The 72089-nt window shown below is 39.1% G+C and overlaps 2 protein-coding genes across 2 annotated transcripts; both read right to left on the bottom strand.

Annotated features, from left to right (window-relative positions):
- Window positions 1–1160: 1160 nt before the first annotated feature.
- On the bottom strand, window positions 1161–6020 carry LOC136559620 (bone morphogenetic protein 2-like). The gene is made up of 5 exons (XM_066554927.1): window positions 5732–6020; window positions 5492–5631; window positions 4649–4765; window positions 3275–3476; window positions 1161–1660 (listed from the first exon to the last, which is right to left on the bottom strand). Exons 1-5 carry the CDS (start codon window positions 6018–6020, stop codon window positions 1209–1211), a joined length of 1200 nt encoding a protein of 399 aa, XP_066411024.1. The 3' UTR covers window positions 1161–1208.
- Window positions 6021–11070: 5050 nt separating this feature from the next.
- Window positions 11071–54393, bottom strand: ERCC6 (ERCC excision repair 6, chromatin remodeling factor). Its single transcript, XM_066554912.1, has 21 exons — window positions 54288–54393; window positions 53115–53548; window positions 50583–50703; window positions 48502–48610; window positions 46139–46865; window positions 39696–39821; window positions 35816–35974; window positions 31739–31874; window positions 26138–26308; window positions 25517–25693; window positions 24022–24138; window positions 22507–22602; window positions 20510–20728; window positions 19681–19791; window positions 19124–19243; window positions 18025–18119; window positions 16306–16451; window positions 15523–16218; window positions 14715–14916; window positions 14316–14394; window positions 11071–13896 (listed from the first exon to the last, which is right to left on the bottom strand). The coding sequence occupies exons 2-21, from the start codon at window positions 53543–53545 to the stop codon at window positions 13468–13470; spliced, it is 4467 nt and encodes a 1488-aa protein (XP_066411009.1). The 5' UTR covers window positions 53546–53548; window positions 54288–54393; the 3' UTR covers window positions 11071–13467.
- Between the last annotated feature and the right edge of the window lie 17696 nt (window positions 54394–72089).

Raw genomic sequence — 72089 nt, forward strand, 5'->3', positions numbered from 1 at the left:
TTATTATACACATCAGTATTTACAGAAAGAAAATCATTACTTTTTTTTTTTAAGTCTCATTGGAGTAAAAAAATTCTCCGTGAAGATTCTAGCCATGGGAGATGCCACATTCTTGCCTGAGAGGTCAGCCTCCTTAAAGGGTTAATGGAAACAAGAAACCACCCAGGCTTAAGATACACCTCAATGAATTGACTGAGGAACAGCAATGGGCTGGTTACCTGCAGGAAAATGTAGCAAGACTGAAAGATCTCAAGGGGCCCCATCCAAGCCTGAGCCCTCTATTCCTCAAAGAAGGGAGGGAATCAGCAGGTACACTGTGCATTCTACCAAAGCTCGCCCCAGACACCAGACCAGGCCAGTATCTAGTACATTCTCATGGACTTCCAAAGCTTCATGGTTTTCTTTCCTCTTGCTAAACCACGAGGATTCTGACCCAAGCTTAGGATCCCACAGTACAACAAATACACAGAGGCAGTCTCTAGTGCCACACACCCTGACAGCCATCATAGGGACAGGCACTGCCTCACCTTACAGAGTTGCAGCCCTGAGTTAGAAGCCAAGTATGATTCCCAGACAAATACTGATCCATGGGCTCCTTCAGACTGGCTAGCAAGTCCCATGGGGACTTATGAGGAGTTCTCTGCATTTGGTAGAGCTGCATAAAGCTCAGGGGAAGAAGTTAATTTCCTGGTAATGCATGATCTGCAACTGGTAGAAACCTCTGAAATTAGCTCTGGGCAAATACTTACCCTGAAAGCTCAAAAAGTAGGACTGCACACCCCCACTGGATTGTGCATCCAAAACTGATTAGGGCTGTGCTACTGACACCTGCATCCCATCCTGGATGGAGGCAGGATGCCATGTCTGTTAAATCACTAGAAATTCTGAGCCTTGGTATACAGAACAAGACCTTAATTTGAACAGTCAACTTAATGTGCTTCCACTCCTTCAAATAGCAAGTTCCTGATTTTAATGCTTTCCTTGGTGAACAGGCACTCAAAGAACTCTCCATGGAGGTCTTGAAGTCCACAGCTCTTCACAAGCCAGCCACCTTTCCACAGCCATGGTGAGAGGAGAAGGATTGAAGCACAGACCAGTTTCTGTCTCTCCTGCCCTGTAAACTGAAATGCCATCTCCTTTAGTATCTTCAGTGGCAAATGGGGAACTGAATCCAGGTGCACACAAATGCAGAGAAAAAAGAAGTCTTGCTAATGACAACCACACCTTGTTGCCACCATGTCTTTATAATTTTTAAGGACGACATTCTGTTTGTCATCAAAGTAGAGAAGATTGAGGGACTTCAATTCATCTGGCACACAGCAGGGCATGCTGACATCTTGAGACAATTTCAGTGTATAAACAATGGACTGAACTGTAGCATGGTTTGTTGCATTTAGACTTTCCCCCAAAGGGAAGATGCAGGATCCTCTGCAATAAAATGCATTGTATCCACTTGGGTGAATAATCCATCCTGACCAGCCAATAGCATGGAAGTCCACATAGAGCTCCCTTCTGTGACATGCTGCCAATGGGCTCCTGGCAGCAGGGGCTGCAGCAGCTCGGGGTCTCCTGCTCATGCTGGCACTGCTGCTTTCCATTACAGCAGTGTCACGAGAAACCCGTGGAGCATCAGATTTGGCAGGGTGGTTTGTTTCTGATTCTGAAAGGAAGCTGTATGTTAATATTTCACAAAGAAAGTTCATTTACAAAGTACAGTATTCTGTGTGAAAGTCTATTAATTAAATCTACATCGAAGTCTTCAGAGCAGATTTTAAAACAGCACCTAACCTGTGAATGCACCAGAAAGGGTGTGTATTCAATTGCCACTTCAGCCATACTTCCTAATCTGTCAAATCTTGTGTCTTGGAAAAGCCCCAATTCAGCAGAAATAGAAAAAAACTCACAATGATCTACCAAATATTCTGAACTCCACAGTTCCTCTTCAGGGCTGAATCTAGTCAGAATGGTATTAACTGTCTTCATACAGCCACTCCTACAACACACATTATTCTGGGCAGTGCTAACAGAGGGTGGAGATCACAGCCTTTTTCTCTCCAGTATCCTCCCAGGAACTATACCCATACACTTGTAAAGCAGAATGTGCAGAAACCTGGTAATGTGCAAAGTAACATTGTAAAAAAAAAATACATTTTTCAAATTTTTGATCCTAAAAAAACCCACCAGCAGCTTTACAGAACACTAAGGAATTAATTGTACTGACAATAGGATGCTTTCTTAAAGAACCTTCTGAGAAGCCCTGGGATCCATGGAGATCCATGCACACAAACTGGAACTCACTGATATGCAGAACAACCTGTGTGATCAATGACAACTAACAACGGGCAGGTCTAGAGAGTTTCTTCGTTAAGGAATCTCTCAATCCTGACACAGTGCAGAGCTTGATGCTCATTAAACTAGATCTAGGATTTCACTATTAATTTTTATTTGGAAAACAAAAATAAACAGACCAGCCTAATTTTTAATTTTTATATTTTATTTCTAAATAATTTCACCACCTACTTCTTAATACTGTCCTACCTAGCTTCTAATACGCAAATACAGCCGTTTACCAGAAAAGCCTGGAAAGCCAAAACAGCATGATTTTTGCCCCTCCTTCAAGCTCTCTGCATTTATCAGGCCCTAAAATCCAGCCTTAGCTGATTTTGCACTAAGGCCAGTGGGAGAGGTAAGACACTGTTTTGTATTTTAAGGGACTAGGGCGTTGTCTTTGATGAAAGCAGCTTTTAGTCACAATGCTAATTAGTCGCTGAAGTTAAAAAGGTGCTTAAAAACCAAGGACAGAGAAGTTCAAATTGCTTGTTTTACAACCTCTTTCACTCTTAAAATCACACTTAATGACTCTACTTACAGATACTTTACCAGAATTTTGACAAAGTATTCCAGGTCACTGAGGTTTTTTTCAGTATAAACCTAACATACAATTTTCATGCAAATTTCACCACCACAAAAATAATATAAGCAGTACTTAAAAAATAGAACCCCCACGCCTTTACAAACTAAATAAACCCGATTCTCCTTAGGATTAATGAATATTTCTGGCACACACAGTTTTTTGTGAGGGGAGGGGCAATTTAGGATGCTGGTGACCTACTAGAAAGGACTATCAAATCAAATTTCTATCAGTGACAAAGCAAAACTTCAAACCTGTTCAATACTGCAATAAACTAAACTAATAACTGAGGTTAGGTCTACATGAGGTAGCAGGAGGTGACAGAAGATGAACAGGCAATTCATACTCTAAAAGTGCACTTACTTGTAGCAGAGGGTACAAAGCTGTGAGACCTCCGTTTGTTGCTGTTCGTGAAGAGAACAAGGAGAGCATTTCTGCTCTCCTGCAAAGCGCTCTGGCTCTTGGCAAATGTAACCACGTCGTGTTTCATTCCATTGCTGGAAACATGTGTCGCAGTTATCCAAAACCCATGGTTGGAGCTGCTGTTTCCAACCCACTTGGAAACCTGGTGAAGATCGGGAAAAGAAAAAATATTGTTTCAATATTCTAATTACAGCATTATAATTAAGCAATGTTTATAATAAGTTTATATTAGGAAAAGAGAATAGGCAACAAGCTATGAGAGCATAAGGACATATATTATAATAGAAGTGAGATAACTGTATAGCTGAGACTCCATTGACTTGAATATTTAAACAAGTAATTCAACACTTAAAATACAAAATAGCATACGCATTCCCCAAAGCTACATTTACATAAAGATAATTAATTTCAGAGAATTTACCAGTGAACACTTGAGTGTACACTCAACACTTTTTAATATTAAAATAAGCTCTGTCTGACTTTCAGCAGGAATTTATTTTTCATAGCAATCTGAACACAGTAATATGAACTCCCCAGACTTTTCATACCGTTAAGACTTATGTGAACCAAAAAAACATGACATTTGAAGAAATTCACAATCAAGCAAATTTACTTATCAAATTGTTATAATTGCACATTGATCGATTAGGCCAGGTCATTCTCTAGCAGGAATATCATGCCTTAAGATGGAACTCAACCAATCATCCAAGCACGCTGCTCAGCCTGATCATAAAGCTAAGGCAATGAAAAACACTGTCCCAGAGTACAGCTTTAATCCACGTGTGGGTTCTTTTGCTATGGAAAGGCATTCACCTACTGTTACAATTTATGGATAGCTACAAAGCAGATCTTGAAGCTCACAGATACAGAAGTCTATAGGGGAAGTTGAATGACAGGCAATCCAACCATGACAAACTCCGGAAATACAATGTTGAAGCAATACTGCCCTACAGAAATGCTGCCAGAATAAAACGGAGAAATTAAAACCTACTCTTAGAAGGCAACCAATGCCAGTTGCTTTGGCAGTCTAAAGACTAGCACAAGGTTTTAATCAGTACTTGGCCTGACGTCCCTTAATCGGCTAGGTTTGGGTTACTCAGTTCTCACCATGCTGGTGCTCCAAGCAGCTCATAAACACTTCTTTATTTCAGGTAGCACTGGGTGTACTTTTAAGGGAAGAGAGAAAGTTTCTCCCTCTGCTGCTGTCCTTCTGTTTGAACTGACCTCAAAACCCAGCTTAATGGCAATGCTGGAGTTATAAGATCTCATTTCAAGAGTTTAAGAAAAAAAAATAAGTCAGACTTCTCTGCTTACTGTCTGTGTGACGTTGAAGACTTCCCAGCCTTCTGTGTAGAGGGACAATAATCTCGATGCAATTAGATGCTTTTTCTGTGGCTTATTTTCACTCTCCAAGAGCTCATACACTTCCACCTAAATAACAGCAATATACAAAAAGAACAAGAAGAAATTAATTTGATTGTTCTTAAAGCAAACTAGGAGGATGAAGATTATGCAAGTTCCTGCTACATCACAGCTGTAAAACTGTACTGTCATTCTAAAAGAGGCAAAAAAGTAGATTTGGGACCGTTTAACAGAAAACCAGTTATCTCTACATACATCTAGTTCTAAATGTGTTCAGAGGCAGGATACCAGATATAGATACTATAGAAAATTATCCTAACCATCCCTATCCTGTTTTGAACACCTGACACCGTCAAAGTCTTCTGTTCCTCCTCATACTTGTCTTCAGGTCTGCAAAAAGTCCAATCCTGCCCTTTGCCAGAGGAATAGATACACTCAATTTCCTTACCCCCCTTGTTTTCCCATGAATCCCTGTCTGTTATTACTATTTTTCGGAGCAGCTCCAGCAGATAAATTTCAATTCGAATTTCGAAATATCTCAAATCCCAGAAAAGTAATTTGGGATAGGTCTGACCTTGGTATCTTTAGGGAAAGCTCACTGCCATACCACAGAGGTCAGCATAAAGGCAAAGTCAAAACTTTACATTACTTCTTTGCATGCTGGAAGCAAAGGAACAGTGAGGATGACAAGAATAACAACAAAGCAGGTTTGTGTGACACGTAGATGCACTCCTTATTTTTCGGTATTAATAATAATGATAGCAGAATTAGGTGTTTAAATATTTCCCCACTTACTTTGCAGAAGTGTTGCGTGTCGGACCTTCTGGACCGATGTGCTCTCTTAAGCTTGAAGACCCTGAACTCGGCTTTCAGCATCTGCTCGCTCTTCTCCATCGCGCTGATGTCGAAGTAGAAGTGGTGGTGGTCCACGTGAACTGGAAAAGACCCTTCTTTAGGAACACTGCCAGACCCCTCGGGCCTGCCCCCGCCCGCCGCGGGGATTCATCGGGGCTCGGCCCCGCCGCCCGGGCCCACCTCGGTCCTCGAAGCTGCGCACCACGTCCCCCTGCAGCAGCCCCGGGGCGCGGGTGATGCCGTTGGCGTCGGCCACCTTGTTGAAGAGATCCACCATGAACTGGGGCGGCTTCTTGCGGGGCAGCACGTCGGGCGGCAGCTCCTCGATGTCGAAGACCTCCCGCAGGCGCTGCAAGGCCGCGGCCAGCACGGCGTCCCGCGGGTCGGGGCGCAGGGGCAGGGCTCCGGCCGCCCGCAGGCTCAGCAGCCCGGCCAGGCACAGCCACAGACACGGCGGGCGGGTCGCCATGGACGGCGGCGCGGGCTCGGCCGGGCCGCCCCGCGGCCGTGACCGCGCTGCGTGAGGGGGCAGCGGCCCTGCGGCGGGCCCGGCCCGGCCCGGCTGGGCGCGGCCAGGCGGGGGAGCCGAGCGCCGCTCAGGGCACGCAGCCCCGAGGGCCAAAGGCCCCGGGCAGGGGCGGCCGCTCCGCGCCCGGGCCATCAGCGGCGCTTAAGGGTTCAATGGGGCAGCGCCGTGCGCTCGATGGCATCGGAGCGGCCGCCCCGGGGACAGGGCCAGGTGTCAGCGAAGAACAGAAGAACACCGCACTTGCGAAACCCCTAGCCTTTCAATCGACCGTCTTTTTTTTTTTTTTTTTTTTTTTTTTTTTTTTTTTTTTTTTCAGCTGAAAAAGGCTATGATTTGGAGATTGCTGAGCCCAGGTGATGTTTCCTGTCGTTGCTGTAGCAATAAAAAGTATACTGGGAGCTAGGCGTGAGCTTCTGTACTTCCCTGCCTCCGGAATACCCGGGATCCCGGCCCCTTCCCGTCCCACAGCCTGCGGAATGCCCGGGATGCCCGGCCCCTTCCCGTCCCGCAGCCTGCGGAATGCCCGGGATCCCGGCCCCTTCCCGTCCCGCAGCCTGCGGAATGCCCGGGATCCCGGCCCCTTCCCGTCCCGCAGCCTGCGGAATGCCCGGGATCCCCGGCCCCTTCCCGTCCCACAGCCTGCGGAATGCCCGGGATCCCGGCCCCTTCCCGTCCCACAGCCTGCGGAATCCCTGCTGGTGCGGCCCTGGTGCCTTGGCCGGGCTGCGGGACGGAGGCTGCAGCTCCCCAGGCGCAAACTCCGGCCCTACAGCTGCCCCGGGGGAGGAGGTTTTAAGGACAGAGTCCGGGGTTCTGCTAGTGCAGTGCAGCAAGAACAGCCAGGCTTCGAAGTATTCAGGGATAGGGAATACACACACATTCTCACGAGCTGTTTTAAGGCTAAACTATTTCCCAGAGTCAACTGGCTTTCAGTAATTTGCCTTTTTTCCCACCCATTGGTTGATGAAAGGGATTCCACACCCCCAGAGAAATATTAAAACGGAAAACCAGCCCAAAGGAACGAACCCCAGCCCTAAGGATCCTGAATAGTCGTCCTTTTCAAGGCACTCTGACAACTTACAGAGGGGCAAATAGTCCTTCCCGTTGGTTCGTGCAGCAGTGTCTGTTCTTCTTGTGCCACATTGCGCTGTGTTCTCTTTCCAGGCAGGAAAGTATTGGGAGGTATTTTGTGGGGCAGATAAAAATGTCTAGTGCCTCCTCTGCTTAGCCACACAATGTTAAGACAGGAGTATTTGCATTGAGCAACCAGATGGACCTACAGGAGAACAAGGTGGGGACAAAGAGGCCACAGCTCCACACAATCCCGAATTTTTGCCCCATGAAGTGCAAAAGATGAGTGGAGGAAAATGAGAAGCAGTGATGGGTTAATCAGACCAGTGTAAAGAGCACTGTTGCTGCACATAAAGCTTCAGCCAACTTTGATCCTCAAAATTCTCCAGTTACCTTGAAAGGGCTGCAGGTATCTCAGCTCATGCCTAGCAACAGTGCTGGATAAAATACGACCCATTCAGCTACCTGCCTGAGAGCTTGGAAAAAGACTGGTAAGACAGGAGAAACCATAATTACACTGTTTTTCAGTCAACCTAAAAAGCTTTGCTTCCATTTCACGGCTTCTTCACATTCTTATTCACACAAACTCTACCCTGCCCTTGGGTCTCTTCATTTACTCCCAGTATCCTCTCTAGGCATATACCTTCATTTTTACTCTCACGGTGCTGCTTCCAGACATTAATGTCTGGGAACACATAGCTAGGGTTCCCTAAGAACCTTAACTCTGCCCCAGAGGCAAAGATTTATGAAAAAAATCCTCTCTGTTTAATATAAGCTGGGACTACAAACAACGAAATGCCTCTATCCTAGTGCAACTGCAGAAATTTCAGCCTACAGTTAGCCAAACGTAACCCACTGAGTGCTGTGTTCTTTTATTTTCATATTTCTGATTAGGCAAACAACATAATGAAAGCCTCTCTCCCAATTCTTTTGTAAGACTGCATGACTCACCACTTATGTAAGCCTTATGCAGGAGTTGGTCATAGCTCCTCTGATGATTCTACGTCCTGGTTTGCAATTAGTGCAAAGCTTCTACCTCCCTGTTCTGTACAATAAAAATAGGTTCTCTCAACTTAGGTGTTGTGAGCAGAGTGGCTTTGGGAGCCCAGGAAAAGCTGTGAATCTGTAGGGAACTATGATAGGTAGTTAACTTAAAATTTTATGTGGATTCTCTTGAGTTCAGCATTGGCATTGCTTTCCCTTCTCTCTCAAATGACTGGACAAACAGCTTGTTGGGTCTGAAGACTTCACAATCATCTGGCTCTCAGGTATAGTGTATGGGTAACAATGGGGGTATTGATTATATGGCCTGCCACATCATCTTTGATGCCATTGTGGTGAATATAGCATAACAATATTGAAAAAGCATGGTTATTGCATGGGTAGAACAGGCTGGAAGCTGCTTCTTAGCACAGCTGCCTGACACTTGCTATGTTTTCTGTGCTGGTTCTGTAGTTCCTAATTAAATGACTCACAACAGGTCTATTCTTTCTGGGGAAAAGAAGATTACGTTTCTGCTCTGTGAATGAAACAATGATCCTCTGCAGTCTCCCCTGTGTTTTTCAGGCAGGGAGCAAGAACATGAGGTGTTTCACTCAGTTCCACAGCAGCCTAGGCCCATTTAAAAAAAGAAAAAAGGAATGGCCCTTGCATGAAAGATATCAGACTCCTCTTTACTTTTAGTGGTAGGAGAGGCAGCAAAACCATGCCCACCAGAACAAGTTAACGATTACTAAGGAAAGCTTCATCTACTAAGTTTCAGCTGAAGGCACAGGACTGTACCACATCAGCAATACTGTGTGAAGTAGGAGAGGTGACATCACCCCAGAGCCCAGAATAGCAATCCCGTGAGGCCTGGGAAGATGGAGAGAGCCCCTGAGTTAGTAAGCATTTAGTATATTCAGCATTTAGTCTCAATGTTGGAACATGGACATTATAAATGGCCCTAAGTAGCAGATTGTTTTTACCATGTATCTAAGAGATAAATAAATATCTCTCCCAGAGGAGATAAACTCCCAAGTGCAGACTCGCCAGCACATCCTGACTCCTAGACATGTGCTCTATGCAAGCCCTTCAAAAACTGCACTCTCAGCAATTTTCTGTGATAGTTTTGTGTAACTTAGAGTTGCTGGATTAATGATCTAGACAATAAAATACCATATTACCTGTTTTTCCAACCAGGGCTTCTTTCTACTGTGCTAACATTTCTTGAAGCATTTTTGAAGGACCTGAAAGATGTATTGTTTCCCTCTAAAGACTGCATCCATCAGATGGAGAAACCAATGCAGGAATTAGAGTACCCAGAGGTTTACAGCAGAAATTCCAGACATTCCTGTTCCTAAAAGACCAAGCAGGTAGATTGATTTAAAATGTGGAGTAATCTCACTGACTATGTTACCAAATGTAAAACATGAGGAAAAATTAGGAAGAAATTTAGTAATTTCTTAGCCTGTACATTGGATATATGCCAAATTTGGATAAAATCACTATAGGGTCTCTTAATATTTTAATTTTTTACCATCTTTATATATCTTTTGAGAAGGCACAGCCACCAGCAGCACAAGAGGCATTGCATCATTTTCCTCGGTGAATCACTGATATACAGCTGTTTTACTGTTCCTTAACACCTCCTCCCTTCAAGAGGGACAACTGCTTAAACTGTAATGACTGGGTTTTACATATGAATCACAGCAGTATGCAAAAGGAATTCAAGTTAGATATTATCCCACCAGTTTTAATTATTCCTCTACCCAGTTCCTTATTTTAAAAATAAAATTATTTTGGAATAGAAGAAAAGGAAAATAACAATCAAGTTTGTCCCTTCTGTTGTAGCCTATTGAAAGGCAGAGGATTACAGCAGCAGCAGACAGCAGCATTTAGCCAAGTTTAGCAATCTTGGAATCAGAAGCAAAGCTGACTTTATGACTTGAGTACAACTGTCTATAGGTGACTGCCACCTGAAGCCAAAACTTGTAGATGTAAAACCCCACTTCTTTGTAGCTTTATTTGGGAGGATGACATTTATTATCTGCAACAGCCTCAATTCTCCATATGGTGCAGCCCTTTCAGAATAGGCTGAGCCAGAGACAGAAGTTAGGCATTAAAAATATCATTTTTAATCACCATTTCTAATCAGTCTATCCATTCAGCAACTTACATTTCTTTTGTGGTGGATCATTATAGTCCAGAAAAGTCAAAGGCCTACAACCTTTAGCTAAGTCTTTTTTTCTCTATGTCAAAATTTAGTTCTATACCAGAGACGTGTTGGTTAGCTATACATTTCAGAAAAAGAGTGAACACAGGAGAGTAAGCACCTGGAATAAGGTAAAAGGAGGATGAGATGGGAGGAGAAGGGAAAACATCTTCATAAGCAAGAAGGTTTTTCTACCTCCTCCTTTACAAATATGGTTTGAAACCAGAAGGAACAATTATGATGTTTTAACTTCTGCTGTTAAAGTATCATTTCAGCATGTTTTACCTAAGCAGTGTACACAGTTCCCACAACTGCTTACTGAGAAATCAAAGTTTCTGCTATTTAACTTTCTAGATTTTATTCAACTGTATTTGTCTGTTCAGCTGTGTGGATGGTAGGTCACATCCCACAGTAGTGTGGTGCTCAGCTTTTAGCATCTTTCCTGTAAAGATATTTTCAGTAGTTCCTTGTGGTATGCTTTTTTTAAAGTTTATAATCACCGTTCCATGCTGACATGTCTTTTATTAGTAAGATTCAATGGTTTTTTTCCCAGTTTTATTCCTAAATTAACATCTGTATTTTGATTTTTTGTTATCCCCTTTTTTTACTGAGGTAAGAAAACAAAATATAAGAACACACACATTACACAGAAGTGGAATATTTTTGGAATCATGCACAAATAAAGTAGCAACTACCAACTACAGCACTGAGTACTTGGAAACTGAGACAGCTAAAATACAACATTTATTTGACTATGCAACGCTGTTAGTGAGGAACTGCTTCAGGTATTCTGTGAAGATGTGAAAAGAATCACTTTACACAGGTAAAGCTAAACAAACAAAAATCGGATGTTTTATGGACTGAAAGTAGAATTTTTCTGAAATATCTCTAACTACATTAAAATGTATAGTAGCTATATTATATTCTAGGAAAACTTTTACCTATAAATCAGTAAATCTTTAATCACATATGCTTTTGAGATCAACTACTTACAAATATTTTTTGAGTATTATATTAGTACTTCTTCGGTCCTTAAAGATTTTCAACAAATGCAAGTACTGGAAAAAAGCTAGTTAGGATGCATAATTTGAAATTGTATGGATAATGGAAATATAATTAAAGATAATATGAATCATTTGGTCAGTGCACAGCATACAGGAGAAGATACCTCCCTGCCCACTCTTCCCAGTGCCCAATGACTTCTAGAACACACTTTTGTTTTTCCTTTTTTAATAAGTCCATAAAAGCCAAGAATTTATAAAAAGTACATGCAAGTCTATTTACATTAACAGACCAAGAAGCTGCAAACTCTCCTTAGTATACAGGAACGATGTCTTTAAAATTGGGAGTTTAAATGAAACAGGACACCAAAACTAACAGCTAAGGTGACAACAGCAGCTTGGCTGACTGCTGAATTCCTGGTTTGCTGCTGGGATAAGAGATGGGGATATGACACCCAAACCAATTCACAGTCTGCATAGATTTGAAGAAAACAGAAAATTGGTTTTTTTTACTCTTTTTCTGATCCATTTCAAGTCATATCAACAGCAGTTGCAGCCCAAGTTCTTTGTTTCACCTGTTTTTAAAAGAGGGAATGTAAGTGAATATAAATGGGATCAGAGAAAGAGATGTTAGGAGAAGTCCCATCTTCAAATGCTGTTAGGAAAATAAACATTCTTGAATTGTCTGCCCTGCCCTGCCTAATTCCAGCCTCTGAAAAGTCAAGAAGGATCACTTCTTGCAAATCTCTACACACCGTTTATCACTGAGCAAAAACAAGAGGAAAAGCCATTGGAAGTCTCTAAAAGGTTTTTTTTTTACAAAAAGAAAGTTTGTATTCTTGTTTCACCATTCATCTTTGAGTATTTATACTTCTACTTAAAGTAAACAAGATAATTTCATAGTGAACAAAAAAGCTAAAACTAGCTCAGCTTTCCATAGCATAGGGATAGGAAGGACATTAGGCATATGTAACTATTCCTAGTTTAAGCCATACAGTAATTCAATGTTGCTGCAACAATGCGGTTTTCTTCTCAAAATCTGTCCACATTTTCCACCTTAAAACTTCCTTGTGTAGCACACAAGTGCCTTGAAGACAGACCCAGTGTTGTACCTGGATTTGCTACAAATAATTGTTATTAAAAGTTTCTTGACAGTTGGCTAAGTTCAAGTTTTCCCTACCCATAGAAGATGAATGACATGTAACTCTGATATATGCTCCAACTATGCCCAAAAATGAGTACGGTGAGTAAAACACAGTGACACCCTTCCCCCTCTGACCAGCTAACACCCCAGTCTATATCAAGGTATAAAATTTGAAGTGGTAAGAGGTAACTGGCCATAAATCACAGTGAAACATATGAACATTTAGTAAGTCCACAACCTGTGACAAACAAAGTTACTGTCACCTCAGTTTTAAAAAATACTGTAGAGCAAGCACTTGCCAGTGGTGTATGGGATTGTAACTGGATTGCTGCTTATGGTGTTAATGGGTGCTCTGGAATTTAGTAGGTTTTCCATAATTGTCAATTGTCAGTTTCAATTTTTTGTGATTAAACCTTCATGGCATTAGAATTTTTTCCCAAGTTAGTTAAATATTACAATGAAATTCTCACTACTGATGCAAGTTACAGAAAATTATTCTGATGCACTTGTCAGTACAAGTGAATCTCTCATGCTAACTAAAATCATCTCCCCTCTGCCTTTTTTTTTTTTTTTCATGGCACATTGTGTGCCCTATGGCCATTCAAGTAATAAACAGGAAATCAAGGAAGTAGTTTTCCAGAATTTCACAGAAATCAAAGTCTTACAATCCATGGCAACATCCATGGATCTTATTGTAATAAAAGGTCAGTATATGTTCTTCATCCCATTTATATTAAGATTTCTTTTGAAGAAAAGGTGCTGATAGTTTGTATTGTTTCATCCATGAGGTAGATGGCACTTTTATATAAATAGTATAAATCAGAAATTAAGTTAGCTTTAAGCCTGCAACAAGTCCTGCACCACTGACTGTATTCAGGAATACAAAACACTTCAAAATTTTCAAAGTCACACAGTGTTCCTCCTTGGAGAGGAGAATGGTGGTCAGCTGGACAGAGAGGTGCCTTCACTGATCAAGGGTCACCGGAATTCTGGCTTCAGCCTCCAGACCCCTTCCCCATTTGGGCTCCTATGGAAGGTGCAGATATTGCGGAGCAGCTCTCTGAAGACACAGGAGTGCTCTGCAGGCAGTTTGGACTCAAACTCCTGCAGCAGCTCCCGAGTGCTGGCCTCGCCATCCACACGGGCCTGGAACGCCAGGAAGTTCCGCAGATCCACGAGCAGCTCATCGTATTCTGTGGAACCCGGGACTGGGGCGGGTGCTGGCTGATGATTCTCATTGCCCTCATCCCTTGTCTGCTGTGGTAAAACAAGGTGGTTTCTTGCCCTCATGCGAGCTAATAAAGATGAAGAGTCCAGAGCACTGGATGATGATTCTCCAGATTTTCCATTGAAGTGCTCACTGGAACTACACTTCCTTATATTTTGTTTCTTTATTGTATCTCCATCCTGCAAATAAACACACAGACTATGGGGAAAATTGCATTTTGAGACCCACAGAATTTATTAAACAAAATCTGCCTGTTGTTTAGACTTAAATAACGAACACCACCACTCAGAACTTGGTCATCTGAAATATACCATAAAGAGGTAACGTATTCAGGTCTCAACTTTAGAACTTAAGAAGCAAAAAAAAGCTTTGCTGGTTTTGAGACAGATAAGCAAACCATGGTGCAATTTGTGACTGCTGTATCTAACTAGACTTCATCAAAACAAAAAATCAGAGTCATAGGTAACTAAAAATTCTAGAATTCTACATAATCATACAACAAATGTGTGTGACACATCTAAGTCGGATTTATCACATAAATCATAACAATTCACATATATCAGCTATTAAAACAGAAATGTTAGCTTCTGCTTCTTACCTTCTGCTTCTTTGCAGGTGATGCACAAGTGGAATGTGAAGAAAGCAGCATGGAGTTTCTTTTTTGGCCAAACCGACTCCTAAAAACCCACAAAACAATTAACTCTATGAAACATCCTTCTCAAAATGACTACGATAGTTTCTCAAAGACAGACTGGGTTTGTGTTTTAGGGCTCTCAAGAGCCCTCTACTAAGCTCTCTCTTCTACTGTGCAACAATAATGCTTTCTTTGTACTTCAGAATGGATTACCTATGCTTGTAATATGCTTTCATGTCTATATTACATATAAAACACGCACTGATACATGTTACTGCAAATACTAAGACCAAAAAATGTATATCTTTAACATCCTAAGCAACTCCTCTGTTTTTGGGAAAGCAGAGTGAGAACTGAACTCACTTTATTCCTGATGGTGCACCTGAAAGACCACTCGTGCCTGTCCAGGTTGGCACACCAGAAGCAGCTCCTAAACACTGCTGACGAGACAGTCTCAGGGCTCTCAAAGCGTCCTGGGCCACTCTGCTCGCTTCTGCTTCCTCCAGCACATGATCTGCATTGGAGGCATCCATAATGGCATCATGCTTCATAACACTGTGTACCCCTAAAACCAGAGGATAAAAAAGGGGAAGGAGGACATTTCTTAATTTAAGTGAAAATCAAATACTCACTTTTTAGGTGAATGCCACAATTGCATTTTTCCTTCTTCAGGGTGATTATATTAAGTACATCAGTATGGTAATTTCTAATGAAAGAACCCCCTTCTTTATCAGTTAAGCAATCAATCTGACAGCAAATCACTTCTGGTGTGCTGATGAGGTCATTATTCACAACAGACCTGGCAATTATGCGGGCAAATTGATAATTTCCATTGTTATGGACAGGACAGACAATAGTGAAACCCTTGTGTAAATGAAGGTTGATTACATCCTGGAAATATCCAGGAGAAACACTGCATATACTTCTATATCCAGAAATGTGGATCTCTTTGAACAGTTTGTGCAAAGGTAACTAGCAAATTTGAATTAAAGTCAACTGGAATTAAATTTAAATTAAATTTAAACAATGAACATTTGATGTTTCATTAAAGTAGCAAAACAAATGTTTTTTATTGCAGCTCTAACCATCAGAGTAGCAGATCTGCTCTTTCCCTCATTTGCATAGGTTTTATATACATCTGTTTAGTCAGCAGCCAAACAACAACTGTTACCTGATTTTTTGAAAAGTTTCTGCAAGACATAGTCATCATTTTTCTTTGAGTCTTGCTCTTCACTGTTGTCCCTTCTGTATTGCTTTTGTTTCACGAGATGAGGAATGCGCTTTCCTTCGAATTTGGCATCTTTGTGATGTTTCCTCTTCGACTTGTCTCTGTGGCTCTCATGTGACAGCACATCCACCTTGTGCTTTGTTTTTGAGATACACTTAAAATGATTATTATCAATTTGCCCATCTTCAGTTTTAGCATCCTGCTTTTCCCAAGAGCCAGCTGCATCACAAGTGAGGCTGAGATCTGTCCTGGCATCTGCATTATCTGCTCCACGTCCCTCACCAGCCACCACGGCAGCCAGACCTTCTGCATTCTCTGCAGACCCTGCACTGCATGGCACTGACTGGGACGTGCATTTCTCATCACTTTCCAAGCATTCTTCCTTGCTTTCATTGAATGAATTTGTATCAGCAGCAGCTTGTGCATTATCTTTTGTGTAGCTATTTTGGTCAAAGGCTTCCAAGGTTCCCTTGGTTTCCTCAATTGTCTCTACTGCTTTAGAAGAAGAATCTTTCATGTGTGTGGTGGAATAGGAATTGGAGGACTTCTTCTTGTGTGAGCTGCTTTCTGCAAGATGGACATCACATTTAGAAGTGCCATTAGCAGGTGGCTTTGGGACTTGAACATCTGAACCAGTACCTGAGGGATGAATAAAATTAGTATCCATTTAACAAACAATTAAGACATTTTTTCTTCCACACAAACAGAAAAAAAACTCCCATGTACCTGCAAAAATTGCACTTGTTTCTGTCCCCTGAGACACATCTGGGCTGTTCAGAGTAAATAGTTCATACAGGTCATTGGATTTGAAGAAGCGATTCTGCTTAGGGTCTTTCAGCACTCTGTTTGTTAAAAACTGTTTGAAGATTTGTCTAAAAAAGAAAACAAATATTTGGTGCATGAAACAATGCCTAGCTATGTTTAAGTACTGAGTAAAGTACTTAAACAGAAAACTATAAGCACAAACATTACCCTGCAGAACAATTAAGCAGTGGGAAGACAATGTTAGTTTCCAAAAGACCATCTTGAGTTAGTAACTTCCAAACAACCAAGTAAATTGTTAAACACAAGGATTTATTATTTTTTTAAACAACCCCATAACACAACAGGTAACCACTATCCTGAGATGTCCTATGAGGCATCCCTTAACTAAGCAATAAATAACTTCACAGCTAGAACTTTTTTGTTCATTAAAATTGAAAAGCTTGCATATGTAACAATAGAACAAACAGAAAGCTCCTGATAGAAAAAACTACAGCTTGTTAAAATGACAACATTTTATGGGTTCAATTGATTGGAGGAAACAAAAGCAGCAGAGTAGCTCAGTCTGATGGTGATGACTGCATGACAGACACTGAAAAGGGGAATCAGACTTGTGGCTGAGAAGAAAAGAGCCCACCTACAGAGGACCAAAAGGAAAAAATCTGTACAAATCTGCAAGAATCTTCTAGTATTGGTAAAACTGCTTCTGTGCCATGTCTGTAGTACATAGTGCCTAGAGCAAAAGCTGTTTTATTCTGTACAAAAAGTACATCCTTAAATGGAATTGGAAATAGTTCTCTTGAACAGTTTTATCACACTTTTGGTTCTGCTGAGATTAAGCTGGGAAAATATTTTTAAATTCAGTGGTCAAAAAACTAAGTTTTCATTTACAGGCAAGAAAACATAGGAAAACAGTAAACATGGGCATTTCATTATTTAGAGCTTTTTGTTCTTCTGAATTTTCCAAGAGGGTGTTTCAGTTCTGAAGAATGAAGTCCAGACACAGGATTCCCATGTACATTCATCTGGAATTCATGTGAGTGAAGCTAACTACTGAGAAAGCTGAATGGGAAAGCAAACCAAAAAGATTTCATTGATTTTGAAATACAAGCACTTCAAAGGCTTTAGCTACACTTTGGAATAAATAACATGAATATGACTGGTAGTTATTGGGATTTAATTCTTTCACTTTGGAATGAATTGGGAATAAAATCAAATTGGGTTTTCAGAGTAGTAAATAAATCTATGTACCACATACATCTTGATACATCCCAAGGAGAATATAAAGAACTTGATGATTTCAATTTGCATTTCAGACTAGTTGAGTCTCATGTTTTGAATAAGGTGCTCACTGTTTTCTGACTATGCCTCATACTATGTTTTACAGGGAATTCTGGATGTGCTGGACACAGCTGCTGGAACAGACTGATTAGGTACATTTAACACATGTATCCTCCTGCTAGGAATGGAGCAGTACAGCTGGGAGTCTAGTATGAGAAAAAGGTTCTCCATTTCTCAGTAGAAATTTTTTAAAATTTTTCATGATGTGCCCACCACGACCGAGGTGGGAGATTAGAAGCAATGTGTGGACATGCACAGTTATGTCACTGTTACACCACCTTGGATTTGCTAAAAGCATTTTCCTGAGCATGCAGCTGTATCCAAGAAATCCTTCTGACTGACCTGTGGTATATCTTCTCCTCAATAGTCCCTGCAGTGAGCAGCCTATACACAGTCACCTCTTTCTTCTGGCCTATCCTCCAAGCACGTTCCCGAGCCTGGAACACAAAGGTTTGGTTACCAGATATGAGCCTCTCCAACGTGTCTGACAGAGAGCTAATGATAACACTCTTTCAAACTTAGCTTGGACATTAACAAATACTTCAAGAAGTGGAATTTCTAGAGCATAGGATAATTAACTCAGCAGGACAGGAAAAAGATCTAGAAAGTCTCCAATTGTACCAATCTATGCAAAAATTGCCAATACATAGATTATGTTAAAATCAGAGTTTTACCTAGAATATGTACTTTACATAGACTTATTCCAGAAGGAAATTTCCCAATAGAGTGTTAACACACACCTTTCCTTTGAATTTTTCTTCTTTAACTTAACTGAAATCTTTCCTACAAACATCTTGAACCAACCACTAATACAGAGCACTGTAAGTCAGACACTTGCAGAACTCAGAGCTACACAGGATTGCTATAAAAAAGTTTTTTCCTCTCAAACTCGTAAGCACCATATAACTGCTACATGATTTGATAAAACAGTCTTACCACACTGTGAGATGAGATAATGAACAACTTTTAAAAGCTTAGAGCAGCTCTCTAAGGTCACAGCTACGTATAATCTAGTGAGAAAGCCAGTGTGAGCAGCATCTGCTCTCCTCTTCTCACCCTGCATTATCACCACCAACAGTCCTGCCTGTTCAAGAGCTTACACAGCTGTACTTTCCCTTCAGAAACATCTGGTTTTTATTTTAAAAACACAGGTCATTTGAACTGTTTGTTTGACTGCACTGTAACTAACTACATGAATCAACAATATTGAAGAGTGGTAAGGTATAACAGCATATACCTTATGCTGGTGGGAACCACTTCAATTGGCTTTGCCACAAGAGTAATCATAATGTGGCGCTGCACCCTAAGTGACCATTGCTGGGAACAGCAACTTAGGAAAGAGCAACATAGTGCTTTACACTCTTTGAGGAGATAAATGTCATTTCAGCTTCAGTTTTATTTCAACTCAGCTGGTAAATGGAATGTAATAAATCAAACTCACCTGTGTGTCTACACTGGGATTCCAGTCAGGATCATAAATAATAACCCGGTCAGCACCAACCAAGTTAACTCCAATGCCACCAACACGAGTTGTTAGAAGAAAAAGAAATATGGATTTATCCTGCGATACAAGAGAGAATTTACTAAAGCAAGAATTAGCAAAATGTAACATTAAAAAAATAATCCTTTCCTGGATTATTTTATCAACATTATAGGCAAAGATGCAAAGGAAGCCAAGAGAAGGAACACATTTTCCTTGCTCATCTAGTATTTCTTTTGACAAATAAAAGTAGTCTGATCTAAATTTCATTTACTGTTATCCAATAAAATTGCTTTTCCCCTTCTCAAATGTGTTTCTTTCCTTAGCAGAAAACCCAACTTTATGTATGAAATAAGAGATTACTTTTTTCCCCTCTCTTACAAATACAGCAGTTTCCCTGAACTCCTCAGGTTTGTGTCTCCAACCTGAAGTAGTATATTTAAAAACAGAAAAAAAGGAATGGAAGAATTCAGTCATACTCATTAATATGTATTCACGTGTGGGAAGGAACATCTCACCTCATTGTATTTTGTTACAAGAGGCTGTCTAGAAGCTACTGCTGTGGTGCCATCCATCCTGAGGTAGGAATAGTTTCTGTATCTCACAAAGACTTCAAGTATCTGCATCATCTGTGGTGATGGAAAAGATTTAATGAAATCCAGATGTGAAGACTGAGCACCTGTGTGATGAACCTGTAAGAATTTCTAGCACTAACTGCAGTGTCAATCAAACAAACAACAACAATGAAAAACCTGAAACACTTAAATGACAGAAAAACAACTTATGTAAATGAGGCAAAAAAATTTCACAGCTGAATGCAGTGGAATATTTGAGCTTGATTTGGAAGTTCAGGGCCATAGCTCCAAGACAATTAAGCAGGCTGGTGTGCAGCATCCCAAGGAAATCCACAGAAGGAAGACAAAACTGTGAGTACACAGGGAAAACAAACAAAGGTCACTGCCTGTGCCACTGTCCTGAAGGGAGCGATTCTGAGGATCAGAGGTGCACAGACACCACACAGAGCATGAAAAGTGATACCAACTGTGTCCTGGAACTACACAGCAGGGACAGCCTGGGACCATGTGGGCACAACTAATACAGCTTTGACCCAGTGTATTGAAACTGGGCCACTGCCACAATGCTCACAATGCTGTGCCATTTCAGTAAAGCTTACTGAGTTTGGGAACTGGTCTCTGATTATTCCAAAGAGATCAGTCATTTCAGTAAGATATTGATTTTATGAGAAAGACCCTACAAAAGGTGGTTCTACTTACAGGTTTTTTGGAACTCTCACACACGTTTGAAGTAATAGTAATAGCTAAAACTAAAAACAATAGCTCATCTTACCTGTCTTGACTGAGTAAAGAACAGCACTCTGTGACCTTGCTTGTGCCATATTTTCAGCAAGGATTCTACCACTATCATTTTTCCAGAACGTTTCCAATATCCAAATTGATTTGGATCCTCCGCTTCAGCATCTGGCACACTCTTCAGAAGTCTGGGACTATCAGCAACAAAGTCAGGGTGATTGCAAATCTTTCTCAAAGTTGATAGTCCTAAGAGAATCTAAAGAATACAAGAGAAAAATATTTATTTTTTCATGACAAATACTTGTCCTTATGGCTTGTGGAAAAAAAAAATAAACAGCAATAGATTAATCCACTCACCATTAATGTTTATTTTTAATAATGTTTTCATGCTAATACTTGCTTAAGGGAAAGTTTTAGGAAAAATCAGTACAAAAGAAAGTGATTGAAATTTTATGTACTTGTGAGCCTATTCTGGTGACAATGTTAAGGGAATTCTGCAACAATATCCACACTAATAAAACCAGTCCCTCCCTAGCTGTTAGGCCATGTTTTTCTCACTCAAAAGGAAAAATGCCACCAATTTCTTTCTTGAAATCATGAAATTATCATGTCTTTCCTTCCAGTTCCTATCATATTAGCAGGTAACTTAAGACAGACCTTGAGGATAGTCAGTATGCCCACCAGAATGCATGATAACAAAGAATAAATGAATTAACATATTTGAACAAACATACAAAACTGAAATTACCACTTTTGATGCCATGTTAGGAGAATTCTATTCAGTTATTCATTCAATAATATTACAAGTGTTATTTATACTTCTGAATATTCTGAAAAATGAACTAGCTTGAAACAATGAATCCCTCTATCTTTTAGCACTGCAAGCTGGATGAGCCTGCCCATAATTTATGGTTTGTTTTTTACAATGCTGTTTTACAGCTGGGATTCACTGTTGTCATCACAGAATATCTAATAAAAGCATTGACATTTACTGTTCAAAATTTTCAGATCCCTAGTAAATATGAAAGCCCATTTTGTAACATCTTAGGTAAATTTCTGCAGAGTCTTGTACAAGCTATCTCTAAAAGAACAAGCTCCTTAAAGAAAATTTCACTGGGATAATTAAAATGGCTATGCACTTGAAAAAATTTGCCCACTATACCTTTTTGAGATCTGGAAAATTAAAAAAAGTCAAAACAGTAATAAGGTCAACATGTTCTGTGTACAGGACTGCAATATATATGGCCATGCTGAGCATACCACTGACTGGAGCCACTGGGTATGCAGCAAGAATGGATTTCACAGCTCACAAGACAAGAAAATATGGTGAATTACACATTATAGCCAACACATAATACCTGTCCTCCTACTAACAAGGACTAAAATGGAAGGGAGACACATCCATTGCATGCATAAAAATGTCAAACAAACCAGATGTGTGCAACATAGGAGCCACAGGGTATAGCAGATTTTACACAGGCAGCAGCAGCCAGCAACTGAAAACGTACCCCAATTATGCCTTTCACTTGGCCACAGCAATTACAACACTTTCATTATGAGGATGGAGGCAGAAGATGTTGAGAAGTGACTAGTAACACAGTAACAAGGATGTTTGCTTATTTGCTCTGCTTTCTGTTAATACTGTGAAATCATAACAAAGTTATCACACCTGAATTGTACTCCCAGGAGTAACTATGCTTTTCCTTTGCTTCACTTGGGCAATTGGTTAAAAGCATGAATACAGTTACCTACAACAGGTCATCCAAAAAGCAGAATTTGTTCCCAAGATTACAAACATACTGTGAAGTTCATTCCATTCCTACTTTTATCTGGTCATGTCGGTACATACGGATCCCTAACTCAAATATATCTCATCTAACATTTCTGAGAAAAAAAATGGACAACTACAAAAACTGAATAGAGATCAGTGTGTTTGCTTCCCCTACTGCTCAGAATTCAGTTAGAAGAGTGCAAGGGCCAATCCATGATTTTATCCATCAAACCATACCTGTCACTATCCTTATTAATGCCCACCTGCATGTCTCCATTGAGAATCTGGTAAACTTCCTTAGAGTTGATGTAATTTTGATAGATTTGACGCTGCTCCTCTGTCAAACGGCAAAACAGGACCTACAAAACAAACCAACCACTCAAGCCCAACCTGTGGGAATTTTAGAATTTTACCATGTGCTACAGTGAAAGTTCAAAGATGTGTGACATACTGAAATACTAAGTCAAAGGATACTGCATAGAAATCACTAGAAATAAAAAAAAAAATAAAGAATTCAAGAGAATGAACATGATCATCAAGATGTGTTTCATGAGTTTTATGTTCTCTTTCCCAGTAGTTAGATCTTCCCCTCAAATCGCTTTAGTTTTGGAAGTGCTGCCATTTTCTAGTTTTAATGAGGTAACTGTGCAATGTTAGCATTCTCTCAAAGCTGTTTATAGTAAACTCTTTCCATTGTGCATCTGTCACCTCCCTTACAACTTGCAAATTCTTAGAAGTTTAGCAGATGTGGTCTGTCCTGTCTTTAGACCTTAAGCATGAAATATAATGATTTCTCAGGTGTTCTGACGGGCTAAAATTGAACAAAATCACTTCCTTGCATCCTGCAAGGCACCCAATATTATGCTCTATATCAAACTGATGTAGTGCCCTGTGACTGGCGAGAGCAAAAATCAAATTTATTTAAAGTGTCTATGATCACATTCTTTAGATTAAGGAGCCCAGACTCTTTAATATCTAGACATTAACAAGTTGGTTAAAAATAGTATATAGAAATTAAAAAATTGGTTAAAACAAGATCATTAGGCTGCATATACACAGTATGGCCTATTTATTTATTATGTACCTTTCAGCACTGTCTTACAAAGACTAACATGTCTACTTCTCTTTTAAAGTGAGAAGACAGGAAAGGAGTCAGAACAGAACATAAATGCCTGAAGCACTGAAACCTGAAGAAGCAGCTAATAATTACAAGTATTTGTAGGAATTTCAGTTAACCAATACTTTCAACCTCCTCTACTTTGAATGAAAATGTTTCCTAAAGAAACATGGCACCTTGTAGTAAAGCAAACAAGTTTCACACCACAAGGCTAGTATTTTGAAAATTTATTATAATGTATAGGCCAGCTAGCTTGCAATATGAACAACTGCCAGCAAGTATTTCTGTATTATTTGCTGCCCAAATTAATCTTTCTAGGACAGGAAACAATGCTGAATTGTTTCCTGCTGTACAAAAGGAAACAGACAGACAACTCATTTCAATGCACTTGAGACCCAAGGGGACAGCATTAAGTAGCCCTGACTCCACTTCATCTACCCTTTACTTTTTAGATAAGTGAACTCATATAGACCCTGCAAGACAGCAGTAATTTGATACTCAGTACAATGGTGAATGAATATGAATCTTGAAAGCTCTGCACCTTATCTTTAGTTAAACCACCATTTTATCTGCTACTAGCACAAATTATTTCCAAATTTTCATGAAAGACTGAGTTTTGGGGAGAGTGAGGACTCAGATCTAGTAGTGAAAATAAGCAAACCTGTTCATTTTTATCTGGAAGTGAAAGGCTCATTTTTACATCAGCCTTCATTCTTCGCAGTAGGTAGGGGTTTATGGTGTCCCGTAACACACATGCACATTTGTATGCAGTTTTTACCTGAAAAAAGGAAGAATTGGCACAAGTTGTATTTTGGTTCTTGATATTAATTCCAGCAACTAGCAAAATTATAAAGTCAGCAATAGGAAAATCCTAATAAAATTGGATAATAAAAAAAAATTAAAAATTTTAAAAAATAAAATAAAAAGAAATAATATCTATAGTTTCTGTTCAACACAACATGAATTGCAATAAAATTTATGTTAGCAACAATAAAACTGAGTAAGGAAGGCTTCCTCAGATACCTCAGATTACTCTTTAAAAGAGACCAGAATAAGATATTTAATTTAGAAACCAAAGAAAGAAGTGAATATAAATCTGTACAAAACCAAGATCCTCATGAAAAAGTACTAATACATATACTGAAGATCAAAAAAGAAGCCTGCAGCAATGGTGGTTACCAGACAATAAGTGAAGATTAGTGAACACTTGAGACCTCTAAAAAAACATCAGAACAAGAAAATCCCCATGATCACAGAAACTAAAGGTCAGTCTGGCCCTAAATGGGGTATGCAGTTCTATAAGGGGTAATGGATGTGTGAGATAGGTATTAACTGTAATAATGGCTAAAAATACCTTAATTTGTCTTAAAACAAGGCAAACAATATAATAAATTATTGATATATAAAAACAATTGAAAGACCAACTTAGTACATTACTAATACTTATACAAGAGAAGTACTTAAACTTGAAAATAAAACCTCAGCAATGCATGCATGGAAAAACATTAAAAACAGTAGTTAAAAGGATACAAATTTAATAGCATTTATATGAAACTTAGTCTGCAGATTATGATGCAGACAATTTATTTACTATCTAGTTAAAACCAGAAAACTATTTAAGCTGTCCTCAATATTGAGAAACACAACTACAAAGATTAATAGACACTTATTGAAAATAATTTCCCAACTAATTTTTTGCTTTCAAAATTAGTTTATCTACTTCCAGACTTCCAACACCTAATTTAGCTTTTTAAAATAAAAACTGTTTCTAGACAGGATTTCAGGATTCCACTTACTGCATAATCTGCCAAAGCTCGATAGCAAACAGGAAAGTTCTATTTAAATACATTAAAATGTGAGATCAGTCACCTTCCATTCCAATCTGTTTATCTTCATATCAAAGAATACTTCTAATGACCTAAACTTTAGGGCTTTTGACAAGAAAACCTTGTATATAAGGTGCATTCCTGTATAAATGAAATGGTCTCAGCTGAATGATTTTTTTACACAAGCAGCAGTAATGCATACACACAGCTCTTTTTTTGGTTAGTGTCTAGAACATACAGCTTTAAGGACATTTAGAAGTTGATTTAGAAACAACAGTAATGGCTGGAACAGTTTTCCTTCAAGCAAAATGATATTTTGGATGCATTTACCTGGACAGGAGAGGCATTGCAATATCCTCCCATGGTTATTGGGACAGAAAACTGCTCCATGAACACAGGGAGGGTTCCCAATTTTCCTGGGAATATAAAGTCAAAGAGGGACCAGAGCTCCTTTAGGTTATTTTGCATAGGGGAGCCAGACAAGATGATTCGATGGGGTGTGCGGAACTATTAATAAAAACCACAAAACCAAAAGAAAGTTATTTTCATGGTTCCTGGTGTATCCTGCCTCCTACCTCAGAGGATATTCACCTCCACAATCAATAAATTCTCATGCCAAAATATGTGGACTCACAGTCATGAAAAAAACCAGATTTTTGCAATACACTGTTCACAAACTGTTAGCAGAAAATTCACACCAGCAATCTGACATTTATCAGTACTGATAAATTACTATGCAACTTAAAATTTTTAATTTTTTTCCTCTAGAATACTTTGTAAATTTACCCATGTAAATTCATTAAAAATGTTAAGTAAGTTAAATAGTCAAATACAGACCATTTTGATGTATGCTTTTATTATTTTTTAATGATCAAACATATATTTTTATGATAGGCTACTAGACATTGGAACCTCCTCCAGAGCACTTTAAATTTATTTTTTATAAAGTACCTGCTTGCATGCAAGTGTGACTGCAGCATTTGGATTTCGGATTTTGTGACCCTCATCCAGAATGACATAGTGCCAATCATACGTGTGGATGTTGTCTTGCATCAGACGAATGTACGAGTAAGATGTAATTAAAATCCCATGGCATGAAGCAATTTCATGAATTAATTTCACCTAAAAACAAAAGGTGAACGTTGTCAGTGGGACAGAACCCTCAGGGCTACACACACAGAGATTTGCTACCCAAGGTACGTTTATAAGTAATATAAAAGCAGATCTATAATTTGCTTTGCAAAGAAAATAAGTATATGCAAGATTTTGATTATATTATTCTTAGCTCCTCTGTGAACGATATGAAGCACTTGAATACTGTGTTATAGCAATTGAGAATTTACAAAAAAGCCTGGTCAGAAGGAAACAGTGGTTTTTATTTTAAACTTTTCAAAGGTAATGTCTGAAAAACCAAACATTGTATTTGATTAAGGTAATGGGTTTCTTCAAGTTCTCCTATATTCTCTTCACAAACCCAGCTTTGTGTACTGCAAGCAAGAATGTTAGAGGAAAATTAAACAAGTGAAATACTGAAAAACAAATACAAAAATCTATTTATTTAATCCTAAATTCTGTCTAACCTTTCTCATTATAAGATTAACAGAGTTGCTACCAATCTTCAAATTTTTGCTTCTCTTGCAAGCTTTAACCTTTCCCCAAGTTTTTACTAGCCTTTATAGCTGCAAGTTATGTAGGGCAGGGACAGTCTATATAATTTTTGACAGTGTTCAGGACTCATCTTTATTGCAGTTATCCTCCATGTATGAATCTAGAAGACTTAAACAGCAGATGATGAGAAGGGAAAAACAGAAAGTACAACCACCACTAAATTTGCTGAAGTCAAGACAAAACCATTATTACTAGAAGTGCCTTTTAATTAAAACACAACCCACAAAAAACAATTAAAAACCAAACAAAAGGGAAAAACCTATGTCAAAAACTCAGATGGTGTCAATATCCATGACCTTTTACTGTAAAATTACTTACTCACACACACTCCAAGATTCAAAAAACTCTTTTAACTGTTCAGGAATATCTGCTTTCTGATTATCATCTCATGATAAAACCACAACACATTATTTTATGTTGGTATCACAAGTCTCAAGAGAATATGTAATCTTTAGAATAATTTGTATTACAGACAGAGTAGGATTTCTCTGCAGGTGTGGACATCCAAAGCTTAATTCTACCTGGTACATTATCCATAGTCTGCAACTTTTCTCAAGTCTCAGCAATGGTCTGTCATAGAATATTGTAGACATCACTACCCAAACACTTAAGACAAATCATCTCGGGTGATTTAAAATTAAAAGCTTGTAAAATATGTAACCTCTCCTAATTTTTGCAATTAATAGGGTATGTCTGCAATTAGCCTGACTTACAGAATGCTATACTCTTGTCATTAAAAGATGTTTTGTGAAAGTGCTGCTGTTATTATGGAGGCTCAAGAGACCAATCCCTCCTAGAGGGCAAACAGTGGACTCGTAGAAAACAACAGCCATAAATCACGCTGTCAGGTAGCAGAGAGAACAGAAGTGAAACACAGGCACATGAAGGCCATTCATTGTAAACACACCAAGGCAGAATCCTAGTCAGGATTTACTGAACCTGTAATTAATTAAAGTTTCCTTCAAGCTAAATTTTTAATAAACAAGGATTTGTGCTGACAATGAAGAAACAGAACAACACAATTTTATCAACTCACACTACAGCACTTACTAAGTCTCATTTTACTGCATTGGGTACCTTTTCAAGGTTGCCTTCACTTTAAGTGCAGTTCTTGGAATAATTCTAAATATTTTAAAACATGCTAATGGATCTAATATTGGGTACAAACTCTTGAGGGTGTGGCATTTTATAATTTAGTATATTTTACAATATTTTGTATATAAAATATATTAAAAATATATAATATATATTTATGTATATATTTTATTTCTTCAATCCACAGTTTTCTTGTTTAGTTAGATTAAGGCATGTCTAAATTTTATTTTTTCTTTGGAAATACCCTTCAATGAAATATTTCATGTGTAAAGTCATCTTGAAATAGATGGTTTAACAGCTGCAAGTATCATGAACTTGATAATTACTTTCTAGGGCTGCATTGTGTGTCCTGCATTTGACCAGAATAAGAAAATGCAAAGTTACACATTTATAAACAGTATGTGACTAACATCAGAAGGAATTGTTAACCTCAGTGATACCCGTTCTAAAGATTAGGAAATTAAAAGTTCAGCCTTGAACTTAAAAAATACAGCCTCCTTCCATATGTGATATGTTAAACATGATAACCAAAGTTCATGCTGCCTCTTACATTCTATGATTTACAAATGCTCATGTGCATGTGCATTTTTAAAACAGAAGTTTTAAAACAACAGGACAAACCATAGTAGGAACTTAATAGCATAAGACAGCACTTCAGGACATTTAGCCACAAATGCTATACCTTGTTCAAACTGAAAGCTGACTTCACAGGGGAAGACTATTACTTAAATCTGGTTCCACCTACTGCTCCAACTTAAGCACATTTATCATCCTAGAAAAGCTAAATAATCTTCTGTAATCACACATAATAATAATTTAAAAAAAGAGCAAGTTTTGCATTTCATCTGAATGCCTTAAACAAGCTCAAAAGTCTTGGAAATCCCTCCAACTTGCTACTGTGTCTTCCTTCAATCATCTAAAATACCAATCTGTCTCCCTTTATAGATAGCTGAAGACCTTTAGTTATAGTCCAAGGGGCAAAATGGGAAATTTATATTTCCCTCCTTTACTGTCAAAATTTTCTACCATTGTTATTTTAGAAAAAGATTAATGAGTGTCTCTTTTGAAGCTTTGCATATGCTAAAAACTCCACAAATATTATAGTAGTGAGATGTCTCAATGACTGAGCTGAAACAGGCTGACAAGATTTGCAGCCAATCTGGCAATCACAATTCAGGCTGCTATTTCATACTATTACTGTGAAAATCCTAAAACTGCTTGCAAAGAAAATCAAAACAGACTGGTAAAAAAGGTAAAAATCAGAGAGCCTTTCACTTACCACGCTGCTCAAAGTCCATTTGTAACACTAAAGAAGTGTCACTAACTGAACAGCTGTGGGAAGTATTGCCTAGAATCAATTTATGATGAAGCAATCAGAACAGATGTCTTCCCTACTCTTCACTGTCAAGTGAAATACTTCTGTGGGCACCTTTGAAGAGCTGGGAGACAGGCTCTTGTATCAATGCTTGTGCATCTTAGAAGATACACCAGAAAATGCCTATTCATAAAACCAAATGATTTAACCAATGTTGAAAGATTTAGTATTTGCAAAGATTTCAGGATTCCTGACAATGTTATGGGAAAAATTACATCCATCCATCTCACCTAAAATATCAACTTAAATTTTATCAAATGAAACTTTAGCTGTTGTGTGTTTCTGCTATGAAATACTGTCCTGCCTTATGGGACACTTGTCATTGCTTAACCCTTTTTCTCCAAAATTCTTATCCAATAGTGTTACAACTAATCTTTGTCCTTAGAATCACCTATGCCTCTTTCATAGACTTGTAGAGAACAAACTGCAATACTGGGTTTTACCACAACCTGCTGGCCAACCACTACAGGATAAGGTAGTCCTCAAAATCTATTAAGATCTTCACTGACGATCCATTTAGTCTGGAGGACAAAAGTGTTCCTCCACTGGTTCAGAAAATTGTAGCCCCCTCAGAGGCTGAAATGACCTTTCTCACTCCAAAGCTGATAACAAAGTTCAGTTCCCCAGTCCTCTCCTGGAGCTGTCCAACATGAAACTCTTCTCATTTACTTTATGATAAACTAGGATACACAAATAGAACAGGTGAATGCTGGAATCGTCTGTTAATTCCAAACAAGCCTGTGCCACACTGAGACTACAGGTGAACAGGGAGTTGGCTGTTGGCTAAGTAAAATTAATCTCAAAGAACTTATGCAGTTTAACCACTCTTCTAATATTTAACTTAACTTATTCTTTTATGTCTTATGCCAGAGCTTAATGGCAGAATGGTCCCTGGATGAGCATTACAAAGTTAAGATGTGCAAAAGTGGTCTTCTGCAATGCCACAGATTATCAGCAGATGGAATTGCTGTAAGATCAGAACTAAAGTATTCATAATGTATTTTGAAAAGAAATCCTAGGCAGGAGTAAATCACCTGTCCTGTATTTTATGTGATATATTTTCAGTGTACAAGTGTTACTTATGTTAATTTATTAGTAGCAAATTTTTACTGCAGGTATAGGGGAAATAAAACAGGAAAGTTGGTTTTTTTCCTTACTTTCACTTGCTCTTCTCTGATTAAGAGGCATCTAGGAAAAAAACGTGCATGTGGTTAAGACCTTATCAGTGACACCTGTTTAAAGCACTGTTACACTCTTAGAAGATGAAGCATTAGGTTCAGTTCTCTAAATCTGCTCAAAAGTGCTTACATCTTCAATTTTAAGTTGTTGAATATGTATTTGAAGGATGACAGTGGGAAGGTGAAATCTTGAAAACCTTACTATTCCTGCAGATGGAAAAATTTGAGTCAGTCTGTCAAGTCCATTAATTAAGAAACAGCCCAAAATAAGCACACATGATTTAATTTAGGAAGACATGCAACCGTGTTATTGAGGTCAACAGACTTTTAGGGCTTGAAAACACACCAAGTTAATTGAACAACAGGAAGCTATTAGCACATTAGAGTGTGCTACTCCTTTTTTGCTAGGTACTGTAACTGCATCAATTACTTCAGAATACGTTTAATCAAGTGCAATTAAGCACCACATAATCTTAATGTTATTACAAGAAATTCAATAAATATTTAAAGAGAAATTTAAAAATGCTTTGCTGAATCCTGAAAACTCATTTAAACATCTGAAATATGATGGGGAAAAGAAAAATCTAAGTTTTCCTTGCTTTGTTCCTGCAAGGTACCAAAGTTTCAAACTTCAGACAAGTCAGGCTTTCCAACTTAAGCAAGACTAAGAACATGTATAAGAAGAGACTGTCAAAGACAACGGAAAGACAGACAAGGCACTGCTGGAAACAATGTAACCTAACAAAGTTACTCTTTCATTAAAGAAAATGAGACTGAGTGATACCAACTGGCAGCAACCAACTGAAGAGAAATTATCCACGCATGCAAAACACATTAGATATCAGATCAATGAGATAGTGATGCAAAGAAATGCAAGAAGAGGATTCACAAGTGCTACAAGCATTTATCTGGTGTACAAGCAGTCTAGTCAAACTCCTAGAATGGACTACAGCACAAGGAAAACTCAAGCAAGAAACCTGTTACTATGTTTAATTTGTTCAGGCAATACAAGTCTTCACCATAATAAACATTCTATGTCAACCCTCTTTTAGTCCAGTTTACTATGAAATCTATACAAGACAATCAACTTTTCGTTCTTTTAATACATTCAGAAAAAGGGCACAGGAAGCCCTTTTCTACACAGAAGCATTGAGCAATTAAACAACAGGGGATTTTTTTTTTTGCTAGTGACAAAAAAAAGGCCTCAAGAATTACAAAATGAACATCAATCATTACCTTACTCTTTGTATAAGAACCAGTTTCATGGAGCACAGCAACTCTAAATGGAGGCCACCAAGTGTGGAATTCTTTTACCCACTGATGCAACACAGTAGCTGGACAGACAATCACTGTTGGACCCAATCCCTGGTACCTAAAATAGAGTATTCAAGGAAAAAAAACCTTGATGTGAAATAAATAATTTGTATTAAGTGGCTCATTAAAATACACACATTAAAATGACATATTTTACGGTTTAAGTGGAATATGAGAGCTATGGAAATTAATTGGCAATTTGTTTTCCTGGAAGTCTGTTTTTTAAAGGAAGATGAAGAGGGTACTGCTAAAAGAATCCACTCATTGAACAGTTAATGGATGCATCTATCAAGCTAAACAGGAATAGAAAAGCTCCAAACAATAAGGCATAAGGGAACTTCCTCCTGTGATATTACAAATCAGGTTTTAGTGACTGCTGTTTCTATAAGTGAAATCATTAACAAGCAATTATTTTATTACTTCTATTATACAGAATGTGTAGCTAGAGTCTCACAAATGAACTTACACACAGGTGTTCTGCTTCATGTTGATAATATACTGTAATCTCATCATCATAGTTTATTGATAAGACAAGGACTCTAAAGTGCAGACTATATCATCCATGGATGTTGAGATCTGAGCTTGGCTCAAACTGTCTCATAAGTTTCTTATTCGTATTTTTATTTCTGTTTCTGAGAATTACTAAAGAGGTCTGAAACAAAGCCTTTCTGTATATGAAGTTCAGAGCTGCTCTTAAGAAGGGAAAAATCCCTTGCACACCAGCCAAATAAAAAATACTACTGCCACAAATAAATACCAACAATCCTGTAAGAAATATATGAAGTGGTGGTTACTAGCAGTTATTTTTCAAATATATTTGCTCTTTAAAAAATGAAAAAAATAACTCTGCAAACAAAGGCAATAGCTTCAGTTATCATACACTGATCTGTGTCTATGTACTATCCAAGTGACACTAAATAAACAACCCAAAAAATCACAGCAGACATTCAAGATCACACACTGATAGCAATAAAGGATTTATCAGACAACAGCAACACTCTGCTTAAAAAAAGCCCAAACCCCTTAACATCTTCAGAAACTGCTGACATGAAGAAATAATATTCTTTATCAAAAGCTTATACATATACAGAGAAACAACCTGGACATTGCTTATTATGAACGAATACTATAACATAACCTTACATGGTCTAATTAAAAAACTTCCTGCAATCCAAAGGGAAGAAACAACTTGGAGACATGAAAAATAACTTCAACTACGCTATGAATCCAAATAATCACTGCTACTACTCTTAAAAATACCTAAAGCAAAAAAAGCCAACTTTCCCAGAACATACTAGTTTCTTACTCTTCATGGGTAGTAACAAAATACATCTGTTTATTCCCCTGGTCTGTTTTCACACAAGCTCACATGTAAAGTTTATCCAGATTTCCCCCCCCTCAGCTTACACAAAGAGTTCACACCTCCTTGGATCAATTTTCAGAAACTCCACTCCCTCTCTGCTTGGCTGTGTGAAAACTCTTCTCTGTCTAGTCTGACTCTACCCACTTTCCACTAGCTAACATTTTATTATTCTCCTGAGAGCTTTTATTTATTTATATAAAAGAGTCATCTAGCTTCTTCCAGTCTGAGCTGTTCCACAAAACAAAACAAATCATATACTTCTGCTTGCTACACTTGGGAGGCAGCTTTCATTCTCCTAATCACTGCAACACTGCAAGATCTGCTCTGCTGCCTATCCAATTTATATTTGTTTTCCTTGAACAAAGGTGACACTTAAAACACTCAAAACCAAAGTCTTACTAGTGCCTTGCACCAAGATAATAATACTGCCCTGTTCCTACTCCAAATATATTGCCATATTGTATTCTGTCCCTTTTTCACAGCTGCATTGTACTAATAGCTTATGGTCAATGTCATATTTGGTCAATATAGCCAAATATCTTTCTTCTTCTGTTGCTTATAGTTCTGTTCTTCTGGTTTATAAAGCCCAAATTCAGAAGAATCCTTTATTTGTTGCTATTTAATTGGATGCAATTGGAATTGCATGTAAGTTCAAATTCCTGCAACTTACTACCAAGAAAAAGCAAACTGTACTCATGCTATATTTATAATCTTTAAACACTCAAAAAGTTTGCACAGGAAAACATGTTTCATTATAACGTAAAGTTGCCAAGGACTGGCAAATCATGTTTTCAAGCTGAAACAATAACTAACCCTAGTGAAAATAAGAAAACAGGGCAGCAAGAGCAACACACTTTTTCTGGGGCAATGGATTTTTATTTACCTAAGCACCATGGAAATTAATCTATGCCACTCAAAGTAGAGATTGAGCTGTTTATGTTTATGTCTCAGTATCCTGAAGAGCACAGACGGGTAAATAATCAGTGTATAAACTTTCTGTCAGTTTCCCATCTGAGGTTTCAAATAAATGAAGGCAAGTCTGTGGCGAAAGGTTTTTGTTACACACCAAGGTAAGGAAACCCAAGCTAGGCTGGAAGACACTGACAGTGCTGAGCACACAGCTTTGTCCCCTCTTAGTGCTGGCCTTGCAGAGAGGCTGCCCAGGAAGTCTCCTGCCTATCAGACTACACTCATCCAGTAGAAACAAGTTAACCAGTACTACTGGTAACCAGTATTACTGCCTTCTCAGCCCAGGGCAGGAAAACACTTGACTATGAAAGATGAAGTTGTTTAGACTGTCTGCCTTACAGCATCACACACACAAAATCAGAGCAAGCTTCACCAATATATTAAATCTTGTTTCCCTCCATGGAATTACTCTCATGATGGACTTAATGACATGCATCAGCCAAAACATGAAACTCAACACATTATCTTGCATGCAGAAAGAGCACTGCAACTTAGGTGGGCAAATTGCAGTTTGCAAAAGGCAAATTGATTTTGACCTTTTCAAACTTTTACCGTAGTTTTGCACTATTTAACAGTGTCAAGAGATGTCCCTGAAGGATTTCTATCAACTCAGTAGTCTCCCAAGTGGGGTAGGGAATATAAAATAATCTGTACAATACATCCTTAACCAGGCAGCCATATTAAAGTAAACCAGCTGACCTGAGTGAGGGACCTATGGAATTTATTTTTATATTAAGACTATAGTAGGAAGCAACTAGAGAGAAAACAGGAATATTTTCTCTTTAAAGCATTATTTTACAATTCATGTACAAGCTAAATGTAATTTAAACATACCTCTACATTAAGGTAATTATTTGTTTAGTACAGTACTATGATAGTTGCTAAATTTCATGTAGCTATTTACATCAGGTAAACAGGCCAACAGAAGTAGAAAAATCAACTACTATTCATGTGCGCGTTTGCAAATCTGAGGATACAAACAAGTAATTCCACCAATGAAGAAGAAATTTTAAAGCATTGTTCAGTAACAAAAAACATAAAATACCTTGTAAGAAAGGCCAGTCACACCAGCATATGTTTTGAAAAGCAGCAACAACAAAAAAACAAAAGCAGATGGAAATTCCTCTGCATAAGTTACTGGTTTTACTCTTACTAATAATTTTTGGCATGGATAATTCCCTGCCCATCAAAAACTCCAACTTTCATTGCAAATCAGCTTGCTACTTCCTGTAAAACATTTACCTGGTGGCTTGCCAGAACAAATATTTTAATGTAAAATTTAATAAATGGAACTGAAGGTATTACATCTAATTTAAAATTCCATATTGTGTAAACTATTGATATTAATGTAATTGAGTTTGTAAACAATCCATTTGTGGAAGGTAACCTTAGACACTGTATTGACCCAAAATATCTAGCGTGGCTCATCTGCAAAATGAAGCATCAATGCCTGGAATTCATTAAAAGTGTTACATGTTTAATTTTTCCTGCCCTACAGCTCCATTGTCTCGTAAAATTTTTCCTTTGATGTCCCCCACTAAAAGAATTAAAGGAATATTGTAATTGAAATGTCATTAATAATTCACAGGACCCTCCTCCACCAGTAATACATCTGATGAAATATTAATTGAGCTCCACAGACTGACAGTCTGCAGAGAAGCACTTGCCTGTAATTTGAACCACGAGTCCTCATATTGCTGTAGCTCAGACCTGCCAAGAAGGCAATTATCTGAATGGTCTTGCCCAATCCCATCTCATCTCCCAGAATTCCTCCTGCCTGCTGGCAGTGCAATTCCCAAAGCCACCTAACACCTGTCTGCTGGTACCTAAAACAAGGAAAAAGAAGATGGCAAATGTTTGATAATACAGATCATAACAGAAAGTACTCATGAATTAATCATTTGGCAAGGTTCTCATACCAGTTACTGTAACATGCTGGATGTGTGTTTTACATGAGTGCTGTATTTACTAGGTCATACATTTTTGATGCACTCAGACATTACATGTGACTTTTGTTCTTTATGCAACACTAAAACATTTCTAATTAAACCAACAGTCATTGTAATTAGAGGGTATTTTGTTTCATATATATTTTAAGTGCTAAAAGCAACTTTGAAAGTTACTCTTATGAAGCATTAGCTTTTCAGAAAAGACAAGATGCAAGGGTCTAGCAAATAATATTATTTGGAACATACTCCTTGAAGGGAAGGAAAAGGTTGACTTGTAAGGGGTACAGACTTCATACTCTAGTACAAAAACTGATCACGTCTGCCAAATCATGCTTTTTTAAAACATAAATTTATTTAATAACATTTAGTCTCTTTCAATGAAGAAAAAAACCAAGACTAAGCGATAGAAACTATTGCAGTGCAGGGGATACAGCAGAGCATTATGTGAGAGCATCAGGGCAGTTTCTACTCCCAGTCCTTCACTGGAAATAGTACAAGCAACAATGTAAAATACATTCCACTTAAAAGAAGCAGACTAGAAAGCAAGATTTATGACAGCAAGCTAAAAAGGTGAAGATAAGATGCTGGGCTGAGAATCACTTTAGGACATACCTTTTTATAACATGAAATAGTGAGACCAGTAGGAATAACGTACCATGTGTGGGGTTAAATTGAAAACAAAACAAATAAATGAAAAACTATACCTTTAAATCACATTTAAAAAAATCAAACAAACACCTCAGTGCCTTGTAACTTACAGGAAAAAAAAGGTTACTAATAATTTTCTTGATGGCATGCATTTCTGGAGTGCAGAGCACAGCAAAGAACAAAACACTTTTTAAATAGGGGTCATTCATTTTAGGTGATTTCTTCTGTGCATTTCAAAATCCTGTTTCTATCCTTGAACAAATAATATTTAGGACTACTGACAGCTAATGACACTAGTGTCTACAAAGTACTATTAAAAATCAATTTGTGATGAGTTTGGTATGGATTTAGAGAATGCTAAATGGAGACAAACAAATGGCTTGAGTAGTTAAAAAAAGATGATCAAAGAACACATCTAATGGTTCAGACATCACACTATCTGCTGGTGTCTCAAAAGCATTATGCCACGAAGCCCTTAAGAAACCCTTTTATTAGAAATTAATTCACCTTAAAATGCAGCAATCTATAAAACAACTATGAAATGGATTGCAGGATTAGCTATAATTGGATTAAGATGCTATCATTACTACATTTTATGAAGACAAAACATCTTCTGAAAAACATTAAAGAATTGAAAATAACCCTAATTCCAGTCAGAAGGTGCTCCCCCAGACAAATGTTCAGCATGTCTCTTCAGAAGACAACTATTCAATAACTTCCGAATACAAACTGTATGTAATCCTAAAAAATAATACAAGAGCTTTAAAATTAGATGAATTTATAAACATATTTCTCCCTCTCTTTCCTTCTTCTGAGAAAGTTTCACAGTAGATAATTAAGCTTGTGAAAAATTCTGCTGCATGGTTATATAAAAACATGAAAGATGCAGGTGCTGTTTTTGTATGATCATATAAACAAGCAATGTAACTATCCAAAAGTTAAAGGAACTCCATTTTTGTGATTATATGGAAAGATAATGAATTCTTTTCAACCTTACACTTTTATTGCACCAATTTTTATGAGGTTTTTTGGTTTGGTTTTTTTTTTTTTTTAAATTCCAAAAATATTCTGGAAGTAAATAAAAGTGCTGCTGGCCCTCCAAAATAGTTACATTGTATTGTATTGCACACGAGCAATCATGCCGTGATGCATCAAAATTCACCACAGCAGAAACCAGAGTTCAGCTGCATTGTTGCAGAGACAAAATTGTGTTCCAGATTTATCAGGGAAATCACACACTGGAAGCAAACAGTGATGAAGGCTGTTTTCTTTTTCATAGAGAGAGCGTTCTTGCAGGCTCATGCAGATGGAAAAAGGCAATGTTTGCAGGTCTGCTCAGTTTTGTTCCACAGCAGCATCCATGTTATTCCTGATCAATATTTAGCAAAGCAGACAAGTGTGCATGGAAGAAACAGACTGTCCACTTTAACAGGCTTTCCAAAAAACAAACCTGAGGGTCTCCTATTTCCAGCATGCGCTAACTTCTTTGGAATTTAACTATGCAGGATGATCACTTTAAGTACATGCTATACATGTCCTTGGGCCAATATACTTCCCTGTTTTGTAGTAAACTTGCTCAGAACTCCACAGTTTAATGCCTATTGACTATGGGCTTTCCTACACTGGAGATTTCAGCATTTAAGTTACAAGTCAGACAAATCATTCATCGCAATTGATCTTTCTAACCACTTAAGAAGTTTTGCCAACTGACTCATGCTTGCAGGGATACCCTTCATTAGTGAGGCTTGCATCTTCAAGATTAATTTTTAGTGACTGCTCTATTTCATTTCCCTTTGGGTTGCTCAGACCACACATCCGTCCTCAAGATGAATACTTGTGCAGTACCTTCACATAAACAAATGGAGACCACATATTGGCTCTGGATGGTCCCAGCAACCAAGGCATTAATTCAACCCCATTTCAGAGCTAGTGCTTTCCTTCTGAGGACTACAGGACAACAGTAATAATTTCTCTGAGGTCAAGACTAAGTGGTTCTCTTGGAAGGGTTACCACACACACCCATTATAAACCAGGGCTTTCTACTACATAAGATCTTAACAGACTTTGCTTTCAAGAGAAGAGAAGATTTTCCTGCTGTGTGAAATGTTGCCAACAAAACTGAATTCAAGCCCATTATGCATGAAATTTAAGGGAGAGATTATGGATAAAATTAAGTGGTTAGCTGCTAACTTGTAGTTGTGTTGGGTTTTTTTTTTGAGATGAACTTGAAAGCATCACGAGGCACTATGTTTTAAAAAACTGAAACAGAAAACACCTATGTTGAAATCTGTAATTAAGCATTAAATAACTAAAGAATGAGTTGTAGAGTGTTTTCCATCTACCAGAGGAATTAAGAATTTACTCTCTATATTTTAAAATTTTACCTGGCAAAACGTTCAAGATTATTTTATAATATGAATTACTAACAGTTACTTTGAAAAGACTTTCAGTAGTTACTTAAAGAAAAAGTTCTCCATATTTTCTACTGGCAGAAAATTTCACTCCACTCAATCAGAGAAACACCATATTTCTTGTTTTCTTTTATCACATCTTAACATCATCTTATATTTCAAAGTAAAATTATTCTACCACTCCACACCTGAATTAGGAACAAGCATATATCAATAAAAGAATTCATTTATACAAATAGACAAAGAGCGCTTCTCAATTCATAGTTTAGCTAACACACATTTACAATATTCACATCAGCCAGTTATCACCTTCACATAATTGCATTTTGTGGTCACAATAAGTTTATTTCTTTGAAGTTTGAACCTGAAATCTTTTTAAAAGAAAGAATCCTATTGAAACAATTGAAGCAAAGTTGAGGCATCATTCACTGAAGCAAAAGTTACAGCAAAGGTTATCTGGAACTCACTATGACTATTACTACTAATATTATTAACAGTATACAGTGGCATTATACTGAAATAAAGTACACAATACATACTTAAAAAGCTTTTTGAAGAGAAATCCTGGTACTTTGAAACCCTCTTCAAACTCAACATCACTTTCTTCAGAAAGTTCCTCAGCAGTTTGATGTTCTTTATCCTTCAAACGTTCTTTTTGCCACTTCCTGGAATAACACAAGGAATCAACATTCAGTTATAGCATGGAAAAGATTCTGCATGAAAATGACACTGAATTTTGATCAAGTAAAAAACCCAAAAAACCCCACATAATCTGATGTTATGATTTAAAATAGTGATCCTTTGGAGGAGAGAATTACACAAGTAAAGGCTTGAGATGTCTGGTATATTAGAAAAGGAACATGTTCTATAGCTAGTTACATTTTTTTAATTTTCTATAGACAAAATTGCTAACATAATGAAATCAACAGCTAATAGCACCAAAAAGCCTTTAAACTCCTAAATCTCACTCCCCTTAAACTCCCCCTCCACCAAAGTATTGATAAAGTTTAGGTGGTCCGAAGCTATTTTATTAATTTACTTGAACACTTAAATTTAACTTCCTTCTGTAGAGAAAAGTGAAGTGTATAATCTTACACAGAAGACTCAGTTGGAAACATCACCATATTCAGGGTGACATGCTCTAAATCTGTAACACATTCATTATTAAGATAATGAGTTTTATGAGGTTTTGGAATTACAGTGTAATTTGTGGTTTGCAGCCTCAACTTATTTGGACTTCAGGCAGCTTAGAGAATTACCTTCCTGTCCCATCATTCCCCCACTGCTGAGAAAGTACCGAAGGATCTTCAACATTCCAACAAAATGATGAACCTGTGTTTCAGTGACCCAAACCCATCTGCCTCTAAAGGTAAAGTGTACTCTAGCTGGCTATGTACTACTCGACCAACAGCGCTTCATTGACAATCTGGTGCTTGCTGGAGTTCTCTCCTGGAAGTGCCATTTACTGCAGGCACACTGAATGTGGTGGATAAACGGATGAAATCCCTACAGAAACTGGCAAGGCACACCACAGATTAAAAACATCCATAAGCTACTGTTCTGAATGCAGTGCAAAAGCAAACTTCCACTTAACAGTCTCTGCATACCTGGCAAATTTAAGAACGCTTGTGTTAGGAACAAGAGAGCAGGGAAGAAGTTCAACACTTCACATCCAAGCAATACAATCATACACTCTTTCTCATGAAAGAAAGCTGACTGTGTGAGGTTTCTATATGGACTTTTCAGTAGTACCTTTTGAGAAAATACTTCAAGTCTGCCTTTATGGAACTAGTCACAAACTTGGTATTGTTCTATCAACTCAAAATAAACACCACCATCTCCAAATACACACAAGCTCCAATCACTGCCAAGAATGAAAGCACTGAAAAACTAAGACCACACAATGCTGGTCAGGTTTCGAGAGCCAGTTTCACTGAAGCATATTTTGATCTCTTAAGTCAAGATGTCTTCAGAAGCAAAAATAATGATGGGGGAAAAAAGAGCATATCCAGGGAAAAAACTAGATGAACAAAGACAGCCATCAGTTTGCTGTTTAAAACTGATGATTTGCTAATGTTTATACAGGATTCTTCTTATTTCATTACATAAAATCATGAATCCAGCTAAGTTGTATAAAAGAACTTACTAAAAACACATGAAATGTCAGTGTTTTCCTCTTTTATAAACCTTTCCTAACAGGAATGGAAATCTCTATCTTAGAGTAGCAGTCTGCTAAATTACAAAATTACACTCGTGGTCTGCAGTCTAGCAGGCCGGTATGACACCTTCTAGAATCATAGCATAAGAATGCATTTATGTTTCTTTCAGTACTACAACGTTATGCTATCAGGCACAGAGGGTCTTACTTTTTTGAGCTCCAGAAAAAGAAATTCGAGTTGAAAAATGCTGATAATCATTGCTTCAGACTGCATCACTACTGTAACTGTGACATGCCACAACTTGATTATTTCATCTGACTGGGTTATGACAGGACTCAAACCAAGGAAGGAAACTCCTACTTACCATACTAAAATCAAAACAGCTACAGATTACAAAGCTTCTAAAGAGACATGTAGGTAAACAATTCATACTAAATCCAAACAGGGCAATAATTTGTACAAGAATTTGCTATTAATTTTATACTCCAACATGAATCACCACCAGCCAGCACAGGAGCAGCAGCCTCCCCTGGGAAGGAGCAGATTGCCCTCTAGTGTGCATTGGGAAAAGTGATCCAGAAACAACCAAGAGGAAACTACAAGGTAAACTCGAAGCTGTCCAGGAATTTAGGTACTTCACTAGTACATTTTCTCCAAGAAGTGTGACCGACATTGGGATTTCTCCTAAAATTATACATGGAAAATATATAGAATTTGAACTAATAAACCCTGTACTTAATTTTCCTGAAAAATATTTCCTTTTTACATGCTCTGTTACTTCACTGAGGTACTACATCTCTTCCAAATATCTAGAGGTTTTTAGCCATCAATTACCAGTTTAAAGAAATAGCAGCAACTTGTTATCACAAACAACTTTCAAAGTTTGAAGAAGCTATTCAGTTTCTGAAAGGCTGCGAGCTTAATGTAACACACACCATTAAGAGATTCTACACTGAAACGTCATTATTTATAAAGAAAAGTGTAAATATCCAAATGGCTGAAGCCATGGGAGGACAAACACTATTTCCAAGACCAAAGTCTCTTTAAAACAGAAGCATGACCTTTAAGAAATCTATCTTATATTGTCCATTGTCACTGACATAAATGTTATTTTATCCCTGAAAGTGAAGTATGAAAGCCATATATCATACAATTAAATTTCTTCTTAATATAGGAATGTATTCAGATACTAAGCCCATTTCACACTTATTGCAATACCCTAGAAAGAAATTCTGCACCCAAAACAGTAATGAGCACAATTTAAGTTTGTTTGGTTTTTTTTTTTTTAAATGCAGTCAGGAACCAAGCTGAGTATTTAATATAGTTTGCATTTGTGAAGCACAATATGTTTTATATTTTATACATCTAAGAATCCCTTACAGATTATTCTAATTTGCTAAATTGACGCATTCAGTATTGCTTTTTTGATCTAACTTTTTATGGTCTATATGGGTGGATTTAATTGGTATGTCCTAACAGATGAAATACATGCAGTTAGTACCACAAGCCTCCCTAAGTAAATTTAGACTGATGTAGACAATTACACACTTGAGTTTAGAACAAAAGGTGTACTCAGTGAGTGAGAGAAAATATATCTTCATTTGTGTCCTGGCTTTGTCACTTTAAAGAGCAGTAAGAATGCTTTAAGAAAGTATCTTTCAGGAAAGGTAATATTTAATCCTTTTTTAACTTAGAACTTTGAAACACAGAGAGATTCAATAATTCAGATACATCAAAGAAAGCTAGCACATGAAAGCGGATCTGTGAAAACCAATTTAATTTAACACAATTTTTTTCTTTATGAATCAACTGCTTTGTGTGTACTGACAGTCAAAACTTCCTGCTACTCAACTGCCTGGATATCTGGAGAGACAAGAAAAGAAGCAGCTTCCCAGCCTTGCCTCTGTGCACTTGACAGCAATAGAAGTCAAACAACTGTACATAACAACCAATACAGAATACACAAGAAAACACAGACACAGCACTTATCTCCCACAATATGACTTGTAATTCCTTCCTTGAAGCAGCAGGCAGATACATACTGACATCTGGCATGGGAAGAATGTACTTCAGACTGCTAAGGTTTATTATGACTCCAAGCTATTACCTTATACTGACACCATCCTGATTCAATAATGTAATGCATTAATTACATATAAGCAGGAAAAAATTACTTTATACTTATGCTTGGCATTTTAATAAATGTAAAGGAAAACTTTAAATAATATAAACAAAATCTTGATACTTTGTGGTTTCCATATCTGCATAGCTTGAGAATAATACAAAAAAATTTGCAGTTTTCTTGTTGAGAAAAAAAACCAAAAAAGTTTTATTTCCTACTCATTTAATAGGCATTCAAGGTTACTATTGTTTTGTGCTTCTTGGTAAAAGAAGTTATAAAACAGGTTCATTTTCATTCTTTCCATAGTCTTCAAATAAACTGACTGACTGCCCTGGTGGGGGAGTGAGTGAGTGGCTGTGTGGGGCTTGGCTGCTGGCTGGGGTTAAACCACGACCTCAGAGCATTCCACTGGGCAGGAGGGAACAGGTTTTGATCTCTCAATATACCTGATGATGGAGCTCAAGTCTCTGAGACATTCCACTACCATCCTAGAGACTGACCACCTAAGCATCTGGGTTCAGCTGGTAATAGCCAATATGGATAGCTGGGAACAACAACACACTAATTTTCAGTGAATATTTGAATTACCTATAGGTGCATGACAGCATCCTATTTACCTTACTCTCATAACCCTGATGTTCCCTGGTACTGTTCACTATTCTAGCAAGCTATGAATTCACCTTAGGCACAGACCTTTCAGAAGAGAAGATTTTGTTCATCTGCATGTCTGCACAGAAACATGGCTCCAGTAACACTAACTAGTGAAAGGCAAGACCCACACAAGGGAAAAAACCTGAAATTCCTGATAGCCTAAGCTGATTCTGCATAGCTAAATTTTACTTTTTCATGTTCCATTGCTCATACCTTGCTTTGAGTGACTAGGCCAACCTCTGGAAGCAGTCTTTAGAAGGACAGGCTGCTCTCCTGCCTGACATTTCCTACAGACAACAGCTCCCATTCTGACAACAGTCTCTTGTTCTAGAGATGCTCTGCAGTCATGCAGTTAGCTAATTATCCTGCTTTAACAACATCAATGTAGTTTCCCCTTGACACAGACCAATCTCTTCAAGTCCCATCTCTGAAAAGTTTTAATGTTAAGGAAACTCATTTTCAGTCTCTAAGAGTGTAGGACTGAATTCATTGCCAAGCACAAGACTAGATGTTCAGAAGAATAAAGTAATCCTGAAGGACTTTCTTCTGCCTCTCTCACGGGTAAAATATACCATAATCTCACTCATTCGTTTGCATTCAAAAGTAAAACTGACATGAAACAAGATATAAATGTAAGCAAATGACAGCATTTCTATAGCATTCTTAATATGTTTCTTAATTCACTACATTTTATTTTCTCATGGCATTTCCCATAATGAAGATTACCTGGGGGTGTCAGCATAAAAACATCAATGTGGACAGCTGCAGCTTAACAGCCACAATAACTGTAGCTATGAAATTTTTAAGAGATGTAGTGTTTTGGTAGCAATTACAGTTATTGATATTTCTAAAATTCATTTAGGCTTTTATTGTAACTTCAGTAACCAAAAGAAATGTAGTCTATGATATGACTTTGCTAAGGATAAATTGTCACAATCTTAACGTTATTAAAAAACGTTTTTGAATGAATTTAAACTGTGAGTCATATTAAAACTTTCAATCAAAATAAATTACTCTTGATGAAAACACTGAATTAAAAATGATTTAATATTGGTCTACTTTAAATGTGAAGAATACAGTTTTATTCAATAAACCAGTAAATATTTTACCGATTAAGAACAATTGTTAATGCATCCCATTGAAAATATATTTTTTTGACCCTTTGGACATTGTTCAGATTAACCTCTTGCCAAAATTTCTATTCAAGAGCAATAAACTGTGCCTTCCTTTGAAAAGCAACATCCTGGGTTTGCAAATGTATTGCCTTATATCAGTTCCTAATCTGCCTTTGTAACCTGGGATGTGAAAGTGAAGTCGGGCTCTTCCTACATGAGATTTTCTCCAACTGAGAGCACTTCTGCTACCAGAAGATACCTCTTCCTCCACAGCAACTCAGGCTCTCACCACAGGGGAGATGGTGCTTATACCTCTACTTTTTGATATTCTCTGACACAGCACCATTTAAATCCATAAGATTTTATATTTCCACAGAAGTGTAAAATTTGAGCTTCCCAAGCATTAATCAAGTTCCTATGCTAGGCTTTATCACAACATCAATCCCCCTTCACTGACTGCCCTAATACATGTTCTTCCTCTCACTCTAAAGAAGCTGTTTTCAAGTTCCATGACTTTCTAGAGGACTATGTAACTACCTGAAGGATATTCAGTAAAGGTACTTAATTAAAAGTACACATGCCATCAACAAGCTAAAGTTTATTATATGAAGCTCAACCCTTATACTAGAAAAGAGACAACATGCCTGTGATCACCAACACATAGGTTATCCAAGTTCATAAATCACAAATTAGCACAGGTGATCCACAAATAAGGACCTATAACAACAAGAAAAGTTCAACAGCAAAGCTGTTTTAATTAATCTCCATGTTTGAGTCCTTCTGGAAGGCTATCTATGATTCTTCTGACTACCTCATTTCCCTTACTTTAACACACTCCCTAGCAGTCTATTGTAGCTATTGTCCTTTGCATGTTCAACATACTAATTTATTATTATATTATTACTACTACTACTATTATTATGTCTAGGACTAACCTTAGTCTCTGTTTATAATACTCCACGTCTCCATCATCTCTCCATCGTCTCACTTTGTGCTTCCCTGGTGTACGCTCCTCTTCCTCAGAGCTTGGAACACAGTCAGCATCATTTTCAGCTTCTTTAGAACCCTTCCTCACCAAATGTTTTCTTTTTCTTGATAAACTCTTAAGTTCATAATCAGAATCACTCTCAGCAAGAGAAGATGCCTGCTCTTCTTCCTCTTCTGCTGCTTCTGGATCAAAGAGCTCCTCATCAGGTACATACTCAGACTCCCCACTATCATCCTCTTGTTCATGCCTGCACTTCTTGGCCTCTGGGTATTTCTGCTCCTTTGGAATCCTGGCCTTGGAATGAATCTGAAGGGCGTGCTTCTGAAGCTCTCGCAAGTGTTTTTTTAAACGCTTATCTGTTTTTGAGAGGGCTTTACCACTTTTCTCCTTTGTGGCAGCTGCAGGAGCCACACGCTGAACATTTTTGGCTTGTGCTTTCTTCTTTGCTCCTTTGTGACGGGATAACTTCTTTCTTTCAGATGACAATTTAGCCTGGTCTGCTAAGTACTTCTCAAAATCAGATGTTTCATTTAGCCTTAACTGTCGTGCCTTCCTCTCTGGCTTCTGAGGTATTTTAGTTCCAAATGGAGTCATCTGACCAGTTCGGATGAGCTCTGCCCACTCTGTTTCCTGAGCAGGCATAAGCATACTGCCAAGGGATGATGGACCAGGTTCTGCAACAAAAGTCAGAACAAAGAGCATGCCTTGAACACCTTCTCTGTAGCTAAAACACAGGAACAAGGGTGTTATATGTACTATCAAAATGCAAATATTTCTGAAACAACACACAGCAGCAATAACTACCATAAAATTACAATTCCCAATGATACATGAACTCTAATGTACCACCTGTGTTGTCAACTGTCAATATATCACCATGTTCAGAACACAAAACCACTGTGTTCCCATCTGCACCAACACTGCCCATTTCAATTTTATTATTGATTTTTCAGTCCTTCTCAAAAGCTTGAAATTTGACACTTTGATTACCACAACAGACAAAAATGTCACAAAACACAGACTGTCCTACCATATGCTTCAATGAGAAAATAACAAACAATAAAACAAAACCAAAAAACCCAAAATCTGTCTTCCTAGCCTACAGTACTAACATGAAGATGATGACTTTTGAAGTCAGATTGGCTGCACAGCACTCTGCCATAAAAGAGCACTTTTAGGTGCACTTATTATACACAAACTGTAACTGCTGTTTGAAACCAAAGAAAAAGAAAAGCTCTCGAATTCAGGAAGCTGAAGGGGAATTCTGCCCTGAAATCTATTACTAGGACCCAGAATTTCAAAATAAGTCTATAAGGACTGCCAGCACAGCTTTAAATGTCACATTTTAAAGCACTGTATCTATCATATGTTTAATGAGTAACGACAGTGCACCAGGCATGAAAACCCCTCCATCTCCACCCCTTCCTACTGGAACTACTCCATTTCTTCTGTTGGGCTCTACTCACTTCTTAGTTACATTTCAACACACTGGGTGCCTGAGTTTTGCTGCATGAGCCCTCCAAAGAAAATAGGATTTAATATGCTTTTCTACTGAGCAAAGTTAACTGAGGCTTTGACTCCTTTAAGTGTTGCTGAATCAGGAGAGAAGCATGAGCTGTACAAGATGGGAATCTACTCCAGCCACATGTGCAAGGGTCAAACAGCACAAAGAGTTTTTTCACCTCTCCAAATAATATAACCCACAGGTGATGCGCAGACACAAATGGGACCCAAACTTGCCCTGCAGAATAGTGCAGCTTATTGACTGTGGCCAAGCTTAGCTTGCAGAGACCAGGGAGGAAGAACACCTAGCAAAACACTGAGGCAACATATATTCTGGAAGAAAACTTACTTTTAATTTTAAAAATCGCACTGCAGCCTGAGAAGAAGAGCACCTCCCTCTTCCATTTCTAGTGATACTTCCCAACAGAAAGAAAAACCAATTTTGTTAATGCTGATTGATAGCATCCAGCATATAAAATGTAATTCAATCACGATGTTAGTCATCTTTATCAAATTAGCTGTGAAAAAAAATGTTAGGATTTCCAATTTATTAAGCCCAATACTCTAATGTGCCTCAGCCATCCCTACACGGCTGAACACAGATTAACATCCATTTTTTAAAACTTCCCACATGAATATACCAAGATTTGCAAATCTGCAGGTGTACAGAATAAGTGTTCTTAACTCTGTTTGAACGCCAACCACTGAAATTTATTTCCTTACTGGCAAAAACCTTACAAAATAGCTTCAAACAGAAAAAAGGCATTACAAAGTAGAACAGAACTTTCAGCCTTTTCCTACACATACCTTCATCTTCCTCATATTCAACCTCATTTGCTTCATCAGCAAACTCTGTTAAACCAAGTATTCCTTGAAGACGTTTTTGTTTTGCTTTTATCTTCTTCAGCTGTTGCTCCTTCAACAAGAATGATGTAATTTAATTTTTAGTATGCTTTATAAATTTGCTAACCTTTTAAACAACACTTAAATCAAGATATTTGCAGCAGTTTCAAGCAGAATCTCATATTCAAATATACATTATTTGAAATAAATATATATTATTTCAAATATATATTATAATATATTCACATGTGAGAAAGAAAGTGCAAAAAAAGCGTCACCATAATACCGCAGGGCTCCAACCCACAGGAGACACAATTTTGATTATCTTTCCATATGTGTACAGTAAGATCAGGCTGTTTACACACACAAAATTCATGTACACACACATTTCTTAAGGCTTTTTTATGTGTTGATTCTAGTGAAGGAAGCCCATCAAAGCAGATTGCTGAGATGCAGAGAGCACCAAGAGATTGGCGTATGATTGCAAGACTGAGTTCACAACTACCAAGCCACAGATAAGAGCTGTAAGATTTACTAAGATTTATTCATCATCCCAAAAGTTTTGGAATGTTTTGTTACAAAAGAACTGAAATTGTAAATCAGTCCAACATCCTGATAGGTGTTTGTACATGGTTAGTTCAGGAGTGGTCACGGCTAATTTAAGAGCAAAAAATAAAAAGTGAAATGACTTCAAAAGATCAATGTTACAGATTATGTAAGAAATATAGTTTACTACTGCTACAAAAATAATTCTTAGCTAATAATGCTTCTGTTATACCTGTTTTCTGACTGTAATATCTTGAACAGTGTATCTAGTTGTGATGGTATGACTCCTTGATGTTGCTAGCTTTCCTTTGTGAAACAAAACATTCCAACCAATAAAACAAAGAGGCAGGCAACGTAACCTTCACATTTATAACTCCATGGCACATACTTCAGTAAAAATCAAATCCATTGCAAAATTCACGTTATTAGGACCGCTTTTATGGCTTAGGATTTTCAAAAGATTTTTTTCTTTCACTTCAAAGATGGTTAACAACAAACTTGGAAGGAGGTCTGAACTTCCCCTGCAACTAACACGTGTGCAAATATCTTCAAGCAGCATGAAAACATGCAGAATAGTGATCATTCTTTACCAGTAAGTCTGGTTTAACGCATTTCTTCCTACTATTTCCAGCTACTTTTTTCTAGTCCTTTGCCTGCTTTTTCTAGTCCTTTACACTGCTCTGTACTAGCCCATCACTTTCTTAATTGGCTAAATTATAAGCACTGTATTATCCAGGTTTCTGAAATTATCAAGGTTAAAAAACTGCAAGTGAATAAGTCAGTGGCAAATGACCTAAGACTGGCCTTCTGAGGGCAAAGGACAGTAAGTTTCACAGTCAGGTTTATCATTAGAGAAAGTAATAGGGTGAACTTCCAGCAGACAATGAGCTGATCAAGGTGCTATATTCCTGAGTAGTAGAAGTTTCTTTTTTTTCAAATCTCTTTTCTATTCACATCTGTAAAGGTCTATTGCCTACAATACCCTGATGCCAGCTGGATTGCTTTACAACTCTCTTAACTCTCTGCTCTGCCAGAAAAAAGCTGCAGCAGTTTCTGACAAAGCAATGAGTTAAAGGGGCTCACAGAGAGAAACCATGTGTACTGACAAGATACAGATAATGAAAGAGGGTTAAGGAAAAGAACACAGGGAAGGAATAACCACGAGACCTGAGATTTAGTTAAACTACTGAATCATGCCCTAACAAGGCTCGGTCAATTCTCCAAATATTACTATGAGGGTTTTAATTAAATTAATGCAAATCAATCTTCTGAACTGGAAGACTGGAACTTCAGTTTTATATCTTGTTCCAAAACTCAGATTAAAAAAAAATTCAGCACTTTACATTCTTTAAATTAGTATGAAACCATCTCAAAGGAAAGGAACAGCAATTCTAGATTGACTCTGAACTATATAATTAAGAATTATATAACAAAAGCCAAACCTTAAGACAAAGTACAAACTCAGTATTGTTAACAGGAAATTACTGTAATCCAATTACCTTGTTATATTTTTGCCGTTTCACAGAATCTAGTTTTCTGTTAATATTTTTGTTGTCAGCAGCTTGAGGTGAAAGTTCCTCAATAATTTTATTTATATGTCTCAGAGATGTTGAACATGATCTGAAAAAAATAATAAGATTGCAATCAATTCGTAAATTTCAGAAAGAAAAAAAGCACACTCTCAATTCTGACAATTTAAGAATTTCAGGAGATTTCACATAAGACTTAAAAAGGTCTAAAGGCAAGGTTCTGAATAAGCATAATATATTTAAACAACACTGGAAAGACTAACACTTAAAGTTGTACATAATAAAATATTTTTAACCTAAATTTTGGTAATAGTAAAATTGCAGAAGAATGTGAACTGATAACCACTGTAGTATTTAGTACTCAAAAGTTACAAGTGTGATGATGAGAAGCAAGAGTGGTTATTTTCATTATTCAAGGTAAACAAAACAACCCAAAAATTGAAATGGTTTTAACGGTTTGATACCATTATATAAGGAAACCCATATTTTTTACCTTTCATGCAAAAAGTAGATTACAAGACAAACATGCAATTCCATGAGAAGACTAGTTCAAAGAATTAAGAGGACATCAACATTAAACTTCTCCTACCCACACACTCTCATTTTTCATGTTTCCATATAAAATATGAAATTCAAGTAGAACTACATGCTACAACCTAATATGTTTCTGCTGTTGAATTCATTTGCAAGGAAGAAGGAAGTGTCCCACCATCAAAAGCAAGAAACCTAGGTTTGTTAATTCATATATCAGAATACTTTGTAAGGATACACAAATGAGGATCTCCAGGCATTATGAAAAAAGTCAAAGACAACTGATGACAAGACCTGCAAAGCAGCCATTATTCCCCCTGTATGCAAAGATAAGCAGTAAGGAACTCTCCTCTGTTGCCAGGGAGGAAATTTTTGGGCCACGTTTACTTCCAGCTTTAGTCTGAATTCTACCACTGTTATCCTTCCTAGGAGATATATTCTACCAGCAATTACTGCCATGCTCACTTTTCCATTCTCTTTTAACATTTTTGAACCATCCCCTTTATTTCTCACTCTCCAGTTGTGCTGCTTGCAGTACGCCATCCTCCTGCACATCTCCTAATTTTGGCTCTTGCTTCCCTGACCCTGGAGTCTCTTGACACTCTCTTATTCCACAAAACTTTAATTAACAGGACTTGGTAATTTACACAGGATTTAACTTCAAACATTTTTAGTCTCATTTTTCTGCTTAAATTTGTGTGTATATTATAGAATAATGCAGCTTCTACCATGAACTTTGTGCAAACTACTCAAAAAAACTTCTTGCTTGATTTTTTTCTCTAGTCATGCATTCACTGTGCTACAGGATTTTAAGCAATTATATTACCCTTTACTCATGTCTGTTTTGTTAGTCCCTCTGCTCAAAGTCAGCTACACCTGTTAATTTTATCAAAATTCAACTTTCAGATTCTCACATTACATTTTATGCAGACAAGATTCTGCAAATCTGCATAAACCATTTGCATTCCCTCATGTAAACCTTGTTTTACGACTTGGAGGGAAAGGTGAAAATAGAGGGATAAGAAAAATCATAGGATGCTTCTGAAAGAAAACCAGGAAAACAAAAACTAATTAACAGTGCTGTGCATCACTCTTCAATAACCACATACTCTAATTGTAATGGTCATGCTGCTCCATTCTTACTCTCAGTAACACCTTACTCATGGTCTTCTGCTCCACAACACTTGAAATTAAATTTCAGTGCTGCAAACTCATTTAACTTCACATCTCCACACCCAAGATAGAAAATTAATGAAGTACATATAATTGAGACCTACAGCACTCTTGAGCACTAAAAAAAAAAACCATTAATGCAATACAGTGAAACATTCAGAGGTAGAATAATTCACCTGCAATAGTTCACATGGTAACTCTACAATGAGATAGGAAACAGAAAGGGAGATCAAAATTTGAAAGATTACTGGGTCCTATTCCTCAAAGTCTTCTGCTATCAATAGTATCAATGTTACTTAAACATTTGGTTCCTTTAAGGTATCATTAAGCACTTCTTACAAACACTTGTGATAAGGTTGTTTTGGCTCTAGGACATTCATGAGATGGAGTCATCAAAGTTACAGAAGGAATGTAACTTAAAGCAGGTGACCCCACAAAACATACAGAATTGAGGAAGTGACACTTCTTCTGACTGTAACTTTGAATAAGAGAGTATAATGCCATTCTCCACTGCCCAGAAAACAGATGCATCTTGGTGAGGTAGGAGACAAAGCAGAAAAAGGAGGTGGACTCTACCCTGCTGTCTTGATGCATGACTAGATTAGTCAAATAAGAGCAATGAAGCATTGTCTCATGTGAAAAATATTTTCTTCATTTTTAAAAGGTGACTCCAAAGAGTATGTGTGATCAAGCACATCCAAAACATCTTTTCCTCTTTAAGATTTTAAAAACAGGAGACACCAAGTCTCATTAGATTGTCAGTAGCAGAAAAAAACAGTAAGAAAAAATACAATTTACCTCAAATCCTCCAGTACTGACTCATACTCTTTTGATGCGTTAGCTATTTTTGCTGCTTTAGTCGCTTCATTAATTGCATTATCTACTTGCTGAAGAACTCCTTGCTCCAACACATCCTGGTCATAGACATCAACTCCTAAATCTTTGAGCTCAGCAGCATGTGCACTACATGAGACAGACTGAATCTGCTGCCTGTTGATCTGTAAAAGGGGATGTCCTCTTCTGGGCACCTCCAAAGGAGCAGCCATGGAAGTGGAAGCCTGGCAGTCAGAGTTGGGAACTCCAGTACCGTTACCCACACCATTGTCACAAATGCCATTTTCCTGTTCAGCTCCCAAGTCCTCATCAATATGCAGGCAATCATTGCTTGAAGTAGTGGCAGACTCTGGTTCTTGGATACTGTCTGGGGGGTGACTCTTGTGCGTTGGCATCCTCTGGCAACAAAGAAGAAGGACATTGTCATAAGAACACATAAAAAGCTCCTCATGAAGACTGTGCCCCCCGCCAAAGGGTAAGCAAATCAATAAACATGTTTATAAGAAATTCTTGTTTCAAAACACCTGGTAGTCTACTTCTCCATCACTCCTTCCTGCAGAGGCATCTCCACACCAACTTTCACAATCAAAAGAGTGACCTGAACCTCTCAGAGACAACCCCCCTGGAAGACACTGATATGAAGACAAATAAGACAATGTGTAAAAATTACTACTTTAGAGAGTGAACTCAGTCTTGTATGTAAATGGTCATGCTCCAGAAGGCTGTGACATAACAAAAACATGTACAACTTAATATACACAAAACCAAAAAATACAACTTTTGGAAACAGGTTAAGGCTTGCTATTGAAAGCACCAGTGAGGGTAGTAGGCCATAAGCTTTAGTTCGACAATTCAAACTTTTAAGTGGAGCATACAGCACCTAATTTCTCAGGAAATCAATGCTAGACTGACTTACTAAGGCAAGCCTGGAGCTGGTATGGTTCAGCACCCTCTCCTAGCACGGCAGCCCATGGATCTCAGTCCCACGGTTTCCTGCGACCCGCGGGGAACACGCCCGCACAGGCCTTGGTCCTGCATTCAGGGAGCAGGTACCACACCACGCCCGGCCCGCGGGGCCCCGGGGCTCTGCCCCGCCTGCACCAAGCGGGGCTGGGGCAGACGCGGTGCTTCACCCACCTCTGTGTGCGAGCGAGCGCTGGACAAAGCGCGGCCGGGACGGTCAGGCGCGGGGCTCCGGCTGCCGCCGGGCTGTGCCCGAGCCGCGCCCCGCAGCGCAGCGGGAGCGGCACCGCCGGGCCGGGCCGGGCCGGGCCGCGCCGCACTGCTCCACCGGCACGGCTCCGGCTCCGGTTCCGGTTCCGGCACCGCGCCTGCGCCTGGGCGGCACTGAGCCGCGCCGCGCGTCACTTCCGCAGCGGCGGGGACCGCGCGGGGACCGCGCGAGGGCTGCGCGGGCGGTCCCGGTCCCGGTCGGGCCTCCGGAGCTGAGCTGGTGACGGGAGCAGAAATGAATTCTGTCCCGCGGGTCCTGCCGCTTCCTCTGCCTGTTTACCCCTTCTTCTGCCTCCTCATTTAACCTCGTGAAACTCCCGCATCCAGCTCCCCCTCCTTCGGGCAGCAGAACTGAGTTTACTGCTGGCAGCCTTGGTCCAGCTATGAGAGGGTAAATGTTTAGCAGAACACTTGTGTTAATAAATACTTCCCAAACATGTTGATGGCTTTTTTCTGGCTTTATTCTGAACTACAGTTTCAGGTCCTTGACGTTCCTTCTTTTCCATTAGTTTATTACTGCCTTGTAATGTCTATGAGTCTCAGGAAAACATAGAATGGGTTTTCTAATACCTTTAAGACCTGGACCTGAAAGGTCTTCATGCAAATAAAGCAGTGCTACATTGATAAAGTCTTCTTTGTTTCCTTTGCTCTGAAATACACTGTTACTGCAAATATCCTTTAGTATTTGGTGACTACAATGAGGAAACTTCTAAATCTTCATTGCCATGTTCTAAACAGAAGGAATGATGCTCTGTAACTGCTGAAACAATTTAAAATGTGAAGTGCAAAGTCTTTCAGCAGGCTGAGACAGGCAGCAACCAGGGACATGTAAGGACAGAGCAATGTCAAGCTGCTGTCAAAACTAAACTATGGCATGGAGGGGTAAGCTCAGTTTTCCAGAAACTGATTACTGATGGTCAAAAGATAAGTTTTCCTGGAAGCAGAAAAAAGGGCTTTGTATTATTAGCTAGGAGAGAAGTTTTCAAATGACAGGCTGCTTTTTTCCTAAAGGAGGAAATGGAAGGTTTTCCTACATGTTAGCAGACTTCTATGGGTTAAGAGATCACTAATGTCAGAGATGGTCACTACTAAGATGGGAAGAAGGGCTATAATCCAACATTAAATATTATTGCATCAAAGCAGGTGCTTGCAAAACAAATCAGTTATATGCTGTATCCTGACTCCAAGATCCCAGGCAGAGCTTGCTGATAAAGATCCCTATTGTCCTCTGGTTATAAGGGCATATATGGGACTGAAAATGGTCTTCCTGGGAGTGTTCTGAAACCATGATGTAAAAATGTGGGAATTCCTTTCAGGAGCTCATCAATGACATCTGTCCATGAAGCACCACAGACTCTGGGAATAAACTCTGTCAGTAAAAAGCAAATTTTACAACGAGTCTGGGCAAACTGGGTCAGGCTCACAGGCTGTGTGCATGGAGGCTGTTTGGCTGGAGTCTGCTGAACCAGATCCTCCAGCAGCTGAAAATCTCTGTGGCTCCATTAAAGTCAGAGCAGGGAGAGATCCCACAGGCCTTTAAAGCTTGCTCCGTGGTGGTCCATCCGTGGTGCATTTGCAACACTGTGCCTATCTTTAACTTTTCAACCTCAACAGTTTTACCCAAGCAGAGGAGATCTGTCCTTTCCCTCTGTTTTCAGCTTCACCTATTGCGTGAGAACGGTCTATTATAAAGGCTGTATAATAGAACGGTCTATAATAAAGGCTGTAAAAGTACAAAATCTGGATTATACACAGAATGTCTTTGAAGTTATATTTTCCGTGCAGTCATTTTCACATAGAAAATTAATTTCTAATGAACCAAAAGTTCAGTTCTGGTTTTGGCTACATATTTTCACATGTATGCATACACGTTTATCTTTTGCTGAAGTATTTAATTGCATTTATGTTCATTTTGTTTTCCTTTTTTTTTATTTTTCTATGTATAAATAACTGCTTGCCACAGTGCAGCTACTCTGCTAAACCATTGGCAGTGTGGTTTCATGGGCAGGACAAGTTCTGCTTGTTTGATTAGTTTTTTAAATGTTGTAACATAGACACAGTCTTCACCCCCCCTGTATGCAAGCATTAGTGATGACAACTGTTGCTGGAGCTGGTTTTGGCAAGTTTTGATATGCAGATATTAGGCTCTTTTACTTGAACTAGCAAGACTGGGAAGTTAAACTGTGTCTTCCCTTACTATCAGCCTTGTGGGGTTTCTGGGAAGGATCCTGGCAGACCATGTGAAACAGCAGCTCAGAGCTCAGCTGTTGGATCTGGAGGGATGTGGAAAAACTCAGACCCCAAGGAAGCTCAAATAGAATAACAACTTGGAAAGGAAGCAGTTTGTTTCTGTGACTCTGAATTGGGTAATGAAAAATTAGGTTCTCTAAATTATGGTCAGTGATTAGAGGGGAAGGCGCAGTGATTTAATTTTTAGTCTGTGATTTTTTCAATTTCCTGCTCTGAAGTTATCCCTGTAACTATGATAAACACATCCCAGGGATGCACCCAGTATAACCAGTAACAGCCTACTGTGTCCAGGTGCTGGTTCTTAGCAGGAGATGATCCTCTCAAGCCCTTTGTGCTGGACAGCCTGGTTGTGCTGTTAAGGGTGTGACCTGCTGCCAGTTGGCCAAATCTTCATCTTGCTTTTCAAGTAGGCCTTTCCTCCACAGAATTTGGTATGTATTTTGCCAAACTGGAGGCTAAGGAAGGACTTTGTGATAGAATACATTTATGGATTTTGTTCTGAGGAAATGATGTATGTGGGCTATGACTGATCACAATGGAGTGAGCACACAGAAAGGCTTGGATTGACTAAGCTAAGAAACAGCTAATCCAAACCAGTACATTTTCAGAGTTAAATGACCGTGGGATTTGAGCATCCTTGAGCTCTCATCACACCAGAGTTTACATTCATTAAGGTGACCTGAGATGGCTGAGCCTCAGGCATGTGACTGCCACTTTTCTTTGTGGAGCAGTCCCAGTGGATGCAGTGCTTTGCTAAATATTTAAAGATGTTCCTTTGTCCCAAAGTGCTTAGGCCTAAGATTTTCATTTATTCATAGAGCTGAAGCCCAGACAGGACCATTAGATCATTCTTTCTGACCTCCTGTGTGACACTAAAAATACTCAGTACCTTCTACATCAGGCCTGAGTATTGGAGACAAGGTGGCACAGATGGCTTGCCAGAATATCACATTTTGATTTAAATTCACTGAACAGTAGGAAATCCACTACATGACTTGGTAGATTGTTCCAGGGCTGATCCTTCTAGCTATCTTTCATGCAGCCCGAAACACACTAGCTTTAAAAATAAAAGGTCATGTGCTTAAAAGAGAGCCTGGTCTGTTTAACACAGAGGAAGGAAAGACTTCAATGTAATTTTAGAATAAGCCACAACTTTGTAAAATCTTGAGGTTGAATTTCAGAAAAATAAACTTTCCCTTACCTGCTTAGACTTCTGAAATGGCATGGACACCAGAGGTTTCACCTAAAACTTCCCTAAGCAATTATGTGTTTCCCTGTGCTATAGCTGTTCCTAGAAATACTGCTTTTGTGGCTGAACTGATCAGCTGGCTACACTTGCCCTGCCTGAGGCCAACTTAGAAGCCAAAAATCCCAGCACTATTTTGGAGGGGTCAGTTAGTCAGGTATGGAGTGTCCTAGTGCCCACAGGCAGCACTGTTCTGCTGAAGAAACAGATGGCAGTACCAGATTTTAATGCATATCAGTTTAGCTTCTCTGTTTTTCAGTCTTTTCCTGATGAAGCATCAGCTGTGGGTCTGAGCCAACACCCTAGGAGATTTCTGTGCTGGTGGTGAAAATGCTATACACTGAGGCACACTGATACTTTTAAAACAAAATGCTAAAACTGTGAAGTTGTGATGAAAATAGATAATAAATGATTTAAAAGCTGCATTGCTTCTCAGGAGGGCACAGAATTGCCAGCAGCATTGGCAGAAATGGGAATTCCATCCACAGTAGTAAAGCATCTGTATCTCTTTGTACCAACGAGTTCAGTGGCAAGTATCTCTCAGAGCCATGGCAGTGTAATAAAGCTAATATATCAACCTAAGAGAGATGCTAAGCTCTTTGAAAATAATTGTGTAGTTGGCAAGCAATAACTGCTACTCTTTATATTGCAGAGAAATAATTCTTTTTTTTTCTTCCCTCACTCTCCCTGCTGTGGTGCATTTAAGAAATTAAATGCAGAAATCTACTCCTAATGCACTACTAGGTTGGAAAACTAATGACTGCAAATGGGAACAAATTCCAGAAGTGAAGGTTTCTCCCACTGCTTTTCTGTGGTTAGATTGCTCACCTTTTTTATTTTCAACAAATAATGCCAGACAACAGCTCACATATAAGGAAGTTCTTGATAGTACTAATCTTTTAGGAAAGCTCCCTGTTTGTGGTTATTTGGGCTGTATTTTTCTCCAAAGGAATTAGAAAGTGACTTTCTAGGTGAAGGCCTTTTTCTGAGCTTGCAGCCAGATCATTGCTTCTCGTGTGTCTTTGCTACATATCTTTTATAGGTGTGTGTGCACAATGTTTTTTAAGGCCCTGTATAAAAACGAGCAATAAATTATAAAAGTTTTAAGAACTGAGTAAAGCAGGTAATAGGCTGTTGGCATCAATCTTCTGCAGGCAAAGAAGGAAGACAAACCTGGATGTTTATTGTCTTTTCAAACCAGCCTTTCACATATTGCATACTTTGTAGTTGTTCACTGAAAAGCTTAGGACAAGGCTCTGGCTCTTGCACCCCAGAACCAGGATCTTCTACTGCAGCCAAGGGCTGCTGCTTTCCACCTGCTGTCCTCTTGTGTAGGTCTCCTTGCAATCACTACTAACACCTGTGATGCTCCCCAGAGCTCCCTGGCAGTCCTGCACAACCTGTGTTTGAACTGTCGATGGTGCCAGGAATAGAAGCATAATAAATATTTGAGTACTTGAAAATCTTTCACCTCCTCAAAAGCTGGGCTGTCAGAGACCCGGTGGTGGCCACCTGCTGGCTTTAACACTAGAGGGAGGCATCGCCTAAAAGAAATCGCAAAATCTTCCAAAACAGCACAATTTAGAACGATTTATATGTCTTGGAAGGGAACAAAACACTGATTTCTTTTTAAAGCCTCTGTTTTTATTGGAATACATTATGGGAGGCCCCATTTGTTGCTGAGAACGCTCTTAGCCAGAGTGAAACCCAACCCTCCTGATGAGGTGGGCAGATCCAGCCTGCACTGCTGTGCTTTGTCTTAGCCGGGCTCTCCTGGGACAGCACTTTGCTCCAGGCCTGGAGGTACTGCAGCCTCTATAAATAGCCCATCGCTGAATTGTTGTGTGAGCAATTTCAATGGGTAAAGAATTGTGCCAAAGGATAAAGAATTGTGTTGTTTTAGTTCAGATTGACACACTCAAACTGATTTTGCTGTCTGGTCTCAGTTTGTACTCAGGGCAGAGGTCAGGAAGATGAAATGTTGGTGCTTCACTCTGTATTCATTTCTCCCCTAATTTCAAGCCTATAAGCAAAATAATAGGGATTGACTTAATTATCGTGGCTATGTAGGAATGGTTGCTGTCCCTGAAGAGGTTTTTCCTCTCTCTCTTTACTCTATTAGCTTGTCCTGTTGCAGCATGGACCCTGTGCCACAGAAATGGGAGGTAGTGCACAGCTCCCTGATTCATGATAGACTTCAGTGCCTGTAAACTGCATTTTTCTACGTTGCACAAAAAGACCACAGAAGAATGGGAATAGTTCTTTGTGGGCTCCACAGCAGTTGGCAGCGACTCAGAGTTGTATAAAGCATATATTATACTGAGCAGAGAGCTAAGAAGGAAAGTAAAAGAAAGGGCCCAGGAGCTCTGTGTATCCTCCCCAAATCTTTCAGTGAGTCCTGTTCAGTGGAGATGCTTTTGTATTCTCCTAGAATTTTGTCTGCCTTGACTCAGTTGGTGAGCACAATTACACCTAACAGGCAAAGGTGGAAAAAGTGGTCTGAAGCAGTCTTTTCCAGCAGGTGGGAGGGAGTGAAACACTGCTGAAGGAGCAAGAGAGGCAGAGCTGAGATGAGCAGGTGGGGACAGAAACAAATGTGAAAAGGAGATGTGTAGATGGGGACCAGAGAGGAAGCAACAGATATGAAGGGTGAGGGAAGGCCTGTTTTGAAATCTGGGGACCAGAATTAATTGCTGAGCAGGACACTTCACTGAGATATCTGGGTGGCTGCTTTGAATGAACTTAAATCTTTGCATTTTTAGGTGTAGCACACATGCTGAGGAGTTCAGATGGTCAAAGATCACTGAGATGGAGGTCTTGAGAGACAGATCTATTGTCAGAAGGTGCTCAGAAGACACTTCAGTGGCTGACAGGAATTTAAAAGAATAATAAAATGTGTAAATCACACCTGTAAAGACTCCGTTTATAGTTACTTAAGTTGTTCCATGAATTTATCCTTTCACAAGTTCCAGGCAGTGCCTCTTGTCCTTTTTTGGCAACACTGAAAGTGTCCTGAGTCTCTGCTGGAGTAGGACTTGGTACTCTGTTCCTGTAGCATCATGCTGCTCCATCTCAGCCCGAGACTGCTTCTAATAAAGGAACATTCACAATGTCTGTCTGCAGTTTCATTCTGTGGAATCCCTTGGATACCTCATCATCTGTGTTCCTCACCAAAGGCCTTGAGATATGGTTTGTTAAACAGCTAAAAGAAAATTGCATTGTGAAAGCTGCTGATGTAGTTCCCTTTGCCTTTCAGAATATAATCCAGCAGATTTGTACTTATTATAGCAGATCCCTGTTTAGAGCAAGGAAGATTTCTCAAGGTGCTGTTTAAAACTTCCTGCTTTGTGCTGCAAATTGTTAATCAGTCCATGACAGCATAAATAAAATTAGAGGGTTTAATTAAAACTAATGAATGAGTGAATGGAGAATACACAGCATGTTTCACTTGTAGTGCACTGGTGCTGTGAATAATTAAAATGTCACAGAGTAGGAGATGTCTTAGTAAAATTGTTGGAGCTGCAAAAATAGAGGCGCCCAGACCTTGGTAGTTCGGGAATGTTTTGCTCTTTAAATTGTTGAAATACATTTATATAAGTTAGGGGAAAACAAAAATATATATGCAATTCTGGTTTTTATTAGGATGGAGTCAAAGTTGGAAGCTTGGTGCCAAACAAACCCTACTGCCTTTTGGATAGGTTTGCATGTCTCCAAAGATCTAACTGTGTTCATACCATATTAATCCTACCACCATATCACCCAGGGGATTAGTTTCCTCTTTTGACTCATCTGTGGCTCTATTCTTGCAAAGTAAACTTATTATTATAGGCTATTATATTGTTGTTACTTGTTAATGTTCCATCTACTCAAATCACAAACATTCTTTTGATTTAAACGCAAACCTGAACCACAGGCTGAGCTGGATTTGCCTCTGGCTCAGGTTTGGTTTATATGACATGGTCTGATACTAGGCCAAGAAAATAATTTTAACTGGACTGTTTTAAATAGATCCAGGGGGCACGAGGTGAGAATTAGAAAGGTTGAATCAGAAGAAGCTGATCAGACCATCATAAAGCTTGGGATTACATACTAGACCCTGAGTATAAATTCTCAGAATAGTATGAAAAAATCTTTCACCTTTCTGCTGTCCAGTGGCTTGCTGTTGCCCATGGTATGATGTGCTTTACCACCTCTCTGTGACTTATTCTGAGGTTGGTGCTCTCCTTCACATTCTGGACTTTTCCCCAGATCTATTCTGCTGACCCTATGACATCTTCCGAGGCAAGGAGCCTGTTGGAGCATGAAATAGGATCTGGATAAATGTTCTGGCTGCTGACACTGCTGATGAAATAGTAATGCCCTTGCAGCCTGCTTTCTGTGTCAAAATGACCCAAGGTGAGCATCAGTGAGGGACCTTACTCAGTGTAGGGGTTTCACTGTGTGTGTTGGGAGGTTTAAAAAGTACCATGCTTCCATCAAATGCCTCTAGAGGCTGTGATCTAATGGTAGGCAGTACTAGATGCAAGCTAGACTGGGGGGAAAAGATAAAAATCATCCATGAGGTATCTATTGTGTTGTATGATCCTAGCTCTGTATCATGAGAAATGTCTTATGATGGCTAAATAAATATAGAGAATTTCCATCAATTAAACCTGGTAGGTCAAGATGATAAGAACAGTGCAAGCTTCCAAGTGGCACTATGGAAGCGTCTTCCATGTCTGGACTGGGTATGCAAAGCCTCACCACTAACAATATACACAATATATTCCCTCTCAATGCTTGGCTGCAGAAGATCAGACCAGATTATGACAATGGTTCCCCTGAGCCTTAAACATTTATAAAGGAAGAAGTAGACTTTGCTAGGAACTCAAATGATTTCCTAATGTTATATGAAGTATCATTTAAAAGTATGGCATGACTCTAACCTGTTCACCATTGCCTTAATGCTTTGGCATTGGGACTCATATGCAAAAAGGAGTCTTAAAAATCAGAAGAAAAGATTTTGAAGAATATGGTGGGTTTTTTCCTTAAAAGTTTTCTTTTCCCATATATGTTTTGGGCTATTTTGGTCTAAAATTCAAATATTTTGGAAGTAGAGCATTGAGTGACTAAGAAAGAACATAATTCTCCCTGCATATCACTTTGTGTTTGAGTTGAGGGAAATTGCACTAAAGAAATGTGGGCCTTTCAATTATGCTCTAAATCCCAAATATCTGTACCTTGTCAAAGCAGACTAGAATTTATTTTATGGCTCAGGCTATAGCATTAAGAGCCTTGGTTACTTGGTTTAAAAAAATAAAAATTAATAACCAACAATTTGAGTTAATTAGGTATGCTCAATTCCTCTCATAAATTATACTGATTTATATGAGTTCTTCAACTTTAATGGTTACATTAATAACTCACTACAAATTAACAATAATCACAAGTGCAATTGAGAAAATATCTTCCCACTGGTTACTTTAAGATTCAGTTTCAATTAAAGTGTTTGGTACTCTTTTTCAATCAACCAGAGCTTGGATCCTGCTCCTCGTGACATCACTGTAAATCTGGGGTGAGGTTTTTATAAAGTTAATGGCATTACTCCAGATTTACATAGATCTTGCCAAAAGCAAAATAGAGTCCATCAACTAAAGCATTCCCTTATCTTCAAAGGGAATTGGTTTCATCTGTAATAAAATATCTCAGGGCAGCCTAGGCTAAGCCTTGTTATTTGGCTTCACTGAGCTGCTTTGTGTGAATGGACTTTTTTATATTTGAGTGTAAAAGGTTGAAATCCATAAGCAACCTTACCTAGACTACACCAAAGCAGATCCAGGCTCTGCAGAGCCTCTACTAAGATGCTTTTCATTATGACAATATGAAGTTAGGGTTGCAAAATTTGTTGGGCTGTTCAGAGGAACACACGTAAAAACTTGTATTTCCTAAATTCCAGAGGCTGACAAATATGATCAGAATGTAGCTAGAAACAGGCAGACATGAGTTGTTTGGGACCCTGTCTGTGCTGGTCTGTTTTTTGCAAGGGATGGTTCTAATTAGCTATATTCTCTTGCTGGTTATATCAAACAATTTTTTCTTCAAATATAGATCAATCAGTTACCTTATTGGTTTATTTTCTTAGTTTTCAAGTGCTCAAAAGGCAGAACTTTAGATCAAGATTCCTCAATGAATAGTCCTCTGTTTTTAACTTAGGGTTGTTGAGTTTAATGCTTGCTATGGTGTAGGGTGTACAGTGTATGCTTTTGGAAAGTAGGAGCCCTGGCTTGTATTTTTCCACATGGCTGGGCAGCAATACCCTTGTTTAAGTATCTACAAAAGGTATTGCTATGCTTTCCTTCAGGACACAGTAGGAACTGTAAACCAATAAGTTCTGCATTAAAATATATGTTCTTGTTAGATCTATTCAGTATGTTGGAACACTTCTTCCCCATTCCCATATCTTGCTGCAAGAATAAGACAAAAGTAGATCAAGAATTGGTTCACTCCAAGTTTTTTTTTCTAGTAGAAGCTTTGCATCCTTTCCATGTATGGGAATGTTGGCATGGCGCAGCTTTTCACTCACAGTCAGGTAGGATGTGTGACACTCCTGGAAATGTCAGTCTTGCTGTGTATCAGTGTCGGTGTAGGGAACATGATCCTCCCAGAACTGCTGGGTGAGGGTAGATGCTGCACCATGCAGTGCACTGTCAGGCTGGAGAAAAGATGCTGGGAGTAGGCTGCTGGCACAATACAAATTTGTCAGTGTTCAGTATGCTTTCCAGATGAGCAGGCTGAGTGAGCAGATCTAGGAACTCATAGCTCCTGCATCAGAAGGAAACTTGCAAGGATTTTTTTCAAGATATACATGAGCAACCATGGAATGAACAGGAGAGAGTTCCTTTGGTTGTGTAGGATCCACCTATCACTGTTAGGGAAACCTTGGTGTTCTCTGAATATTTTGGTTAAAGATGTGCTGGTTTACAGTCCTTCTCTCTGTAAAGTTGCTGGGAACAACATTCATTTATAACTGGAAATATTATGACAATGTCAAACCCCAAGATTTAGACTAAATATCAAAGAACTTAATGACAGCTAAATTTATTACAGTTAAGTCAGATAAAGAAACATCAAAAGGCCTGTAACATGGGTTACATACAACCATGATTGCCCAAACCTGAGAGAATAATATGTGAGGAATAATCTTAGATTCTTGTTTAAAGAAAAAGATAAGCAGATAAAAGATAAAGAAAAAGAACAGTAAGGAAAGTGAAACACTGGGGCAGAGGTCCATAGGAGTTCAGATATCTCCATCCTTAGTATGTAATTGGAATTGCCCTTGTTGCACCTCGTGTGTTGCTGCTCATAGTATTAATCTGATTTTAGACTGGTTATGCCAGCAGGCTGTGGAGTCATGCAGCTGTGAATCAACTCCAATAACTAGAGTAGGATCGATACCTAATTCTATAAAGAAATCCTCTTAAAAAGGGCATGAGACCAAAGCTGGAATTAATAGAGTCTTTCAGTGTACACCTCCAATTGCACATGAGAGAGTTGTCAGTATCCCTGATACAATTTACACTGCCTCAAAAACACAAACCTCAGCAAGTACAGAAAGTGAAAGCACTTTTGGAATGATCTGTGCTAGAGTGATTCCCTCCACAATAGGCCTAAGCTAACCCAAACTGATGTTTTTTATACAAATGATTATAAATAGAAGCCAAAATTTTGTCAGACCAATAGTGCAAACTTAACATATTGGCCCCTTGGTGTCATTTGAAGAAAATTAATGCAGGGGGCCAAAGAGACAGTCTGCAATATGTAATGCTCCAGAGACAAAGCTGAGATTTTGTTCCTAGTGCAGCAGAAATAAATGCTCTTGGCAAGTCATAGGGGAGGAATAAGACATGCATAAGTAAGATTAATCAGTAAAGCCAGCATCTATCTCATGAGTCACATCTGACATCAAAAGGGCCAAGGTTGTTGCATGTAAATTTGTGCTACTACAGGAAAGGAAAATAACAAAGAATCTCTTGTGCAAATTGTGCTGTAGATTTGGATAGATGGGAAGCACTAGAGAGAATGGGGGCAGGGGAAGGAGTGGGGGCTTCTCTTTCCTCTTTCAGTAGAAAACTAAGTGTGAAATCATGGCCAAATAAAATCACTGCCAGTGCTGCTGTGGCTTTTACAGGGTCAGGTCCTGCACATGGTTTGTATGTACTGGGTTACAGTAGAAGGGCAGAATTTATCAGCCCTTTCTTAGGTAAACTCTCAGAAGGAATGACAACAGGCCAAAGAGCCTCTCTCTGCTGAAAATGCTAGATCTGTTAAATCAGAGGCAAGAGAATTTTTCCTCAGTGAAGGTCAAATAGACTTTTGTGAGCCACTATTGTGTGACTGAATAATGAGAGGCTGGGGAGAAAGAAGCAGAGTGTGGCTGAGTGTGCAGTTGTGGCCCCCAGGCTGCAGATTCCCAGCTCACCCTCCCTTCCCCTACTATGTGCAGAAGTGACCTGATGCAGAAGTGCCTCTTTTTGTGTGCTCTGTGAGCAGTTTGTGCTGCTTTGCCTCCCCTTGCAGCAAACCACCCTGCTAGCTGTCTGCCCTTTCTGCAAGGACCGGGAGGTGTGAGGGACAGAAAAGGGGTTTCTGCAGTATTGTTCTCTGTTTCACTCCTAGATTTCCTGGCAGTCAAACTTTGTGATGGACTAGATGTGTTTGTGTCCTGCATCAGGGACAACTCTCAACCAGGTCCAGAAGAAATCACAGCAGAACCAAAAGGCATTCTTTCAGCACATGAGACAGAGATGCCTAGTCTTGCTTTTCTTAAAGATTCTCTTGAATGGGACAGATACAAGGTCTTCATCTGTTTACTGCTTTTTTTCCTACTGGTTCCTTCACTTTCAGTTTACTGGGTCTTACTTTCAGAGCTTGGGGAAATTGTCACAAGCCACACTCAATTAGACACAAGCCACCCTCACTGGTAATAAGAAAAGAGGCAATGCTTTCAGCATAGAAGAGATGACTGTCAGTCGATGGAAGGACTGCGCTTCCTCCTGGAGAATCACATTTTGAGCTTCTGCCCAGATCATGCAGCTCAGTGGTGCTCCCACATGGGCCCAAGCCTTCAAGGCACAATCTGGCTCCATTGGTTTTGTGACAGTGGTTGTCTAGCCAGATTCCCCCAGGATTGAAATGAGAGACCTCCTGTGCTGAAAACACTCGGGTCTGTCCAGATTGAGCTAGAGTGGGCTCTGCCATTAAGGTTTGTAATGGCTTACATCCTTGGGGAAATGACTGCGGGGTTCAGGACATGGGTGAACAAAGGCTGGCCAAGCAGTTGAAGTGGCCACATGGGCATTAAGTGTTGGGAATGCTGGGCACCAGGGCAGCAGGGTGGGTGGATAGGGATCCCTATTTCATTTATATGATATGTAAAGCACTTTGGAAGAACATTTGTTGCTGCAATATCAAAACCGAGCTGTTAAGATGGACTTTTGTCTTGCTTTCTGTGCTTATAATGCTGATCTGTTCCTCTCTGGCAGAGGGAAGTCTTAACACTTCAGGATATTTTCCCTTTTTGTTCAAATACATTTTTCACTTGCCAATTTCCCCAGAACAGGAAAACAAAATGGTACCCTAATACAGTTTAGGGATCTACAACTCCACAGGCAAAATAGGATTCAGAGGAATAAAATCAGAAGGGGAAAGCTTGCACCATAAACTCATCATGTGAAACATTTCAAAAGGGTTTTGGATGCTGGTGCCAGTAAGGAAGAAACCATCACCCACATGGTCCTACAAGATGGGGAAGAGCTGGAAGTGCAGCAGGGCTGGCAGATGAGGCAGTGGCAGTGCCAGCAGGCTGAGCAGCCCCAGCCAGCTGGCCAGCCTGAGCCTGGGGCCTGCTCATGTTTTGGCTGTGGCAGAGTGCCAGGCTTGCTCCCTGCATGTGCATTTACAAGGAACCAGTGCCCAGTTTACTTGGATACAAGGGGATGCTTTGTGAGCCTGCACCCAAACTGGCATGAGATAGAGAGCTTTATAAAAGCAGCAAGCCTTGAGGCGAGCTCTTGTGTGTGTGGGAGCTGTTGGTGTAGGAATGTGCTAGCTGTCTGCTGCTTACTCATTCATATTAAGTATTTTAAATAGAAAAAGCAGACAAGAGGGACTGGCTGCCAAATGCATTGCTAGATAAAAGATGTAAAGATGGAGTTAAAGGTGAGGTTATTTATTATCAGTCATTTAAAGGTTAAAATCACGCTGTAATTGGCCATGCAGTTCCAGGAACTTCTGAATACACGTTATATTGGCAAGACAACCTGTCATGTTAAGAACATGCAGTTACAGCTTTTTTGTCTTCTAGTAATGAGGATGAAAACATGATAAATCTGGTAGGTCTGGATTGAAAAATCACCATCACCCAGCCCTGCCCTGCCAAGTTGTGAGAAGAAAGTCCCACTCCTATGGTTAACACATGGATTTGTGCGGTGAAGGGACCTGTTAGATACCCTGAAGTTTATTTCTTAGTCTTTGTAGAGCCACTCTGTGCTGCATGGAGGAACAAATGGATGAGTGTGAGTGCTGATAAACTTTCCTGCTCCTGGAGTCCCTGCCCAGTGCAAATGCCTTGGGATGGAGTACTTGCCCTGGGTTAGAAAGTTCGGTGACTTTTGCCTCCCTGTTTTCTGGTCCAGCTTTGTGTTGTCTCATAGCAGAGACATCCTCTGCTCTGCAGCTGTCATAACACTTGCAAACCACCCACTCTTCACAGGAGCAATTACATGTAACCCAACCCCTTGCTGTGTGTGCAAGCTGATCTCTCCCACTGCCCTAGCTCCAGAATCCCTTTGTTTTGCAGCTCTGTCACCTCTGTAGCAATCACAGCCGACCAGCTTCATTATTTTCCAATTTGTGCTCTGAGCTCTGAGACCTCAGACCTGCTGGCCTTCTCCCAGTAGAATTCCACTTAGGCAGCTTAGACAGGGTGCTTTTTGCTGGACATTCCCTTGCCTGCCTCTTTTGGAGTAACTTATAGGCTGATTTATCTTTCTCCTAATTGTGTCAAGTTATTTGCAGCCATAACTTTTGCTTCTGATTTGCCTCCTCTCTACCCCATAGCCGAAATTTGCCATAGAGTTTACCTTATTTGTGCTGATTTATTTTAACACTTGTTGCAATTTACCATGGTTTGTTTTTCCATTCCTGCACTGCCACATCCCCTACTGTGTTCTGTGCCAGTTTGAATGGGGATCATAGGAAGAGCCCTGACAAAAGATGACCTCTCTCTCCTATGAAATCCAGTTTTGTATTGTTTCCTGTGCTTTTAAGTTAGGAAATTTGCTAGGGTGGGCAGGCCTTTGGGGCTGCAGTTGTTGCCACTGTCAGATTTACTTTCTCATCCAGTGTTTGATTTGAGCTGAGATGTTCTGATTGGTTGGTTTTTGGTTGCTCTGAAGTTTGACATTTGTACCCACTCCAAACTTAGCACCCCTCCTGAAAAAAAAAAAATTAAAAAACTCCAAACACAACTATTGACAGATTTTTTTTTTCTAGAAAAAAATATATACTAAATATTTATGATTGACCAAAACAACTTTTCTGTTTCTCTGGAAAATTCCATTTTAGCTCAAACCAAAACACAGTCTATACTGGTTATTTAATTTCTTGATATCACAGATCGTTAATTAACAATTATGGCTGATAAGTTATATTTTTCCAACTTTGTGCAGCTTCTACAAAAAAGTCTTTGGAAAATTACTGGAGCTGGAAATGCTCCAGGGACCACATGTGATAGAAGTGGTTCTCCTGTGACTCAGAGGAGAAGCTGCTCGGGCAGTTCAGAGCCTTTCTCATGTCCAGTCAGGACCTGAATCACTGGCTTTGCTCTGGGAAACTGATCTTGGTTACCTGCAGCAGTGCCTTTGCTGTGGGCTGTGTGCCTCTCTGGTGTTTGTACCACAGCCAGGCCCCTCTGACTTTGTGGAGGTGGACACTGAGCAAGACCTTTCAACCTATTTGAGTTCTAATGAGCTTTTCCAGGAGAGCCCCAGTGCCATGGAGTTTGGTGGTGGCCTGGGTCAGCCTCCCTGGGCAAAAGGACAGCATTAATTTAATTTTTATGCGTTCATGGTGTTTCTAATAAACACAACTGGTCATTAGACAAAAGGTAGTGAAAAGGTACTTAAGATTTCTTTCCTGTTTGTGTGGCCGAAAATGTTAGCCAGCTCTAATGAAAGTGTTCCCCAGGGAGATGTGTTTTGCACTTAAAATTAGGATTCATAGGCCAGTCCTTGAAATCTAAACAGAGATAGCCTGAAGATAAGACCAGCTTGGAGTAGGAATCCTCAGAAACATAATTCTGCAGTCAAAAATACTTTCTGGATACTTTCAGTCCTCTGCAGGGCTGCTGGCAGTGTCACAGAAATAAGGCACAGATGTAAGCTAACCCTCTCCTGTCCCTTCTGTGCACTGACACCCAGGACAGGGCTGCTGTGTGCAGGGGGAGAAAGAGGCTGAAGGGCTGATGAATTTACTCCGTGCCATGTGCAGACAACCACCAGGGGCCAGTTTACCACTGGTTTCAGCAGTGTGGATGCTGCTCATTTGTGGGATGGACCTTTGGGCGGGGGTCAGTGGTTGTCTAAAGTCAGAATCAGAAAATGCTGATAGCTTAGCTGTGCCATGAAATCACCAGACCAAGAGGGGAGGAAAATGGCATTGAAATAAAGAACTGGGACTATTGTACTATCCTCATCTCAGCAGCTGGCCCTTGGTCACATTCGTTCAAGCCAGAATTTCTGTCGGGCACGTGGAAGAGCTGTCCCTGGGCAGGTCTCTGGGTGGAGTGTACCTCTCCCTGCAGGGCTGCGGTGCAGAGCCGGGAGCTGCCTTTGGTTTGATTGTAAAAAGCGAAAGCTTGGCAATCCAGCCATTCTTCTGGCCAATAGATGGTGCTCTCCAGCTGATTTTCTGTCTTGACTTGGAGTTTGGCAGCAGTTTCAAGCAAATCCTTTCTTATTGTTAACTCCAGTAAATCTTTTCTGGGCTGGGTTGAACTTCCCAATTATGAAACTCAGAACAGGCTTTTGGAAACTCTTCAGAACAGGCCTGATTGACTAGGCAGATTTTTTTCCATTTGCAATTAAGATTTGATATAAACTTAAACAAAGGCGAAACAACAAAACGCATCGTGCTGTGTGTACAGTGTGCTGCTGGCAGCCTGACAGCTTGTGACTCCTAAATTATACAGTGATGACCCAGTGCCAAATAGGAACAGAGCATGTTCATAAACATGCTATCAACTAGCAACACAGCATGCTTTGAAACTCCCTGAAGCCTTGAATAATTGTATTGTGACAAACTAATACAGCCAGGTGGTGGTAGATCAGAGCAGGATAGCTCCCTCCTGGCACTTGGGACCCTTGTATTGGAGACAGAGTTTCCCAGCTGATTGAAGCTACCTGGCAGCTGTGCTGTGGGTGAACAGGGTGCTGTTGTGCACTCCTCTGCTGCTGAGTGTTTGCAGTTGTTTTGCAACTGCTTCTCAGTTTAACCTTATTTTTTAACGTTTTCTTTGACAGTATTTTGTTTAACACACTTTTGTTAAGAATTGTGTTTCTCTTGCTCTTGATCCTGGTTGTGTCATCCCCTCTGGTTACTTCTGCTAAATCTAGTGTTTGTTGGGTCCATCTGTGTCCTGATTCAGTTCACTAACGTTGGTTAAAATTATTAGTGGAGAGTGTCAGCAGCATCCTTTCACTCTTTCAGCAACAATAAGCCTGGGAATCAGTTTAGCTTGCTGAGGGAACTGCTGTCAGAACCTTCAGGAATGATGTTCACACTGAGGTTGATAGCAGAATTCCACCTGACAGTGGAGCAGTCCACCTGCTGTAGGAGCACTCCCTGGATTCCAGTTTTGCACATGGTTGTGTGACACAGCCCAGGTGTAGGTTTTGTGCCTCCTTGCTGTTAAGCATACCAATATGTGCTTCAAACAGCTAACTGTTGTCTGTGTATGTCATCCTTATGAATACACATAGGAATATTTTAAAGGATTCACAGCTGCTTATGGGAGGGCAGAATATCACAAGGGAGTGATGCATTGCTTCAAAGACAATGCTCTGCAAATGCTACATCTGAGATTAACTTCCCAGCTGTCTCTTGATTTACTTATAATCAAGGGCATGTGAGCTGCCACTTCCTTCCTTTGCTCTTCCTTGTCAGAAGGACCC

This window comes from Molothrus aeneus, chromosome 8, assembly GCF_037042795.1.
Source record: "Molothrus aeneus isolate 106 chromosome 8, BPBGC_Maene_1.0, whole genome shotgun sequence".
NCBI classification, from domain to species: domain Eukaryota; kingdom Metazoa; phylum Chordata; class Aves; order Passeriformes; family Icteridae; genus Molothrus; species Molothrus aeneus.

Excerpts from the sequence above, each read along its gene's own strand:
- LOC136559620 (XM_066554927.1), bottom strand. The coding sequence starts at position 6,020 with ATGGCGACCCGCCCGCCGTGTCTGTGGCTGTGCCTGGCCGGGCTGCTG. Across the intron at positions 5,632-5,731 it reads GCGCAGCTTCGAGGACCGAG|TTCACGTGGACCACCACCAC; the intron begins GTGGGCCCGGGC and ends GGTCTTTTCCAG. Across the intron at positions 3,477-4,648 it reads TCTTCAACGTCACACAGACA|GTTTCCAAGTGGGTTGGAAA; the intron begins GTAAGCAGAGAA and ends GATCTTCACCAG.
- ERCC6 (XM_066554912.1), bottom strand. The coding sequence starts at position 53,545 with ATGCCAACGCACAAGAGTCACCCCCCAGACAGTATCCAAGAACCAGAG. Across the intron at positions 46,866-48,501 it reads TGAATATGAGGAAGATGAAG|AACCTGGTCCATCATCCCTT; the intron begins GTATGTGTAGGA and ends CTTTTGTTGCAG. Across the intron at positions 19,792-20,509 it reads TCTTTACTCAGTCAAGACAG|ATGATGCAGATACTTGAAGT; the intron begins GTAAGATGAGCT and ends CCATCACCACAG.